A 72,089-nucleotide genomic window follows, 5' to 3' on the forward strand; every position below is an offset into this window, starting at 1 on the left:
TGCTGGTGTCGTCATTTTTCATCTGTTCACCTTTTCTGAAACATCAAAAGCCAATACAACAAGTGAGTATCTTTGTTGTTTCCTAGAGTATGAATTTAGGATTGTTTGTTACATGCCTAATTTTAAAATTGACGAAGTAAGTTGAAAAACTTAAAATAGTTTTCATGCAGGCATTGCTAATGTTTGACATGATATTTATCCATTCGTTTAGACTAAGCAGTATGAAATGTGTATTTTATTTTTTTTTTCAGTCAAAAAGAACCATAATTCAATGTTGTGTTTTAGGAGACACAACGTAGCAGAGGCTCGTGATTGGGTCCCATTTTATCAAAAGATATAATCGATTGTAAATGTCCTTAATACACTAGGGCCCTGTTTTATAAAGATAAAGTTAGCGTTGATTGTGAAATCAACGCTAACTTTATCCAACTTGAAGTCTGCTATAACTTTAAATCAACTGCAAGTTTCCGTTTTACGAAGAGACTTAATAGTCGATTATAGTTATAGCTCATCACCATGACTTAATTATTGATTTAGTCAAAACTAAAAACACGGGACGAGGCTGGTTTCCGGTACTGTCTGCTTAAAAACAAAACAATACATTAAGCAAAACAAACAACAAAAACATGATTGTTTGCCATGGCCACGGATTCGTAGTCTGCTAGTGCGACGCAGTATTATTAGCGCTATACAGCCGCTGAATTAGAAATATTAAGTTTGCAACAAAACCGCAAAATACGCCGTTTTGCGTTGTATTGAAAAAAGTAGGTCGATAGATCAGGCACACCCCGAGCTCAACGAAAATCTGCGTACGCGTGTACCGTAAAGATTCCGCACATACGTAGGATTACTTCAAGTCTTAATTCTATAGGCTGAAGTCCTGTGTGTTTACGTGTAGGATTATGGAAACTTGTGAGAGTGTGGTGATTACAGTAGCTTGTTTTTACCTCTACGGCGCAGATCGGCTTTGTAAAGAATAGATCGCAAGTCTACATCATCAACATGTCGAAATTCTAGAATGACTTAGACGCTCTAATCAGCAGTACGTTGATATTTATCACCTGTTAAGTTAATCATAGATTTGGAGCGGTTGAGAAAAATTATGTGTTGATTCTTTAGGAAGTTGGAGTTGATGTCAACTCTGGGTGTCTTGATAAGACGGACTTCAAGTGGACTTGGAAGTTAATCATAGATTAAGTGGACTTAGAGTTGATTTGACAGGTTAATCATAGATTATTTTGACTTAACGTTAAATTTATCTTTTGATAAAACAGGGCCCTGCTGCCATAGACTTATGATAGAAATCAACTATATAACAAATTTTAACTCCTCATAAAACAGGACCCTAGATTACTTATCATTCAAAATAAAAGTAGAATTGATGTAAAAATAAATCACAAAGGATCAATTTGGGTTTGTCTTTCTTGGGAAATGATGTCGAATATACTCAGTAAACAATTTGATTCAGACAAAAGTAACTGCAGAATAGTTTTAATTCTACTCTCTCCCCATCTATTCAGGAGTCTAAACAATTGATTTGAAAAATAAATCTTCTTGATCCATTTTATTCACCGTAGATTTTACTCTCGACTGTCCGGGGAAGGCTCTAGAGCGCGAGATATGGTGTGATCAAAACTGTGTTGTCAACCGTGATACTTTGGACATACAGGCACCACGTGGAAGGCGAATTCTGACTGAAATCAGATCTATCAACAACAAAGTGATGGGATTTCATATGTTGGATGACATAGCTAACAAATCGTCCCTGACAGTGATTTGGGATTACAACCAGAGTTCCCCTGTTATATCATTGACCCAGCAGATTCAGCTACGGATATGGTATATATATCTACCCAGTGGGTTTCATCATGAGGGTGGAATGTTACGAGGGTTAGTGCTACTGACGATCATTTATTATGAGTACAGCTATAATACAAAATGCTAACATTGATATAATCACATCTATAATTGACGACAGTTTAAACGTATATGCATTTTTGTTCTGCCCCTGGAATTTAACGGGCTTATTCCCTCCATCCTTGATTGTCAGGGAATTAGTTCTAAATTGTCTGTTCGTTTGTTTGTTTGTTTGTTTGTTGCATATTGAATAGTTTAATACGAATGTATTAAAAATCGAAAACAATGTTTTATTGAACATTTTCCACCAAATTCCATCAAAAGTATGGACCAGTTAGTTCAATTTCAATTCTATGCAAAAGCCCTCCCTCCCCCTCATTCCCCCTCTAATGGAACCTCGACCTCTCCCTTTGGTGCTCCTCCATAAGCATGGTCCACAGTGCTCTGTTTCAGATATTGTTTTTTACACTGTAGTTGAACCACTCGGATCATACTTTTGACATTATAATCAGCAAAAGAAAGTGAACAAACACACACTTAATAAAAGTAACAAAAAGATACATGTATATATATATATATATATATATATGTGTGTATATTTATCATTCATTTATTTATTCATCTATTTATTCATTTATTTATATTAAAATATGCGTGAACAGAAAATTCGAATAATAACTGTGTTTCATCTCGGGTGAGCTACAATACAATGATTAATGTCTTAAGTAGCAAGATTTTTTGTATATCATCATGAATTATTCGTGAAACGTTGTTCATTTCATTTTCAAGGAATACCATCAGCTCGGCTGGTTGACGGGCCCTCTTCCCTAGAAGGCTCAGTGGTTCTTGATCCAGACGGATTGGTCTGCTTTGACAACTTTACCCCCAAAGCTGCTGAAGTAATCTGCGGTGAACTTGGCTTCCCAGCTGCAGAAGAGTATTCCGCTCAGACTTTGTCCAGTACAGTAAAGAGGGACAGTTATGAATGGCTGTCATGCCCAGAAGGTGACATCATGACAGTATAGATTCCCAATATCCTTAAATAAGATTAGTGCATTGGGATGCAGTTGTATACGATATTGTAATAATGGTAACTGAAACATAAAATCAAGCAGGAAACGAAGTTCACTAGTTATTTACTAGTAGTAAATAAAACATTCACCTCGGTTTGTCTCATGTGATTAGTTATAGTCAGAATAGAACGATAATACATACACACGCACACACACACACACACATATATATATATATATATATATAATATGTCATAGATGTACGTATTTATATATACATGTATACATCTATATATCTATATATATATGTATATGTGCGTGTATATATGTATATATATATATATATATGTGTGTGTGTGTGTGTGTGTAACTGTTAACAAATATATTACTGTTAAAAACTTCTTTCAAAAAATTCAGTGCCATATCGCTACAAAATTTCCCTTCTCCATTTGATTTCCTTGATAATTTTATTAGAGGTAAATGTGATCTTCTTTTCAATATTCAAGCATAAGTGGTTCTCACAATACCAGTATTATTTCACAGGTTCTTCGTTTCGGCGTTTAATGGATTGTTCACAGGCAACGACTAAGTGTTCTCTGAACACGGTTGTCAGGCTGAAATGTCGAGGTGAGGCAAGCGGTGTTTTCGTGAGGGTACGTCAGAAGCAATGAGAAATGAGAATGACGAAGAGATAAACCAACAAAACCCTAGGAAAATGGTTCGGTGTAAAAATGGCAGAGGTAAAAATGGCAGAGGTAAAAATGGCAGAGGTAAAAATGGCAGAGGTAAAAATGGCAGAGGTAAAAATGACAGAGGTAAAAATGGCAGAGGTAAAAATGGCAGAGGAAAAAATGGCAGAGGTAAAAATGACAGAGGTAAAAATGGCAGAGGTAAAAATGTCAGCGGTAAAAATGGCAGAGGTAAAAATGGCAGGGGTAAAAATGGCAGGGGTAATAATGGCAGAGGTAAAAATGGCAGAGGTAAAAATGTCAGAGGTAAATAATTATCATGTCAGTGGTAAAAATGTCAGAGGTAAAGTTGTCAGGGGTCGTAATGTCAGTGGTCAAAATGCCAGACATAAAAATGTCATTGATAAATATTTAGTCGTAGAAATGCAAGAGGACGAGGTAAAAGTGACAGAGATATTTTTTTCTTCATGTTTCTGACACTTTTCTCGCAATACGCGCTTTTCGTACCTTCTCCTGAAATAAAGGGGAGACTGGGGAGAAATACGGGACACTCATGTAACTTGAAAAATTTTCGGCCAGTCAACAATCCAATTATATCAGTGAAAAGATGAGCCTCGGTACACCTGAAAATGGACATATTAACCACTATATACAGCTCTACAGGTATCTTGTCAGTAAAATATCAAACTTACTATAGATCTGGTAGGTCCTACAGGTATTTTGATAAGTGTGCAAACTTCTGAAAATAACATTGCTTGATAACAGACATGCAGGTATGAAAAATTCGCAGGGATCTTTTACTGTATCTGTTACCACTGGGAGGAATTTAATAGGACAGTGTTACATTTCTCCCCGCGGCACATGTAAATCCTACTTTGGTCATGATGGTTATCCAATTTCTCTCCAGGTTGTCTCATTTCTCCCCGCTTTATGTCCCATTTCCCCCAAAATTAGGGGGGAGCCCTAATTAAATCATTAATCACACGAAAATGTTTTTTCCTATAGGGTATCACTAAGTACTCTACTATAAATTTCAGAACCTATACTACAGAATTATGATTATGACCTAGTTTGACAAAATATTTTAAAAGTTACAAGGAATCTTTCATGATGATGCAAAAATGTCCCATTTCTTCCCGGTCTCCTCTACACTTTCCTGCATTTTTTTCTTCTCACGGATAACCTCTGCGTTTTAATGGAAAGAACCAAACCTCCCACCCAGCCGCCAACGTCTCTAAACTATTGCAAATGGAGCATGTACAAAAATTGTCCAGAATGAAAACTGTATTCCTTCACGACCAGTAGGGCCTACGTACATGTACAAATTATTTCCCTCGTTTTCCTCACTTACAGGTAGAATGCATATCGCATCATCTGGCCTCTTTCTGGTTTATTCGAAACATTTTCATCGGGTTATGAGATAAGAGTGCATAAACCATTACGTAAATGATGTACGTTATTATAAACATTAAAACGAAAAAAAAAAGAGTATACATGTGCATAATGATCACAATCGATCTTTCTCAAAGCAGCACGAAAAGAAGAACTTATTCGCATTCACAGACAGTGTGCGTGTTTGCATGATAAATATGGAGTTGGTTCATGCAGAAAAAAAAAGTAGGCGTATACTTATATTTGTCATGCACCCGGGGTTGAATTGTTTAACTGTTGGCTTCCTTTTCACTGTTTTATTACTACATTAAATTTAGCATGACTCCAAAGTCTTCAAAATAAAAAATTCATGCACCACACCAGATCGTAATACCCATGTTAATTCAAACTTTCACACCCTCTCGAACGAGGGAGGGGTAATTACCTCATCCAATGAAGACTTTAGACTAACATAGTGACAGCGAACTGCCTGCAAACAGGTTTTCTTACGTAGTTATTTTATGTTATTTTCTGTGACCCACGTGTATCAAAGGATATCCTTTTTGTGAGAAATTTGTCATTTGTATATATTTAAGGAGCCTTATCTTAATCAATAATGAAAAAATGCAGTAAAAGTGTTGTAATCGATCTCATATATCAGTGCAGGACAGCATTCTGATTTTGCTACACGAGCAAACCCCGGAAATGACTATTCAAACTGATCTGCTAATAAAATAAAGACTTCTCCACCAAATTGATTCTGTGATATTATTTCAATGAAGAATGGATTCTCCACCCAACAAGCTAAAATACTATCGCATTTTATCCCAGCAAAGTCCTAAAAATCTGCTGTTCAAATTTTGGGGGCCACCCTGTATAGTGTAAGCTCACCGTAATATTGTTGTTTATCTATTTGCATCTAATCATCAAAGTGCCACAGTTTTCGTAGCATTGTGGTCTTTCCAAGCAATAATGGTACTACATTATGTATAGTACAAACTCTGCCAAATTTAGCGACTTCCCATGAAAACGAATAGCATTAGGTCTCACCTTTAAACTGACATGGTGCAATCTGTATAGTCACTGTAAACAGTTTGTGAATGCATACATTATAAATCGAAATCTGGAAGTCAATCACGAGCCCCGAATGTTCTTACACTCCTGTGCTACATACTACTTAACTACCCCCCCCCCCCTTCCCGAAAAAAAAAAAATGTTTGTGAATCTAATGAAGTGTCTTTAACGATCAGAATGGTAAAATCTTCGTTTGACACCTGGGTATATCCATATTTTTGCTAAAAAATATGAACGAATTTTGAGCCTGTATATTTTTGTTACTCCCCTTTTGTAATTTCAGCTGAAAGATTCGTTTTACTTTTTAGTGAAGTTTTCTTGCTGTTGTTGTATAATGAGGGAACAACGTCATTTTCGGAAGCTGAATCTGTACCAATCTTCACCAACACACCATGTTCATAAATTTACTACGTTAATCATAATGGAATCTGACTTTGGAGCAACAGCTAAGTTTGAAAGACATCAAACATTTACATTTTTTTTTTCGCCTGCGGATTCGTTCAACAATAATTGGAAGAAATCCCATGGCAAACTATCGGTTTTTACTCTCACCAGAACAGCCTATTGCTAATGTTCGTCTCCAGTTTTAATAGGCATAAGTTTGTAAAGTGACGACAAAGTGTTCATTAAACTTCGAGATATTTGTTTTTGCGCCATGTGATTCTTGAACAATGTAATAAAATATTTTGCAAGAGCTTACTTATGTCTACCGTTACATCTGCTGTAGTTTTTTTTTTTTTGCGTTTTGTACGTTTGCTTCTACATTATGTCGTGATCAGGCCTTTTGAGATAAATAGGCATCTACGAAACCTGAATGTGAGAAAATAACATAGAACAGGTGAAAAATTAGCGGTTTGCTTCGACTATGTCTCCTTCACTTCTTTACACTAAACAGTTAAAAAATGGAAAATAATGACAATATACTAGCCTGGACGTGAGCGGAATTCATTTGTGTAAGAGTGTGTATGTGAGAGTATGTATATCTGCGTATAGAAGTACAATATATGTTTATACCAAAAGTAGGTTCCTGCGTGCGTGCGTGCGTGCGTGCGTGCGCGTGTCTGCCATTTTACCTCTGCCATTTTTACCTCTGCCGTTTTTACCCCTGCCATTTTTACCCCTGCCATTTTTACCTCTGTCATTTTTACCTGTCATTTTTACCTCTGCCATTTTTACCTCTGCCATTTTTACCCCTGCCATTTTTACCTCTGCCATTTTTACCTCTGCCATTTTTACCTCTGCCATTTTTACCTCTGCCATTTTTACCCCTGCCATATTTACCTCTGCCATTTTTACCTCTGCCATTTTTACCTCTGCCATTTTTACCTCTGCCATTTTTCCCCTGCCATTTTTACCTCTGCCATTTTTACCTCTGCCATTTTTACCTCTGCCATCTTTACCTGGCACCAGGAAAATTATAGTTCCAGCAGAACAGTGTTACAGTTTAGTTACAGTCAAGAGTTCAGGAAGAAAACATTTTAAAGAATACGTCAACCTATAAGTCACTGTAACAAGCATTCTGGCAAAAAAAAAAAAAATCGAACTGTAGAACAGTCGAAGAATTGAAATACAGATAGGCAGACAGGAGGGAGGTGGTTCAAACGTTAAACTTGTTATTCGATTTTAAGTTTCAATTATCATATCCTGCACACATTTATGGTTCCCATTTTTTTAACACTTTAATGTCCTTGCTTTTGTTCCATTTCTATCAAATAGTTTGACAGATTCACTTGCATCTTGTGATCATCCCGGTCATGTGTCTAATGGTTATTGGGACTCCAATATCACGAACTCTGGGTCAAGGTTAACTCTTACCTGTGCAGAAGGTTACGTCATCTATGGCAGCGCGACATTACAGTGTGTTGGACTATCTGGTTGGTCAACATACTTCCCCGTTTGGAATGCTTCAGTCGCGTCCTGCTTGAGACTCGAATGTAAAAGAGAAGGTATGTTGTGTAGAAAAGTATTTTACATTAGGTCATGGTGTAAAGACCGATAATCAAAAGAAGCAAGTGGATAACACGTTATAGTCATTGACAGTTTGAATTTGGTAAGGCCTTTTTTTTCTTTATTGTGTCACCTGATTGTAAGTACAGGAAAATATCGTATTTGCTGTTTATTATATCAGTTGAAAGGACTGGCTACAGCATGATTTCACATATTTCATCATTGATTCAGTCAGATCATTCTTTTTCACTCATTCTGAAGATCTCAAAATCCAAGTGACTTTTGTATTTGTTATCTGCCTATTGTTAACATAAATATATGTTATGTTCGAAAACACTGATAATGCGCCATATTGTTTTGAAAATGACTGTGTTTCATTTGTAATGTATGGAAGATGCAAAATAAAAATCTGAACAAAATTTAAATGAAAATGAAAAGAAATAGAAAAGAGTGAGATATATTTATAACTTGACTCTCCAGAAATATTCTGCTCATGCCAAAGTTCCTTCATATGGATCAGCGCTTTGCTTGGGGCGATGGTGGCAGTGTTGACAGTTCTAATTTCGTTCTTACTTCATCGCATGAAGAACAGGTACTTGCTTTCCAATTAGTAATATTTACAAATGTGGGTCTACCTATTGATAAACTTGTGGATTCAACATACTTAAAGAAAAGCACTGTCTCCAAATAGGACATGTGCAGTTAATGGGATGTATGAGTTTTCTTCTTATTCTTCTTCTTGATTTGTTTTGTTTTGTTTTGTTTTGTTTATGCCACTTATTGACACATCGACTGAATAATGAATCATGACCGTACTGATTCCGGCAGGATTCGAACCTACTGCCTCCTGTGTTTTTGGTTTTAATGTTTTATTGTTGTTATTGTTGTTGATGGTGTCTTTTATGCATGTTAGAGTAACATTGCCAATTATATTTCCATGGTTGTTTGAGAAATTGAATTGAACTGAATTGAATTTAAAGTTACCGATACATGGACATATTAATGGAAAGTAACAGGTCAAACGTACAAAAATACATCTTTCAACGAAATGACTAGTGTTGTGTACGATCTCCTGCTCTCTTTTTTTTTTCTGCACGGGTTTGTGAAACATTATTTGTATACTTTGAATATTTAATCCCTTTCAGGCCCAGATTCATACTCCAAGACCGCGCAAGAGGCAGAGAACAAAGAATCCAATTCCGACGACGATGTAGGGGATGACAGCATCCATTCTATCCATGAGGAAACTGACGCAGCTGACCACGGCCCACCCGGTAGAAAACCTGCAGTGTACGTTCAAAGATTAACAAGGGTGATTTTTCCATGATTAGAAGTGATGCATTTGACGGGGTTGAAAACTGGCCCAGGCCAAGTATGCACTTTGATCATATCGGCCATCACCCATCCCTGACCGGAGACACAGATGACGATGGTTATACAGGGCGTATCAAAAAGAACGTTACCCTTTTGAAAAAATTGTCTGAATTACATTTCAAAATATTTGGACGATTTTTCCATATTTGAAGAGCTCAGTTGCAAAAGGTACTACATCCATTTTTCATCAAAATCCACTTTTTGGTGTTGATGTACTCATTTTTAGGACCTCTTTACACCTATACTAACGAAAAGCTGAATTTCCAACCAGAAAGTGTTCAAAAAATACATTTAAAAATCAGTTCGGTTGCAAAAGGTACTACATCCATTTTAGTTGGGTTGCAAAAGGTACTACATCCACTCCAATGACACCATCGGCAAATTGACCAATCAGAGACCAGCATTGGCTTGACCCACTACCATTGTCTACTGACTTAATCTGTAAACAATAGAAGTTGGCTTTTGGCTTTTTGGCTTTCTGTTAAAATCGCCACGCAAATCTGACCAATATCTTGTCAAACTCATCACATTTCAATCAAGCAATGTAGGAAAATGAAGGAGAACTCATAGACAAAACAAACCATTCCAGGAGAAGGATCGTGAATAATAAGCAGTAGAGAAGAGCAAAGGAGAAACGGCGGAGAAACGGGAAAAATTATGTGACTCTCATGTAATCCCACGTACTGCATTTACTGTTAGTTACCGGTACTGTGCGTTATTGCTAAGGTGTTGAGTTTGAGCTATAAATTGTCTCCAGAATTGAGTACAGACACTTTGTAGGTATGGTCTATTTCTTACATAAATAGCTTCCCAGCTAATAAGTGTTTGACAACTAGTATGAAAGCAAAGTTACTTCGTTAAATGTATACAATGGCATGAAATTCTAACATCCCTACCAACAGTGCTATACCTATGGGTATGCTGTGCTATTCTATACGTACATGATTTTAAGTACCAGGGCTTGAAAGTATACATAGTAACATACAGCTTTGAACAATAGATTTATATTTATTCTTGTAAATGACACATTTTACTTATACAATGTCACAAAGGCATGTGTTTTTAGTATACTATTAGGTGGTCATAATACTCATCGACGGTCTTGATTTTTATCAGCTATTAGATTATCAAATTTATCTCACCTGATAAAGAACATACAAGAATGAAATTCATGTAATGAATTTAATTACAGCGTTGACAAAATACAGCACATTCAGATGCTGCTTTTCCACCTTTTCCCTTAGAAGTTACATTGAAAAAAAAATGAATAAAAGATAATTAATACAGTATTCTTGAGACACGTGAAGGGAGAAGTCACAGACAGAAGTACCCAAAAATTTAATACAAAGAGGAAAAAGTAAAGATAAAGCTCGTGAGAGAAAAACAAAAGGAGAAAAAGGAAGAGAGAAATCACCTAGTGAGATATTGTGACCCCTCCCCATCTATAACCGTTCACACATAATGGATCCCCCCATGCTTATGACCAATGACAGTCATTCCGATTCAAAAGATTGGTCAGCAAGGGAGCAGTGGGGCATTACAAATGCACATTGGTTTGATATTCTTGCTGCTAAATAGGGCAGGGCATTGTCAATTACCTAGGCCCCCCTTGACCTCGTATCCCATCCCCATCAACACCATTGCTGAAAAATAAAATAAATCCGCAAAACATGTCATAAAATCACACTGAATATATCTCTGGAATGTGAAATTTCGGTTTCAAAAGGTACTACATCCACTTTCGGTTGCAAAAGGTACTACATCCACGAAAATATTAAAATGATTAATTCATTAAAAATAAATGTATGGACCTGGATTTTCTTAGAGAGTGGTTTTAGTGTTGTAACATCTAGCACTACAATAGGGGTAAATATCATTCCAGTCAGAGCTTGCTAAATATGATAATTAAAAAATCGCGTTTTTCTCAGAACTTGAAATTATGGATATAGTACCTTTTGAAACCGAACTCTTCATTTATGGATACCAAATAGTCTCATCTACTATGTGCAATCAACAAAACAAATTTTTGTTCACGCTTGGCTGAACACTGCCGCTCTTTGTCCAGAGTGTGAAAAACGGCTTGCGACAAATTGAAAGAAGATAGAAAATTCAGCCAGCAGTCAAAATAAGTGTTCTCATTCAAACAAAATGCTCTTTTGCTCACAGTTTTGATTATGTTATGCTAGTTCCGAAATTTTCTGGTGATTTGTCTGTCATGTTTTAAATGATTCCATTGTGTTTTATGGAAGGTTGATTAACAACATCGAGATCTTTTAAGCACAGTTATCACAAATCATGCACAGACATATTGAACCCACATGCCAGTCACTCAGTCAAGAAGAAAAGTACAAAATTAATGCATCCTCAGATCATTCAGTCAATACAATCAATCCAATCAATTATTCAATTTAATTAATTAATCAATCAATCAATCAATTAATTAATCAATCAATCAATCAATCAATCAGTCACAATTGTATGCATGTTTTATAGAAAGTGGCAGATTGACATAGGGAATATCCCCCCCCCCCCGTGACATAAAGGCAGATCAATGTTTGAAAAACTGATTTATTTGTTAGTTTATTCGTTCAATCAGCCGAGTGATTATTTCAATGACTGGAAAGTGATTGATTACTGGGTTGATTCACTGATTGACTGAACCACTCAATGGCTGACTAACTGATATATCGGTTGCTGTATTGATGGGTTGCTTGATTGATTCATTCATTCATTCATCGATAAATTGTTCAATCAATTGATTGATTAATGGGATGAATGATTTGAATGTTGATTGATTTGGTGCCACTACCGCATTAATCAATAACTGGCAGTTATATGGTATTGATGTATCCGTGTATTGTGAAAAATGTGCTTTAAAGATCTTGAAGTAATTGCACTCTAATTCTCACCAATTGATTTAGAAATGAAATCATTAGAATTACCATAAAGCTGACAGGCTGAATTTTCCATCTTCTTTCAATTTGGCGCAAGTCATTTTTCACACTCTCGACAAAGAGCGTCAGTGTTTAGTCAAGCGTGAACAAAAATTTGTTTTGTTGATTGCACTTGATAGATGAGACTATTGGGCATCCATAAATATGAAAACAATCTTCAAAATATTTTGAAATGTAATTTAAACAATTTTTTTTTTCACAAGTGTAACGTTTTTTTTTTTCTGACACGCCCTGTATAGCTATGGACGGCCAGCATGTTGTAAATTCCGAAGTGAAGTTCCAAAGCTGCAATAATAGCCAACAAGCGTCTGGATTCCAGCAACAATATATTAAAAATGACAGTAAAGGATCACAGATTTACATTGAAGTCGATGGCGGAAGTGCAAATCCAGACATGATCCATGACCCATGATGCGTGCAAGCCCCAAACTTTATTCTGCTTATTTTTCTTCTACCTCTTACCCTTGGCACCTCGAAACACAACAGACAATGACAACATTAAAAATACAACAGCTTCAGCTACAAAGCGCATACGCCATCTTTTAACATCGTTGTGTAGATTTTCTTAATAGTCTTGAATTGAAGGGATATTGAAATGAAATGGGAAATACTGAAGTAAGTATGGAGAGAGATTAATAAGTTGATGAATCTATTATGTTGTCGACCCTTTATGACCCCTACCCTTCTAGTTCCTGTCACCATCGATTTTCTTTACATGTGACGTCGAAGATTCCCTTAAACGTTAATATTTGAAGGGGTCGGTGCAATATAGTGCTAACCCACACTTTTGTCAAAATTGAGTTACATGCATTTTCATAATCCTTATCCTTCACTCTAACCTCCGTAAAAAATATCATATTTAAATTCAACCAATAAGATGGTAAAAATACATGCATTCATGTTTTATTAGTGTACAATGTATGGACTTTCCAAACATTCAACAGCGATTATCTCAAAATGACTATTGTGTGGGTTAGCACTATATTGCACCGACCCCTTCATTTGGATATAGGGCAGAACAGATATCTATGAAGTACTCACAGCGTAGCAAAAAGATAGCGCTGAGTACCATATGTGTGTGGAAATTACAATTTATTTGTAATACACTGATATTAAATCTGCAATATCCGATACGATACAAAATAAAATAGAAGAAGTGTGAATGTACAGTTATAATTATTTTGTATATTTTTGGCACGTGTACTCGTAATTGCTCTCGAGGTATCAGCATGTCTTACAAAGTTAGATTTTTCAAAATCATAGTGTTAAGGTCAGTAGCTTGTCCTGTATACTAGTTACACTTCATAGTCAGGTTCAATGTCTTAATTCTTATCAGCATTGTCCCACACATATATCTTGTACAGATTGAATGTCCTTTGTCCTAAAGTCATAAACTGGAGAACTTAGCCCCTATGTGTTAATTGAACCAAGACACACAAGTTTAAGCTTAGTGTTGGTGCCTAGAATAAAGCAGTAATTGTAGCCCTTTTCTCATCTACCGTACTGACCATGCAAATACCTATCCTTTGTCCTCCCCCAGTAGCTCAGACGGTTGATGTCACCATTTTGTAATAATCTCAACTTTATGTTCTTTTGTCCTATTGTTGTATATAGCCATGCCTCCATCCAATTACCACCCTATTGCCCGATTGTACCTACATTAGTTTTTTCATTTAATCTCTTCTATGATGGAAGTAGCCAACTGGTTAATTGTTTGTATAATTGGCAGGGAATGATGCCAAGCTAAAACTCCTGTTTGGTAGTCAGTCTGAATTTGGTCCTCCTGAAGTCAAGATACCAATAAATGTTCTCTCTGTAAATGCAATGATTTAATGTTGGTGTGATTGATTCATTGACTCTTGTTTGAAACGCAACAATATCATATCTTGCAACATGCAATATATATTTGATAAACAAATGCCTCTTACACCCAAAGTGTTGATTAATGTTCAAGTCACGGATGACGATGAGTGATGATAAAGCAATCAAGGACTATGTACATCCACTCACATCCTATATCTGTAACTGATTTTTTTCTTGTTCTTTATATCTATAGATGTCTGTATGTTGACAGTATACACATGACAAATAACTGAAACAGCATGTTTATATTGTACTCCGTATCATGATTGCAACCCTTAAATCGACATTTAGTTGCCTCGAACACACGCATTCACAATAGAGCAATTGTGCAAAAAGTAAAGGGAAAGAGAAAGACCACTCACTGCGGTGACTACTCCCAATACTTGACTATGGACATGGATATTTTATCAACGGAGCTGTTTCCTTATTTCAAGAGGTTTGTAATGAGACAGAGGGCGTCAGAGCTAAAGTGTGTGCTTAATGTAACTTTCAATTTAGTCCATTGTACAGAGATTGTGTAATGCAAAACGGGTAATTGTATGCCACTCTTCTGTTCCCAGGTTTGTTCACCAATTTGATTGATAGTAAAGACCGTAGACGCACATTGAACTGCAACCGAAACAATCAGTACTTTCTTCTTGAATCGATGTTTTGCAAGCTGGTAAACATATCTCTCAAAGCCTGAATCGTACTCTTGTAATTGAATGCGTTTGAAGAGCATGCTGACATCACTTTCACTATGTCGCAGTCTACTGAAGTGTGAGTGCAAAATCTACCAGGAAATCAAATCCAAATGATTTTTATTATGAATATTGTTATAGTAAACTTATCAAAACAAAATATACCGTCAGTTAGGACGTTATTGCCAATTTGCAGTGTCACCACTAATTTTATCTTAATTCTCGTGTGATTCCAACAAACAAAGAAATACAATTTTATTTCCTTCGACGGATATGCGCAACATGGCACAATGCTGTTCATAGAAAATGTGAACCAATGAGATTCGCAGTGATATCACCAGTTTTTGCGCAGATACAAAACATTCACAAACAAAAAGACACTTACTACACTCGCTTGCACAAATAAGCTTGCCCACTATTCGGACGTGATATGATATACATATGTATATATATATATAGATAGATATTTAACACAGTTTCCAGTTTCGGTATTTTCCTCTCAATTACGAAGTTATTCACTTGGAAAATAAGAGCAACTCAAAAAAATGAAACTATCATGTCAGAGTGTAGTTCACAGAAAATTAGTTGTAATAACTTTGTACCACACACGTGTGAATGCATAGCGTTGGAAGTGTACAACAGACCTCCCAACCATTCTGAATTTGGAGGAAAGAATCTGAATTTTGACCTATTCTAGGTCATGTTTCAATAGGAGTTCCTACTTTTCTTGATAATTACACATACTACACACCCCTATGGAAACTGCTCTTTCTTCCCTATTTTTGAGCCAAATCACCCCTATTTTTCAGTCAGTAAGGTTGGGAAGTCTGGTAGAAATGTATCACTCTAAACACGTGTAAGTAAGCAGTGCTGAGACACCTAAAATGGTCACTAAAAAGTTGAGATAACATGAGGTTTGCGGGTTTTAGCTTGTGTGATATAAAGCGTGCATACTGAGTACTCAGATTGTAATGGGTTTTAACGGACTGCAAGGAAGTTAAAACAATTTACTCTTGAAGGACACAGTAGCGATGTTGCCGGGCAGATATAGGGCAGGGGGGATTACGCAACAGGTGACCCCCTGCTCTTGCTGCCCCTCTCGTTTGCGGGGGTAAGAGCACGCGGTGAAGTAATTGCTTAGGTAGCGTCATTCGATGGTGGTTTGTCGTGGAAGTAGGAAGTAATTGAGGCGGCTCCTAGTATTGGATTTCGTGCATTGTCTTACACATTGAACTTCGAAACTTTGTAGTTTTCTTTCATCTTAGTCCGTGCTACTTTCCCACCCTTGGAACTTTTTGGGGTATACCTTCTTGCCTTTGAAATATTGGATATCATACGTGAACTTACATCGTCAATTCTGGGGCACTGTCTTTTGCATTTTCGCATCGGGACGTTTGTACCTAAGTTAATATCATTTTAGTTCTGCATATCACAACGCCGGTTCTGGACTTTCACTATGCCGAAGTCCCGGAGTAAGATCATGAAGAAGGTGATGGGGAAGGAGCCGCCAGCGCCGCCCTCGTCGACGCGTCGTCGTGGTCGAAAGACAACCAAGAGTGGGGAGGAGGACCCGGCAGCTGGTCAAGGCGGATCGCCTGCAGCATCCGGTGAGTATAGTGTGTCTGCGTGTGGGCATGGTGACGCCTCTTGGCCCACCGTGGTCGACGCGGTGGTGCGTGAGCACCACGTGGCAAGCAAATCGGTAGATCTTAGTCCGGTTGGTCAGTTGATTGACCCACCTGACACTTTTGATGCCCTTCCCCAAGCCTTGTCGTGCGTAGGGGACGAGCTGGGGAGCGTCGTCCCCATGTCGGTTAAAGAGAAAATTTGGAAGGGGGAGTTTCTTGATTTGGGCATCCTCCTCAAATCCGACGTAGGTTCCCTGAGTGAGGAGGCGTCATTCAGCCTCGTGCAGGCTGGAGGATCTCTGCAAGTCAGGAGCGCGAGTCGCACCCCGCAAATTGGAAATATCGATATGTGGACGTCGGCCTTTCTGACATACGCTTCGGTGTATGTAGAAAAGCATGGAAATCGAGCGCGCGAGTTGTTCAAATATATGGACACAGTTCGATCCATCGTGCGCTTCGGAGGCTATAATTGGCGCACCTATGATGTGCAATTCAGGCTGCGGCAAGCGCGACAGCCGTGTAGCAGCACGTACCCCGTTAGTCTGACTATAAGTCACCGGCCGAGAGAGGGAGCTATTTCAATCGGTATTATATAATCATGTTACTCTCTCCGGACGCTCCCCGATGGCAAAAGAAGAATCAAAAGAGCTAATTTTTGCTGACCAGTCCTTTGACCACGGTTATGTAAAAAGGTACACGTAGGCTTATCCCATAATACTTGCCACGTAGCCCCCTTTCCCTAACATTAACCGTGGACATAGCTTTTTCTCGCACTCTGGCTCCTCAACCTCCAAAGGAGATGGACATAGACCATTGCTCTCCTGCGTCCGATACAAAAGGGAGATATAATATTATACTTTCCAGAATCAAGTCCATCCCGTATTGAGTCAGTTTTACATTGTACTATAATTCTTGGAGTTCATACAATACACCACATCGGTGAGGTGCATGTTTCCAGCAACATTAATTCTAAATAGTTGTGGAACAATTACTACGAAGATGAGATGCCTTCCTGTCATATTCGCGGACGCTGCATGAGGCTTGCGTCAAAGCTCATCATCTCGCATCTCCTCCCATCGACAACCCCGTCGTCAATGACTAAGGATGAACTTCATCTATGTCCAGCTCACCACGAATTAGCGTAAATTTATTGTGAATCTCCAAGTGGGATCGCATCCGTAACAACCGATGTCAACGCTATTGATGTGAGTGCCGGGCGACGACGAGGCGGCGAACACCGGTCCCGTTCCAGACAGTGCGTGTACACGTCAGCATCTCGACCCGGAGCTCATCGTGGCAGTGCGCACTGCAGTTCGCGATCGCGATCGAGGTCCCCTTGGAGAGTGAGGTGGCCGCTATTTCACCCTGGAAGCGACTAGCTGACTAGGGACTCTGTTCGGACTGTCGCGGTGGTTTGTAACTTATGCACCCTTTTATTTGTATTACCGCTCCTAATAATTATAATCACATGTATGTCCCCTCAATTTTAAGACCTCCTTTTAAACGTTTTGGCCAAATATAATTTGGTGTGATTGCTCATGGAGAGTCGTAAATAACCAATACCCTGATTGATTCATATTCTGGGGGAAATACCCTATAATTATCACCTGCGTGTGATATAATGATGTACACGACAATAAAGCGTGTATAGTATTGAAACCTTAAATATTCTGTTGTCAACGCCCATTATTACAATTAGTAATTGTCGAGTGGAGTCATAACTCAAGGCGTTGGAATATGGCTGTATGACGAGAGTGTGTATGGTGTGTAGTTTGTTACACAACAAAAATAATATCTTGCCACATTAACACGCCCCGAGGCCTACCTTCCAACAAAGTGGTGACCCCGACGTGATCTAAAAGAGGTGTGATTCCACTCCAGTTGATAACATGACTTTATAATACCCATGTTGTAGTTGACAACCACACGCGCACTTAGTGTGAACCATACTATCTGAGCATATTCTTGCTACTATATAGGCTCATACTACATAGATTGGCAATTTTGTCTTATGCTTACGTAATGTATGTTGCTGTCTGTTAAGTTTGCAAATTATTCACGATTGTTTGTGGGCCTAATAGTTCGTTTTCAGTAGCAAATTGCTGCGGCAGTGACCGATACCACATAGCACTCCGGTCAGGACCTTGCGATTTTATTCTTGCGTGAAGAGATTGTAACCATGGCTACCGACAGTGCGGAGCAAACTCTATCCCCAGCGGCCTCGCCTGCAAAAGAGCCCGAGGAACGCTCACTCATAGGCACAGTTTCTATCAAATTGCCCCCATTTTGGGCAAACGACCCCCAAATTTGGTTCGCACAAGCGGAGGCACAGTTTAGCACGCGCGGCATTTCTAAAGAGGAGACAAAATACGCCTATGTTATCGCCGCATTGTCACCCGAAGTGGCGCAGGATGTGCGTGACTTAATTGTTAACCCACCGTCTGCCAACCAATATACCAAACTGAAACAAACTCTCATAGCACGAATGTCCGAATCTGAACAGCGCCGCGTTAAGCGACTCCTAACTGAGGAGGAACTCGGCGATCGTAAACCTTCTCAGCTTCTGCGGAGAATGGAGCAGCTGGTAGGCGATCAAACGCTAGAAAAGGGTATTCTGAAGCAGCTGTTTCTGCAAAGACTCCCCCAAAACGTCAGGCTAATTTTAGCATCAACATCTGACGCCCTAACTTTGCAGGAGTTGGCCGAGCTCGCGGATCGGATCGTTGATGCCCACGTACCGGGTGTCAATACAATGACAGCTAGCCCTCCGATAATAGCACCAGTTAGCAGCAGCGGGGGAAATTCGAGAGGGGTTACGCCTCCAGCGACGTTGGCACAGCTAACGAGCGAGCTTGCCGAAGTAAAGCGTGCGTTGATTGATCTGACGTTTAGCGTCAAAAAGATGCAGCAGCGGGGACGTAGTCGCAGCCGTAGCACGGCAGGCAGGGGCGCTAAGACCCCCTCGCAACACAACGGCCAGCACGGCCAGCAAAGCCAAGGAGCGAACGCTGCGGCGGCAGCGTCAAGTGATCAGCCCGGAGCTAATACACAGCAGCTATGCTTTTACCACTACCGATTTGGTGCAAACGCACATCGATGCACCCCACCTTGCTCGTACAAGGGAAACGAAGCGACCAGCGGGTAGGCGCGACGACCCCGACTGGTTCCCTTAGCAACAGTCGCCTCTTCTACGTCACTGACAACAATACGCAACAACAATTTTTGATTGACACTGGTGCCGCAGTGTCGGTGTTCCCACCCGGCAAACATGAGCGAAAGTATCCATCCTCTTATCACTTGCGAGCCGCAAACAGCTCCCAGATAGCCACATATGGCCAACGTTCATTAACATTAGATTTGGGTTTGCGCCGTAATTTTAGATGGATTTTCATAATTGCCGATGTGGCTACACCGATACTCGGTGCCGATTTTTTGCATCACTTCCACTTTTTAGTCGATGTCCAACAACGACGACCGATAGACACAGTAACAAACTTGCATGTCACAGGACAGACTGCGGTTAACGTTGGACTCAACCCCGTCGGCTTACATATGACAGCCGACGATGACAACGACCCATACCGATGCATGCTTTCGACCGACTTCAGTGACATAACCAAACCGGTATACAAAGAGAGCGACGTTCGACATAGCATCACACACCATATCGAGACAAAGGGACCACCCGTTAGTGCACAACCACGACGACTGACAGCTGACAGACTAGCCGTAGCCAAACGCGAGTTCGAACACATGCTCGAGCTCGGCATTGTGCGGCCGTCCAACAGCCCGTGGTCATCACCTTTACACATGGTGCCCAAACGCACTGAAGGGGATTGGCGGCCGTGCGGAGACTATCGCGCCTTGAATAAGGCAACTATCCCCGACCGTTACCCCGTCCCTCACATTCAGGACTTCGCCTCGAATTTGCACGGCAAGCGCGTTTTCTCGAAAATAGACTTGGTAAGGGCGTATCATCAGATCCCCGTAGAGACTGATGACATTTGCAAGACTGCGATTAGCACACCATTTGGCCTATTCGAGTTTTTGCGTATGCCATTCGGGCTACGCAACGCAGCTCAGACATTTCAGCGGTTTATTGACCAAGTTCTTCGTGGCCTCACGTTCGTTTATGCGTATATAGACGACCTCCTCGTGGCAAGCGCGAATCACGAAGAACACGAGCGCCATCTGCGTTTGCTTTTCGCAAGACTGCAAGAGTACGGCGTAGTAGTAAACCCAAGCAAATGTGAATTCGGGAGAGACTCGCTCGATTTCTTGGGCCACCGCATCAATAGCGAAGGTGTGAGCCCACTGCCCGAAAAGGTTGAAGCCATACGTCAATGCGCCACGCCCACTTCGGTCAAGCAGCTGCGTGCATTCTTAGGCCTGGTCAATTTCTACCGTAGATTTATCCCAAACTGCGCAGAAACATTGACACCACTCACGAACCTCCTCCGGAATCGTGCAACACGCTCACGAAAACCACTGCACTGGACACCAGCATGCGACGTGGCATTTGCCGAAATCAAAGAGAAAGTTGCACAGGCCACACTATTGGCTTACCCTTCTACCCAATCAGCGTTGAGTATCATGGTCGACGCGTCCGACAGAGCAGTCGGGGGCGTGGTACAGCAACTGACTGACGGGGCCTGGCAGCCAATCGCCTTTTTCTCTCGCAAGTTGAACGCAGCGGAGACGAGGTACAGTACTTTCGGACGAGAGTTACTTGCTATCTACTTGACTATCAAGCATTTTCGTTACATGCTTGATGCCCGTGACTTCTGTGTATATACAGACCACAAACCCCTGACTTACGCGTTCAATGCTAAGCCAGACCGTCACAGCCCGCGCGAAGTACGGCAACTTGACTACATATCCCAGTTTACTACCGATATTCGGCACGTAAAAGGGGCAGAAAATGTAGTAGCCGACATGCTCTCCCGCCCTGCGGTAAACGCGCTCCACACGACTGAAACAGTAGACTACGCATCGATGGCACAAGCACAGCAGTGCGATGACGAGTTGCAAGCAGAGCTGCGAAACCCACGTACTAGCCTTAAACTCGAACGTTTGCCTCTCATTTCTACTGGTGGTGAGATTATTTGTGATATGTCAACCCAAAAGCCACGTCCGTACGTTCCTCAATCCCACAGGCGCGCGATATTTGACTCAGTCCATGGCTTATCTCATCCTGGTGTTAAAGCCAGCCAACTAGCTATCACTTCTCGGTTCGTGTGGCCAAACATCAACAAAGATGTTCGAAAGTGGGCACGCGAGTGCATTCCTTGCCAGAAGTCTAAAGTTCATAGACACGTTAAAGCTCCTCTCGGCACATTCAGTACACCTGACGCACGATTTGCGCATGTTCATATCGATTTAGTAGGACCACTGCCTACTTCACAGGGCAATTCATACGTTTTCACTTGTATAGATCGATATACGAGGTGGCCCGAGGCAGTTCCCATACCCGACATAACAGCCGAGACGGTAGCTAAAGTGTTTGTCGAACGATGGGTAGCAGTGCACGGCGCGCCGGAAACGGTCACCACAGACCGTGGAGTTCAATTCGAATCACGCCTATTTGAGCAATTAACGCGGTTGTTAGGCACGACCAGGATTCGCACGACCGCCTATCATCCGGCAGCAAACGGGATGATAGAAAGATTTCACCGCCAGATGAAAGCTGCACTAAAAGCGAAGAACGACCCCTCCCACTGGACTGAGCATATCCCGATCATCTTATTGGGCATTCGCTCTACTGTCAAAGATGACCTCAAGTGCTCCCCAGCCGAACTCGTCTACGGCACGACACTGCGCTTGCCCGCTCAGTTTGTTGCTCCTCAGCAGACCACTGTCGACCCGAGCGATTATGTTTCTCGATTACGTAACCACATGTCTCAATTCACACCTACTCCGCCTCGCTCCCAATACACGACTACTCACGTGCCGACAGACCTGCACACTTGTTCTTATGTTTTTGTCCGTGTTGATCGAGTTCGTAAGCCCTTGCAACAGCCCTACGATGGGCCTTACAAAGTGTTACGACGCAACGTTAGGCATTACACACTCGAAATCAATGGCAAGAAAGAGCAGGTGAGCGTCGATCGCTTAAAAGTCGCGCATGTCGAGAGCAGCAGCGCGCCGGACGATGTAGTAGTGCCTCGCGACACAACGCGTTCCCCACTCGAGTCTCCCCCAGCGACGTCGACGGCGTCGGATACGCCCGCTGCGAAGTCGGATCCACCGGTCCGACAAACGAGATCGGGGCGCCATGTCAGATGGCCGGCGCGTTATGTGGTATCGTTAGGATAACGTTATTTCATTTAGTTACGAGGCGTCTGCCATCACTCTTGATGATGTCGAGGTTTTAAGGCAGATTTAATTAATTAATGTGAATACTATGTGACTGTCATAAGTACTTAGTATGTATGTTATATGTGTACGCCTTGGCCGTATACAGTTTGTACAGGATTTTTTTTTTTTTTGATAATTTGTTATCATCTTAGTTTCTTTTGCGTGATCTCAGAGTTACCCCCGTAGAAGGAAAACTTACCACGGGCGGATTCACTGCAACCAGATACATTAAGTTTCCGTATTTTTATTGTACATGTATATTACTTTGTGTGCTTTCTGCGATACTCTAAATGTAGTACATTGTATAACGCTTAGGGGCTGCCATCGCAGAACGACACGAGCAACATGACATACACTTTTTTGTGTCATACTTGGCCGATATGCTTTGTTTGTACTTTCCGTTACAAATTTTTATCTGTGTGTATTATTATCGAGTCCGTGCTATAATACATGGTCCGTGCTTGAGGACGTTGAACCAACACACGGTTCAGTCAGATCGACCTCATAGCATATTATTATGTACAGTATTTTACAATAAGTTTTGTTTGCTTTCTAACAACCTGCATGCAGTCCTCAAGGGTATATACACGACCATGGTATTGATATTGTGTTTTTGGCAGGTAGTAAAACGGTGTACATACAGTTATTTTTTTCTTTTGTCGTACGTCAGTGCTGGTCAGGACTTACGTACTAGGGGGGGGGGGGATTCCTTGTAGCAGCACGTACCCCGTTAGTCTGACTATAAGTCACCGGCCGAGAGAGGGAGCTATTTCAATCGGTATTATATAATCATGTTACTCTCTCCGGACGCTCCCCGATGGCAAAAGAAGAATCAAAAGAGCTAATTTTTGCTGACCAGTCCTTTGACCACGGTTATGTAAAAAGGTACACGTAGGCTTATCCCATAATACTTGCCACGTAGCCCCCTTTCCCTAACATTAACCGTGGACATAGCTTTTTCTCGCACTCTGGCTCCTCAACCTCCAAAGGAGATGGACATAGACCATTGCTCTCCTGCGTCCGATACAAAAGGGAGATATAATATTATACTTTCCAGAATCAAGTCCATCCCGTATTGAGTCAGTTTTACATTGTACTATAATTCTTGGAGTTCATACAATACACCACATCGGTGAGGTGCATGTTTCCAGCAACATTAATTCTAAATAGTTGTGGAACAATTACTACGAAGATGAGATGCCTTCCTGTCATATTCGCGGACGCTGCATGAGGCTTGCGTCAAAGCTCATCATCTCGCATCTCCTCCCATCGACAACCCCGTCGTCAATGACTAAGGATGAACTTCATCTATGTCCAGCTCACCACGAATTAGCGTAAATTTATTGTGAATCTCCAAGTGGGATCGCATCCGTAACAACCGATGTCAACGCTATTGATGTGAGTGCCGGGCGACGACGAGGCGGCGAACACCGGTCCCGTTCCAGACAGTGCGTGTACACGTCAGCATCTCGACCCGGAGCTCATCGTGGCAGTGCGCACTGCAGTTCGCGATCGCGATCGAGGTCCCCTTGGAGAGTGAGGTGGCCGCTATTTCACCCTGGAAGCGACTAGCTGACTAGGGACTCTGTTCGGACTGTCGCGGTGGTTTGTAACTTATGCACCCTTTTATTTGTATTACCGCTCCTAATAATTATAATCACATGTATGTCCCCTCAATTTTAAGACCTCCTTTTAAACGTTTTGGCCAAATATAATTTGGTGTGATTGCTCATGGAGAGTCGTAAATAACCAATACCCTGATTGATTCATATTCTGGGGGAAATACCCTATAATTATCACCTGCGTGTGATATAATGATGTACACGACAATAAAGCGTGTATAGTATTGAAACCTTAAATATTCTGTTGTCAACGCCCATTATTACAATTAGTAATTGTCGAGTGGAGTCATAACTCAAGGCGTTGGAATATGGCTGTATGACGAGAGTGTGTTTGGTGTGTAGTTTGTTACACAACAAAAATAATATCTTGCCACATTAACACGCCCCGAGGCCTACCTTCCAACAGCCGCTCCGTTCGTCGGCGACTATTGACACGGAGCTGTGGCTAACCGTAGCCACAGCCCAGCCCAGAGCAGCGTTTCGTTCGTATACTCCGTTGCAGCCCTTTCGGGCGGGAGCTGGGTCAGGAGCCGCCACGTCATACCTGCGAGGTCGTCGCGGGGGGCCTTCCTCACCCGCGGGAGATAGGAGAGCGGGGGCAGATTTTGCACGCGGACGAGCCAATCACTGCTTCGCATTCAACGCGGGCTCTTGCAAGCGGGCGATCTGCAGATTCGCACATGTCTGCGCAAATTGCGGCTCCTCTACCCACACAGCTCAAGCCTGCACCCCAGTCCGGGAAACCCGCTCATGAGGACCGCCCCCGCGTACGAGGATGGTCCCTCCTCATGAGGACCTCCCCCCGCCTCATGAGGCCCCCCGGGGAACGCCTCATGAGGCCCCCCATTCACTTCTTATTCATCTCACATCTGACGTATAAATTGTCGCAACTTTGCACGGTGATTTTTTGTTACACACACATGTCCACTATCCATGATGAAAAGAAGAAAAAATCCTGTCTGTTTTTTTTTTTTTTTCAAAAATCGAGTTTTAATCAACCGATGCAGAGCGCCCATCAAAACACGGGCGCCAGCGCGTTCGCACAATGCAAGACTGCCGCACCTAGCGGCCTGATCCGACTAAATATTTTCGATGCTTTTTTTCTGCGGCTCTCACCTCTCCGCGCACGAATCAGCCTCGTGAAGCTGAAGTCTGACATCTTTTTACACAAATTCGTAACGAGAAAAATTAAATCAGTACTAACCTGATCTTGTCCATATATTCCAAATTACTATTCCACACTGATAGAGTAGGTGGGTAGATGACATACTCCAGTTTGTTAGCAAAATAATCACTTTGTATATAGGTATGACGAGTTCACTTTCTTCGTCAATTCCGCCCACGATTCCGCCGCCCGCTTACCGTTTGGGCGCTTTCTCTGGAATCATCCCGCGACGCGACGTACGTCGCGTCGCGGGATGATTCCAGAACAAGCGCCCAAACGGCGGAATCGTGGGCGGAATTGACGAAGAAAGTGAACTCGTCATACCTACAAAGTGATTATTTTGCTAACAAACTGGAGTATGTCATCTACCCACCTACTCTATCAGTGTGGAATAGTAATTTGGAATATATGGACAAGATCAGGTTAGTACTGATTTAATTTTTCTCGTTACGAATTTGTGTAAAAAGATGTCAGACTTCAGCTTCACGAGGCTGATTCGTGCGCGGAGAGGTGAGAGCCGCAGAAAAAAGCATCGAAAATATTTAGTCGGATCAGGCCGCTAGGTGCGGCAGTCTTGCATTGTGCGAACGCGCTGGCGCCCGTGTTTTGATGGGCGCTCTGCATCGGTTGATTAAAACTCGATTTTTGAAAAAAAAAAAAAAAAACAGACAGGATTTTTTCTTCTTTTCATCATGGATAGTGGACATATGTGTGTAACAAAAAATCACCGTGCAAAGTTGCGACAATTTATACGTCAGATGTGAGATGAATAAGAAGTGAATGGGGGGGCCTCATGAGGCGTTCCCCGGGGGGCCTCATGAGGCGGGGGGAGGTCCTCATGAGGAGGGACCATCCTCGTACGCGGGGGCGGTCCTCATGAGCGGGTTTCCCGGACTGACGCGGGGCGCTGTCAATGGCACCCAAAAAGACTCTCGGCCCATCCCCAATTAACATTGAGCGCGTGATCCCCTTTCTGCGCAATTATCCGGATAAGACAGCTGCAGTTAACATTATTGAGGGCTTTCGTTTTGGTTTCCGTTTGGGTTATACGGGGGAGCGGGTCGCTCACGAGTCACGAAACCTGGTCTCAGCGACAGCACACGCGCAGGTTCTACATCGTAAATTGTTCAAAGAGGTTAGCCTGGGGAGAATAGTCGGTCCATATGTCTCACCTCCTTTTCCAAGATTTCGCTGCTCCCCAGTTGGGGTGGTGCCAAAGAAGGTGCCTGGGGAATTTCGCATGATCCAACACCTGTCAGCCCCTTGCGGTGCATCCGTAAATGATTGCATTGACCCGCGCGATTGTCAGGTCAGGTATTCTACTTTCGATGACGCCGTTGACCTCGTAACGCGTTTGGGGCAGGGGGCAGTCATGGGAAAAGCGGACATACAATCTGCCTTTCGTCTTATCCCCGTGCATCCTGATGATTTTGAGCTACTGGGCATGCGCATAGATGGTCTATATTATTACGATCGTTGCCTTCCGATGGGCTGCTCGGCGTCGTGCGCGATTTTCGAACGTTTCAGTACCTTTCTTGAGTATTGTTGTAGAAATATCGGTGAGTCGGATGGCGTATTGCATTATTTGGACGATTTTTTCTTCGCAGCTAGCTCTCGACATGAATGCGCCAGTCTAATGCGTTCTTTCCTTGCAATGTGTGAGCGGTTTGGGGTGCCAGTGGCTAATGACAAGACTACGGGTCCTGTCACCGTTATCGAGTATTTGGGGCTCACAATCGACTCTGTTTCACTTACTGTACAGGTCCCGGCAGAGAAGGTGGTGGCTTTGCGCGCTGACCTAGAGGAAGAATCAGGGTATTAAAGTACCATTCAGTGACCGGTCGAAAACTGGTGTCGAAAAATCGAATATGGCGTGGAAATCCCGTCGCCCGTCGCCTATTCCAACGGAAAAATGAATAAAATATCAATATCCTATTTTCAACTGAAAATGGAACACAGGATAATGGATTTGCTCTTAGATTCTGTTTTTCGCGCTTCATTATAATGAAATGTCAAAAAATGACTCAAAATCCTATTTTCTGAACATTTCAAAAAATAGGAAATGGAAATCAGGATATCGGTTCGATATTCGTTTTTCCATTTTCCATTTGCAACGAGCGACGGGATATTGAAGACCGCCCTCAACGGCCACTTTATTTCGACACATAAATCGGTGGTAGCTGTTCGGTATTATTCAGCGTCTAGAAGAAGAAGACTATACCTTGGCTACGATATGCTACGCACCTCATCAAACTACTCGTATCCAGCAGGCACAATCATGGCGTGTAGCTCTTTGTGGCGACGTGCTCTGCTGCGAAACGACTAGTTTGTAGAGACTTCCGACCGTAATTATGCGATGTTTCCATCTACTGAAAACCTTTTTCTTCTCCGACTGAAACTGAGATGAACTAAGAAAATAGTTTTAGATGAAATCCTCGAATTTCAACAACTTCACCAATCATAATGTCGGTGAAAACCGTGAGAAAGGAGTTGCGTTTCCGTTGTCACTGTACCCAGTGCCGTATATACGGCACTGACTGTACCAGGACAGCAGGGAGAATAGTACCAATCATAGCTTTTCTTGGGGGGGGGGGGATGGAACTGGTAAATCTTATTTCCAAACCTATTCAGCAATTCTATATAATTATAGAGACTCTGTTTTGAATATGTTTATCATTTATGACCAGACCATTGCGCTACATACTTTGTTCTAAGTTTTTTTCTTATTATGCAAACATCTAGGATTAGTCTGACAAATTTATAATCATATTCTACACAATGGATACACCAAGTTAAATCCTCTGTTGGTATATGATTCACCTCTTTTCTCACCGCATGTTTTTTTAGCTGCCCCTACTTTTCATGCTTCTCTTTGAAAATTAGCCCTAAGTTTAGCTGAAAGGGCAATTTCTTCCCATGAGTGGAAAACGAATAAATAAAATGAAAGATAATAAAGAGGAAAACTGTCTTTCTTTGATATGCGCGCTTGTGAGTTGTCTCGAATTCATTGTTGGACATGTATCTTTGATTGAATCAGTTAATATTGTTCTATAAAAGGTGCCTTATTAACGGTATGTTACATTGAATTTTCTGTCATGACCAGTCAGGTGGACAATCCATAAAACAAAATAGAGTGTAGTCTCATGGTCCACCTGGTGGTTACTTCTGGACATACACCATCACATGAAATTGAAATGAAATGATCACATAGAAAAGCAAGAAAAGAAGGGGCACCTGAAGAACTTAATGGTGAGAAAAATGATGAATCACAACCAACAGAGGGTTTCATTTGGTGTATGTTTTGTGTATAAATTTGTGAATCTAATCTTAGATGATTGCACATAATAAGAAAAAATACAGGTGAACATAAAACGAAGTTATTATTGTTATCATTATTATCATTATTTATTCAACATTTGCAATACAATACAAGTGATAACAGATAAACAAACAAAGCAAACAAATTACTTTAAGGATACAAGATGTCAGGTTTTCCCTGATGGTGAGCTTCCCTATGTTGCCGGGTTGGAAAAAAGTAATCAAACTCAACTTAAGGAAGCACATCAGGAAGTACTTGAAGACACACACATAAAAAATAATATAGTAGATAATAATACAAATAATTTCAAATTGAGCATGTACACCAGGTGAATTATTGTACATGAAAACTAGAAATATCATTGTGGGGAATGGTATTCGTCCCTCCCCCCCCCCCCCATAAAAAAGTCACTCCAGTATACCAAAAAAAAGTGTTATCAGAGTACATCTCTGAAAAAAAACCCACAAAAACAAATATAACTGCACTGCTAATTAATAATATATTCTTAGCACCCAAATCCTATCCGATGACCCAAAACCTCTGCCCCCATCCCCCCCCAAAAAAAATCACCGTCAGACAACAAATTCACGATACCAGGTATCATCAACATACCCAAACCATCTTAGATACACAATAAAAATAAACATTTCAAAACCTTAGCTTCGTGTATCGTTAACCTGAGGCTCCATGACCCGTTTTCTCTATGAAAATCCTTATGTGGTAATACATACACCACTGTACAATTAACAATGTATATGCACCGAATTTCATAGTAATACTATTGGGTTTTGTGAAGAATGACTAAAAAAAAACCCAACCAAAAACAAAAACAAAAACAGTGAAATACTGGATCAATTATATGTATGTCTTACACATAAAGTCTGAAACCCAGGGACAATAAGGTTGGATCGGAAGCAAAACTAAATATAAATCAATCAATCATAAATCAAAATGTATAAAAAATAATCTTAAATTCAATTCAATTGTACCTACGAACTGAAATCCCGTGGTGAATGGTGTTCGCCCCCCCCCCCCCCAAAAAAAAAAAAATAGTCTGTGTGTCATAGCAACCAAGAGCAGTCACATAGAGAGTAACATCAAAAACAAAATCACAATCCTGGTCCTAGCACATTGAAAAGGGAAACGCAACTCCTTTCTCCGTTTTCACCGACATTGTGATTGGTGAAGTTGTTGAAATTCGAGGATTTCATCTGAAATTATTTCCTTAGTTCATCTCAGTTTCAGTCGGAGAAGAAAAAGGTTTTCAGTATAGATGGAATATCGCATAATTACGGTCGGAAGTCTCTACAAACTTGTCGTTTCGCAGCAGAGCACGTCGCTACAAAGAGCTACACGCCATGATTGTGCCTGCTGGATAGTTTGACGAGGTGCGTAGCATATCGTAGCCAAGGTATAGTCTTCTTCTTCTAGACGCTGAATAATACCGAACCGCTACCACTGATTTATGTGTCGAAATAAAGTGGCCGTTGGGGGCGGTCTTCAATATCCCGTCGCTCGTTGCAAATGGAAAATGGAAAAACGAATATCGAACCAATATCCTGTTTTCCATTTCCTATTTTTTGAAATGTTCAGAAAATAGGATTTTGAGTCATTTTTTGACATTTCATTATAATGAAACGCAAAAAACAGAATTTAAGAGCAAATCCATTATCCTGTGTTCCATTTTCAGTTGAAAATAGGATATTGATATTTTATTCATTTTTCCGTTGGAATAGGCGACGGGCGACGGGATCTCCACGCAACATTCCATTTTCCGTCACCAGTTGTCGACCGGTCACTGAATGGTACTTTAATACCCTGATTCTAACGATAAAGCACTGTGTGACGTCACGTAGCCCGCGTGACTGCAAATGAAAGGAGAGCAATCAGGGTATTAAAGTACCATTCAGTGACCGGTCGACAACTGGTGTCGAAAAATAGAATATTGCGTGAAAATCCCGTCGCCCGTCGCCTATTCCAACGGAAAAATGAATAAAATATCAATATCCTATTTTCAACTGAAAATGGAACACAGGATAATGGATTTGCTCTCAAATTCTGTTTTTCGCGTTTCATTATAATGAAATGTCAAAAAATGACTCAAAATCCTATTTTCTGAACATTTCAAAAAATAGGAAATGAAAAACAGGATATCGGTTCGATATTCGTTTTTCCATTTTCCATTTGCAACGAGCGACGGGATATTGAAGACCGCCCCCAACGGCCACTTTATTTCGACACATAAATCAGTGGTAGCGGTTCCGTATTATTCAGCGTCTAGAAGAAAAAGACTATACCTTGGCTACGATATGCTACGCACCTCATCAAACTATCCAGCAGGCACAATCATGGCGTGTAGCTCTTTGTAGCGACGTGCTCTGCTGCGAAACGACAAGTTTGTAGAGACTTCCGACCGTAATTATGTGATGTTTCCATCTACTGAAAACCTTTTTCTTCTCCGACTGAAACTGAGATGAACTAAGAAAATAGTTTTAGATGAAATCCTCGAATTTCAACAACTTCACCAATCATAATGTCGGTGAAAACCGTGAGAAAGGAGTTGCGTTTCCGTTGTCACTGTACCCAGTGCCGTATGTGCCGTATATAAGGCACTGACTGTACCAGGACAACAGGGAGAATAGTACCAATTATATCTTTTCTTGGGGGGGGGGGGGGGGGGGGTGGAACTGGTAAATCTTATTTCCAAACCTATTCAGCAATTCTATATAATTATAGAGACTCTGTTTTGAATTTGTTTATCATTTATGACCAGACCATTGCGCTACATACTTTGTTCTAAGTTTTTTTTCTTATTATGCAAACATCTAGGATTAGTCTGACAAATTTATAATCATATTCTACACAATGGATACACCAAGTTAAAGGACAAGTTCACCTTCATATACATGTGGATTGAGTGAAGGCAACAATGTTAGTAGAACACATCAGTGAAAGTTTGGGGAAAATCCAACAATCCGTTCAAAAGTTATGAATTTTTAAAATATCTGTACAATCACTGCTGGAGGAGAAGACTACTACAGTGTATGATGTCACATGCGTACAACGATATAAGGAAAATAAAAAGAGAATTTCACAAAACTTGACTTTTTGAATAAAGTGCACATTTCCTCGACTTGTTACTGACTTATGTTAGGGGTAATATTATTCCCCCTGACTTCTGAAAGAGAGAAGTCGAGGGTTCTTTTATTATGCGAGAAAAGTGAGAATATCTTGAATTTTCTTTATACTTTCTTTATATAGTTGTACTCATATGACATCACAAGCTATAGTAGTCTTCTCATCCAGCCGTGACTGAGCAGAAACTTCAAAAATTCATAACTTTTGAACTGATCGTCCGATTTTCCTCCAACTCTCATTGATGTGTTCTACTAATATTGCTGCATTCACTCAACCCTCATGTCTATGAAGGTGAACTTGTCCTTTAAATCCTCTGTTGGTTATGATTCACCTCTTTTCTCACCGCATGTTTTTTTAGCTGCCCCTACTTTTCATGCTTCTCTTTGAAAATTAGCCCTAAGTTTAGCTGAAAGGGCAAATTTCTTCCCATGAGTGGAAAACGAATAAATAAAATAAAAGATAATAAAGAGGAAAACTGTCTTTCTTTGATTATGTATGCGCGCATGTGAGTTGTCTCGAATTCATTGTTGGACATGTATCTTTGATTGAATCAGTTAATATTGTTCTATAAAAGGTGCCTTTTAAACGATATGTTACATTGAATTTTCTGTCATGACCAGTCAGGTGGGCAGTCCATAAAACAAAATAGAGTGTAGTCTCATGGTCCACCTGGTGGTTACTTCTGGACATACACCATCACATGAAATTGAAATGAAATGATCACATAGAAAAGCAAGAAAAGAAGGGGCACCTAAAGAACTTAATGGTGAGAAAAATGATGAATCACAACCAACAGAGGGTTTCATTTGGTGTATGTTTTGTGTATAAATTTGTGAATCTAATCTTAGATGTTTGCTGATAATAAGAAAAATACAGGTGAACATAAAACGAAGTTATTATTGTTATCATTATTATCATTATTTATTCAACATTTGCAATACAATACAAGTGATAACAGATAAACAAACAAAGCAAACAAATTACTTTAAGGATACAAGATGTCAGGTTTTCCTTGATGGTGAGCTTCCCTATGTTGCCGGGTTGGAAAAAAGCAATCAAACTCAACTGAAGGAAGCACGTCAGGAAGTATTTGAAGACACACACATAAAAAATAATAATAGTAGATAATAATACAAATAATTTCAAATTGAGCACGTACACCAGGTGAATTATTGTACATGAAAACTAGAAATATCATTGTGGGAAATGGTATTCGTCCCTCCCCCCCCCCCATAAAAAAGTCACTCCAGTATACCAAAAAAAAAGTGTTATCAGAGTACATCTCTGAAAAAACCCCACAAAAACAAATATAACTGCACTGCTAACTAATAATATATTCTTAGCACCCAAATCCTATCCGATGACCCAAAACCTTTGCCCCCATCCCCCCCCCCCAAATAAAAAATCACCTTCAGACAACAAATTCACGATACCAGGTATCATCAACATACCCAAACCATTTTAGATACACAATAAAAATAAAAATAAAAAATGATTTCAAACCCTTAGCTTCGTGTATCGTTAACCTGAGGCTCCATGACCCGTTTTCTCTATGAAAATCCTTATGTGGTAATACATACACCACTGTGCAATTAACAATGTATATACGCACCGAAATTCATAAATACTATTGGGTTTTGTGAAGAATGACTAAAAAAAAAAAAACAACCAAAGACAAAAACAGTGAAATACTGGATCAATTATATGTATGTCCTACACATAAAGTCTGAAACCCAGGGACAATAAGGTTGGATCGGAAGCAAAACTAAATATAAATCAGTCAATCATAAATCAAAATGTATAAAAAATAATCTTAAATTCAATTCAATTGTACCTTCGAACTGAAATCCCGTGGTGAATGGTGTTCGCCCCCCCCCCCTCCAAAAAAAAAAAAAAAATAGTCTGTGTGTCATAGCAACCAAGAGCAGTCACATAAAGAGTAAAAGCAAAAACAAAATCACAATCCTGGTCCTAGCACATTGAAAAGGGAAACGCAACTCCTTTCTCCGTTTTCACCGACATTGTGATTGGTGAAGTTGTTGAAATTCGAGGATTTCATCTGAAATTATTTCCTTAGTTCATCTCAGTTTCAGTCGGAGAAGAAAAAGGTTTTCAGTAGATGGAATATCGCATAATTACGGTCGGAAGTCTCTACAAACTTGCCGTTTCGCAGCAGAGCACGTCGCTACAAAGAGCTACACGCCATGTGCCTGCTGGATAGTTTGATGAGGTGCGTAGCATATCGTAGCCAAGGTATAGTCTTCTTCTTCTAGACGCTGAATAATACCAGGGAGGTGGAAATTCCACCTCCCTGATAATACGGAACCGCTACCACTGATTTATGTGTCGAAATAAAGTGGCCGTTGGGGGCGGTCTTCAATATCCCGTCGCTCGTTGCAAATGGAAAATGGAAAAACGAATATCGAACCGATATCCTGTTTTCCATTTCCTATTTTTTGAAATGTTCAGAAAATAGGATTTTGAGTCATTTTTTGACATTTCATTATAATGAAACGCGAAAAACAGAATTCAAGAGCAAATCCATTATCCTGTGTTCCATTTTCAGTTGAAAATAGGATATTGATATTTTACTCATTTTTCCGTTGGAATAGGCGACGGGCGACGGGATTTCCACGCAATATTCGATTTTCCGTCACCAGTTGTCGACCGGTCACTGAATGGTACTTTAATACCCTGATTGTTAGGCGCATGCTGGACGGCAGCAAACGTGGTCGCATCTCCAGGGACGTGCGCTGCCCGATCACCTTGCCCATATTAAGCCGCATGCTTGTGGCTCTCCCACACGTGTGCGCTTCGTCATTCGACGCGTTGCTGTTTCGAACTGCTTTCCTAGTAGCTTTCTTTGCGTTTCTCCGGGTTGGGGAATTTACCGTCCGCGCCCGAAACCACACCCCCACTCTCAGATTGATTGACGTTCGCCTGCACAGCGGCAAGGCAGCTTTGGAGCTACACCTCCGTTCTTCCAAGACTGACCAGGGGGGTGCCGGTTGTTATATAATCTTGCCTAGCAACGAATTCAAGAGCTTATGTCCAGTAGCAGCCGCTAGTGCCTACGTGGCTGTGCGTCCACGTGGTAGCGAAGCTTTCTTCCTGCGTTATGACGGGGCCCCCCTAGTTAGGAAGGATTTCAATAACATATTAAAGCGCTGCGTGGAGTTCGTACGCCTCCCAGTCGCACTATTTTCTTCTCATTCGTTCCGTATTGGAGCGGCCACGTCAGCTGCCACGGCAGGCATTCCGGATGCAAGGATTAAAGGCATGGGCCGGTGGTCGTCTAATACATTTAGACGCTACATCCGAATTGATCAGATTTTCTCATAATAGCGCTCATTATTGTGGCGCTTATTGAGCGTTTCGGGGATTACAACCCAAGTAAAGTTTTGGTTTGAAAGCGAAAATAAGTTTTTATCAATCTTTTGAAAGCTAAATGTTCTTCACTCTTAGCTTTAATTATATGTTTCAAGTTGTGGTAAGGGCTACCCAATCTTTATTATCGTATACTGGGAGTTGTAAACTGAGAGTTATCAATATGCCAGTGCATTACAGTTGCATTACAGTTGCCGAACGCTGTCTTACATTAGTCAAAGTACAGATAGGGCAACAAAGTTTGTTTTCATGCCAAAGTTAGCACCCTCCCCCCCCCCCCCCCCCCATTTCCATTTCGGATACCGCGCTTCTCGTCTCTTTTTCTCTCTTTCTCTCTTATCACAATACAGGCGTAAGAGTGATCGCAGACGGGGATTCAGGGGAGCGACGAAGCGGGCTCGGGCTATCCTGCTGGGACTCGCTCTTCGGACATGCATAGTAATAAGGTCATTAGCATCTCCACCTTCGGGTTGCTGCCTGGTCGGCTCAGTTTACACAGGAGGTCAGAATCATCGACTTTTATAGTGTGCGTTTCAACCCGGGGCAACTTTATCCTATCATTCCTTGGTAGTCGCTGTCAGGCAACCATGATATCATCCCACTACCGATCTCGAACTGCCTGGTCTATGTGTTATACATTGTTCCGAATGGATTAAAGCACGATACATACGAACTAACAAACAGACAAGCCAAAAAAAAAAAAAAAAGGCAATATTCTCGCGTCATTATAATGTCTGCCATGGGCTGGAGCACAGGTGTATTTAGCGGCAGGGAACAATATTCTTAAATGGACCCAAACAGGCCATGGCATTGACTTTCGACAGAAGCCGGTTCCCCGCAGGATTGTAGGTTCTGCTTCCTCTTTTCCCCGTTATTCGGGTTTACATACTTGACTGTTTTACCTTGTATCATACATTCCCTTGTTTGGGCCCTTCAAGACACAGTTTAATATTGTGGCCAACCGTTCTCATATAATAATGTTAACTCTATTGGCATGGATTACAACTAAATACGTAGATAAATGAATACATTAGTAAGTAAGTAAATTAGAAATATAATACAAACTCGTAAAGTAGCGGCCCGTCAGTGTTGTGCCATCTGGATTATTGTTCGGCCGTGTACATTCATGTTTCACTATTATAGGTTGTATATATGTCATATATGCTAGTCTGGGGGTAGTGGGCATGCTCTAGTAGGGTCAATTGATTGGTTGCGTATGAATTTAGCGGATTATAAAGGAGCTGCTCCGTTGAGCTCCTTGGGTGATTGGAGATAATGATGTCCGTACTTCTCGGTGAACTCTTACAAATTATATTGTTTGATGAATTAATTCATTCGGTAGGTCGATGTGATTTGAAAAAGTCATCTCCACCTTTCCTGGACATTGAACTGATACTGACATTACAGACTGCATGGCGTTTTGAAAATAAAGAATACATCATCAGATCTTTCAATTGTATATCAATAAGCTTCTTCTATTTCTGTCTCCTCAAATATTAAAATAATTTACAAAAAATCGCCAGGGCCTTGCAAATGCTGATCAGTTATGTCAATGTAGAATATATATATATATATATATATATATATATATATATGTATATATATATATATATATATATACTCTCTAAAAAAATCGAGTGAAAATATCCACTCTTAAAGGAGTAAATACAAAAAAGAGTGAATTTAGAGTGAAATTGGAGTGAATTTTGAGTGAAAATGCTCATTTTCACTCATTTTGGAGTGACCTCAGGGATCACTCGAAGATTTAGGAGTGATCCCTGAGGTCACTCCAAAACGAGTGAAAATGAATATTTTCACTCAAAATTCACTCCAATTTCACTCTAAATTCACTCTTTTTTGTATTCACTCCTTTAAGAGTGAATATTTTCACTCGATTTTTTTAGAGAGTATATGTGACCGTGCACTTCAAAACGAACATAAAGTCGCACACACTGATTTGCGTGAGGACTGAAAATAAGTGAAATGGGTCAACCTACCCGAACTTGACTTTTTCATATTTTCTGAAAGAGCGGGTCTTCTTTTACATTATGCTAAAATTTGGTATTATAAAACGGGCACGAAAGTGTGGTTCTTTTTTAGCAGTTTATCTCGAACATTTTTGGTAGAAAAGTGTGATTAGTTGTGTCTTTAGAATCCCTTTTTCATTTCTGAAAAATCTTGTCCACACTCTTCACTTTCAACTCTAATAACTTTTGAAAGGATAAGGCTACTGTGTTGACAGTTGGCATTAATTATGGACAGAATGTGTTAATGAGGCATGCTTAATTTCAATTTAATCTGATAATCTCTTCATTGTTGTTACTCTGGTGGTTTACTTCCTGTTTTTTTGTCCCATTCATCGCACAGCCAGCACGGTTTGGTAAATATTAAGCGCTTGAATAGACACTGTACTTCAGAGCCTCTTTTCTCAGTTCACACTTTTCCTAAGTTTGTGCTTTCTTTTCAATATTTAGATAGGTTAGGAGCGTCCATTTGATTTGAGTTATACATCATTTTAAAGCTTAAAGTCTGCTCTTTCAGAATATGGTCTTAACTAAAAATTCATGTCTGGCGACCTTTTGTTTGTTTTGAGGTGTAAGGTCACATACATACTGTATACTGTTTACAGGTATCATTTGATGTCTGTCAGTCTTAGTCAACTATGACCTTTCATTTTTATTAAAATCTCAATGATAATGGAAGGGCAATAATCTATTGCATTTACCAGCGTGTACGTACTAAATCTTTGATTATGTATCAAAATTACATTGAAAATATTTGTGAAATTCAATATTGAAAACAGTGTGTAATGATTTCCACTTGGTGCAACTTCGGACAATTGTCATATCTGGTTCGTCATAAACACACAAGCAGATTAATGCAAATCAGGCGTAGAAAATCGATTTTGCATACTGCCGATCCACACCTGGACTTTTTTTTTTCAAGTAAACTGAGCAACTCCACACAGACAATATGAAAAAACGCACGTACACACACACACACACACACACACACACACAATTAAGTTATGCATCAGCATGACACCTGCGGTAATAACTCTGTGTGGATATATTTGATTTGATTTATTTCTGCTTGATTCCGTTACATCAGATATAATTATGTACATGTCATTTATGACAAATAATATATCGACACATAGCTTTTAGTACAATTATACAAGACAAATACAAACAGCTTATGGAACTTAAACAGAAGGGTCTCCAAAGTAAGCCGAGGCTTGACGGTATGGAGACTACATGCTTACCTACTCTGGATAGAATAGGGAATACAGAAAGAGAGAATTTTAACTAGGGAAGGGTAGGGGGAAAAGGGAAAGTTACAGAGTGCATGTGTACCACTCCAACTACTTCACAATAATAGTAATGATGATAAATACAATAATTATGATAATGATATCAAAGTTAACACGTTCAGCTGCCTTTGCCGGAGTAATGACCGAATATGCACTATGAAAATAATAATGTGTGAATACAAAGTATCCTATACATATTGTTATCTGACATGGAATAAAATATATCGTGCTTATTTTATGTACGCAGTAATGGTAAGGCACATCGTATACATACAAATACATGCTCATATAATATACACGATGTACCTATACATACATATACATACTCATATTCATAATATGGATAGATAAATAAATCGATATATGTATGCACACATACATGCATCATGTATCACGTACATATCCATATACATTTGATTATAATACAATAAAGGAATCAGAATGTTATCCTGGGGAATACTGCTTAAGGAGGTGAAGTTTTACAGTTTTATATACAATGTCTTTATGATACAGCTGATATATATGCGTTGATGACACGAGCTGATTATGCACTGTACCTGAAATAGTCATTTTGTATTGACTCAGCTAAAATCGGAATCATAGCATGAAGTAAATGTAGTTTAGGTTTGTTTGTTTGTTTGTTTGTTTGTTTGTTTGTTTGTTGTTTTTTGGAAGGGGTGGGGAAGGGTTGTAGCAGTTTGTTCAGGGCCATTTCAATCTGTCTAACATTGGTTTTGCCTCCATTCGCCACAGATGAGGTGCATCCAACAAAAACTATAATAAATAATCAAAAGTATGCCTACCTCTCGTGTACGCCTGAGCACGAATCATACTTTATTATTAACTATTTGATGTGGTTTGTCGTATTCCATGACCGTTCAAAATGCCCAACTTACTCCTTCTAATTCGAAGAGTAAAGGTAGAAATATATTAAATTGTTGTGCAAATTTCACTTATCGTTGTGGTCACTTAAAGCGTTCACGGACATTTTTGTATTCACACCGTTTGAATGACGTTCTGTTAACACTTCTGTACCAAAACAGACTGTTGTCATTGAATTGAAATAGGCACAATTTAGACGCTGTGGTTCAAACTTACAAAAACTATTAATCTATTTTGCTGTCATAATGTGATTGTGCAAAAAAAAATCGTGCATTTCATTTATATAACAAGATGACAACATGCAACACTTACCTATTTGATAACTATGTAGCGCTTAAAATAACATGCAGAAATTAAGTGGGCATCTTTTGTAAAAACAAATAACTGCAACGTAGTACACGCCTTCACGTTAAATTCGTTCACGATCATTAATTCGTTGTTTTCGGGCATTCGGAACATACGGGTCTACAAGCAGACATTATTTCGAGTGTCGCAAGCCCTCAACGACCAGGGCTGAGCAGGGAGGTGAGTTCTTCTCACCTCTCAGATGGTACGAGGTGATCATCGGCTGACTGTTCAAATGATGACAAATGAGCTAGGCATGAATCTGGACAGCGTCTGGAAGATTGTCACTGAACATCCGGACATGCGGAAAATCTGCGCAAATAGAGGTGCCAAAACTCCTGAGTGATGACCAAAAGAATCCTGCCCAGTTTATCTGCCATCATTCGAACAGTCAGCCGACAATCGCCACGCACCATCTGCCTGACCCGCTCAATGTTGAACTCAGTTCTGGTCATTGAGGGCCTTCCGCTCCTGGAGTCATCTTCCTCGTCCTCTCGTCCTTCTTTAAACATCTTGAACCACTCAAAAACATGTGTGCGTGACATCGTCTCAACTCCGCACACTTGCTGTAGCAATCTCATAGCTTCTGATGGAGTTTTCCCCAACCATACCAGAAACGTCACGTTTGTTCATTACTCTGCGCTTATTGCTGAACGATCTGAAACAGAGGATGTGTATACAAAGTTATGTAAAAGAAAAACAAATCCATGGCTGCAGAGAGCTAAGATAGCAGTTACCTACTCAAGATAGATTACTTTGAAGGTGAAACCTCTTAATTTGAAGTTTGGGTTCGAAATAAATCTTTTATTAAAGGGAGGCAGTCCTGAGATTTTCACTGTAATGATAATTAAGAAGAGTAAAAAATAACCTTTCACCAGTTTATACGCGTGGAAATGAAAAACTGTCTCCGTACGCGATTTTTGAAAAATTTTTCCTGCAAGCGATCGTGTAAGAGCCTGCAAAAAAGATGCTACGTCATGCATGCCCTACTCACCAAGTTGACAGCCGTGCCTCTAAAAGCCAATTCAAGTGTTCAAATGATTAGTTGCAATTTTATCATAGAATGTGAAAGCATGTGGTTTTATTATTTCAAACAAAATATTTCAAGCTTAGTTATATATAATTCATGAAAAATTAATATTGTTAACATAAATTTATATGTATTTTTAAACCAAATATACCATGAACTTGACATCAAATAGGCACGGTCCTTTTCTAGCTTCCGTCCGTGTTGCATACTTCTTAGCGTACAAACCACTCTCGCGCGTGAATTCTTACCATACTAATGTACACAGTACTCCGTCTAGCTGATTTTGGCGTTCAAACCGAAGATAACCTGTGCATGAGAGAGTCGAATTTTTCAAAGAAAATATTGTTTGTATCTCGATATTTCTGTAAGTAGTCAGATATCGCCTTTCCTCGAAAAAAAAATGACGTCTGCCGGGCAGGGTAAACACAGGGGGTCGTAGGGATATGATTTCGCTCCACTTTGCCGTGCATGTCCAGTCGGCATTGGCAGCAGCTAGCTTAGTGGCACTGTACTGCAGTCCAACCCCGGCTGCAGCCCCACGGTTAATGAAACGTCATAGCTAGCCACTTTCCTTACCTCTCTACGCTTTTTCCCTCGATTCTCTTCGAAGTCGATGCTCGAGGTGTTTCTGTTTTATGGCTCATGTGAGCAAATGGTCGGGATTGCATCTGGCTTCAGGAGGTTTTCTCGGTTTATAACCGAGGGCCACAGCCTGCCGGTCCACGTAAAAACATTGCTTCTCAAATGGTCCACGCACAGGTAGGTCACAACACGATATCGAGATTTTCTAGGCCCTAAGTTTCTTATGTTAGGCATCGTTGTACCGAGATTTCCCAGCCATACAGCTCACCTGTCACGATACTTTTGTGGGTCTGGGACGGAAAAAAAGGATTTTCCTGGGAAATTTTCTGCACGATTCAAGCAAAACTACTGATGTAAGATAGCCTGACCAGACGACGCTGAATGCGGTCGCCCCTCTAGTGTACTAGCAGGCCTGTGTAGAACCGTTTCTACCTACAATCTGTACTAGAACATGCATGCGCGGCGACAGGGCTGCAGCTGCGCTTGTGATATACTGGAAAAGTGCGAAGGGCAAACCGCGTACGGGGTATCTACCGTAGATCTAGTTGTACCGTCCACACGTGTACTGTGCGAATATACAATACACAATGGATACACACACACACACACACACACACACACACACAACGTAGAAACAATGTCAAATACTAGTAGCCACCGACTTCTTCGTGCATCCGGGTAACTAGGGAGCGTACGGATAACGAGCAGAACACGGCTGGGAAGAGTTGTGCCTCGGTGACGTCTGACTCTCCGCCAGGACTTGCTCATTAGCATATTCACCATGCAGATTCACACTTTTTCAGCCAAAATTTATGAGCTTATTTGGTGATTTGAAAGTTTGTTTTGGGGGAAAGTAGTTCATTGGAGGTACCAACAACAACATATATATATCTTTTTAATTCGTGAGGACTGCCTCACTTTAAACCAGTCCTGGAACTTTTCTGACACACCTCGTATTTCTACATACGTATGTTCATGTGTGAGCAGCATTGATGATAGGGTCAATAAACATGTGAATGTATTGTGACTAAGAATGGTAGTATATAACTGACCCTCAAAACCCATACTCACAACAAGCTCGCGTAGCTTTCCCGGAAAGGTGTGACAGCGCCTTTATGATCGCACACGCGTGACATCCCTTTTGTTGAAAACGCAAACAATACTATTGCTTGTGCGGGACAAGCAAAATGTTGAAGCACGAGCAAAAGGTCATGCTTATGGATTTAAGCAATTGCTTGAGCTTGATCTTTTAAGGCCGTGTCACACCTTTCCGGGCAAGCCTTGCGTGCGACTTGCAAAGAACAATTTTTACTACCCGGAGGTCCCCGTAGATGGCCCCCGCACATGACAGTACCTAGCACGTATCTCACCCGTAGTCGACCGGAGGTGCTCACGCAAATCTTTTTACCCGCAACCATGTTTAGGCCATGTCACACCTTTCCGGGCAAGCTCAAAACTTGGTTGCGATTAAATCGGACTTGCGAGCGCACCTCCGGGCAACTACAGGCAAGATACGCGCTAGGTACTGGCAGGTGCGTACGAACTGCGGAGAGCTCCGGGTAGCAAATTTGTTTCCCCGCAAGTCAAGCCGCAAAACTTCCCCAGCTAGGCCCCTATATACAGTATGACAAGGCCTTGAGCATGCTCAAAACTTGGGGTTCGCTCGCAGAGGTACACGCAGAACATCAGAAGGAGACCCTTACCGGCAGCACCTTGCAAGCAACTCCAAAGCAGGTACTTCTCAGTACCCGTAAGTCGCTCGTAACAGAAAACGAATCGGTTTCAAAGCTCTCACGCAGGTCACACGGAAGACACGCAAGAAGAAGGTAAGTAGCACGCGTCTAGCAGGTAAGAAACAAGTGCGAAACTCGCAAACATTCTTGTCCGCCCGCGTAGCTAGCCCGGAAAGGTGTGACACGGCCTTTTCTAGACGATCTTGTGCATGTGCTTGAAGCAATTGCTTACAAGCAATTGCTAGTTTTATGCATTCGGCCCAGTATTTACACTATTCACCTATTGCTCATATCAACGTCAGTGTTATCCGACATATGTGACCCTGCATCACAAAACCAATAAACTAATCGCCAGACATGGAATTACAGTTAAGGGCAGATTCTGGAAAAGCAGACGCTAAGCTTTAAAATGATGCATAACTCAATTCAAATGGACTTCCCTATTAAATACCGGAAAGAAAGTACACACTCTGGAGAAGTGTGAACTGAGAAAAACTCGAAGCCCTGAAGTACAGGGTCTATTCAAGCGGTATTAATCTTCACCAAGCCGTGCTGGCTGTGCGATGAAAGGGACAAAACATATGATGTAAACCACCAGAGCAACAGCAATGAAGGCATTATCAAATTAAGCTGAAATTGGGCATATACCATATTCTGTCAATGATCTATGTCAACTTTCAAAGCAGTAGCTTTATACTTTCAAACGTTTTTAGACTTGAAAGTGAAGAAAGTGCAAAGAATTTCGTTAAATAAAGAGGGGCCTCTAAGACATACCAGGTCATTTAATTCTCCCCCAAACATGCCAAAAGAGGGTTGTAGAAAAACTGCTGAAAACACACTTTCCCTTTCATGTTATGATCCAAAATTAAAGAACAACGTAGAAGAGGGATAGCTCTTTCAGAAAATATGAAAAACCCAAGATTGACTCGGTTGCCCAATTCCACCTTCTTTTTTTTTGAGACCTCACATAAAATCAAGGGTCCAACATTTTGTTTGTTTTTGATGCACGGTCACATATATTTTTTAAACTATCAAGGGTCAAAAGTGGGAAATGTTTTTTTTTTTTTTTTTGTAACACCTATCATGCCTGCGAAAACATAATAAAGGTATAAAGTAATTTCGCTCAAAAAAGTTTCAAAATGCCTTAAGACCTTTTTAAGAAAATAATAGGAATACCTGGGACGATCTTCATAAAGCCTCGTTCAAAACGATAATTCTGTTGTTCTAGAGATTATTCAACTTCCCTTTATAAATGAAACACTGATCAGGCAGTACTGTCAGGAATCTATTGTTATAGCTTATTAGACGAATTGACTACCTAAAAATTTAGATTATAAACACGTCTACAGACACGTGCGTTAAAGCAAAACTGCACTGAAACTTATAAGATTCCACACATACATGCATGTTTCATATCATCTTGAGTAAAATAAAACTTTCCTCATTGGCAACAAAATGTTTATCTCGTGTGCATCAGACAGCACGAAATGATCAAGCACATTCTCTTGAAGCACCTTCATTAAACTTGAACGTGAAATCCTATAATGCGAATGATTTTTAGCATCTACTAACTACGACCATGGGCGTAAATCCGGGGGGATGGGGAGGATGCATCCCCCCCCCCCAAATCGAGGAGGGGAGATGGCCTGTGCAATTACTCCCCCCCCCCCCCCGAAATTTGAAAAAAAAAACACCATGGATTAAGCAGAAATGTGATTGTATCAATTTCGGCATATTGCATGACGTTCTTTCGCCCGCCTTCAGAGAGCTATAAACAGCTATCTCTTAGGATTATGTATACATAATTTTCTCAAGCGCTCGCTCGCTTCGCTGTCGAAAATAGGCCTAGTAATATCGACATAAGGCATGGTCCAGACGTTGACAACGTCAAGTGATATAGGCTTACATGTACACATGCTATGACCCGTGCAACTGGACCATGGAACATGGACCATCTGCAAATTACGCGTACGAAAACAAACAAACAAACAAGCAAAAATATACTGTCATAATTGAAACCCCCCCCCCCCCTCCATTTTGAATCATTGAGTAAACGACGATGACTCTGATGACTCAGTCAGAATACATCTATGGGCATACACGGGGACAATCAGGGGCGTCGAGGGGTGCAAAGGGGCATTTGAACCGCCCCCATGAAAATGTTGTAATATGCAGTGTCGTCGATGGGAGGGGGGGGGGTGGGGATTCCCGAAATGACGAAATTTTTCGTGCTTTTTTTTTAAAGTAGAAAACTGTCCAAATATTTTATCCAAAGTGTGCACCAGGTTTGCCATTTGAGCTAAAAAAACAAACAAACAAACAATAAACGGGTCCGTCGGGTGGAAGGGGTTATTTGTTTCCATTTTAACTCTTTCCCCGTTAGGTTTCACTTTAAAACAATTTTATTACACTTTCGGAGTTGACATTATTTTCTGAATTCCATCAAAAATGTGTTGACGAGATTTCTTTTTTATTTGTATTTGTATTCAAAGAATGCAACCCCCCTCGTATGGAGGGACGCCGATCCTGGAGGACGGGGGTGGCAGCAAATATGTCATTTTGTCCCCCAATAATTTTTTTTTCATTTTCTATTCATAGAAAACTGTTCAAATATTATCCAAAGTGTGCACCAGATTGCTGAATTTCAATTCTGAAAATGCGAAATAGCTCTCTCTCCACACCCTCCCCGTTCGGTCCTTTTTATTATTATAGTTTTCTGCACATTGTTCACAAGGTAAAAGAACTTGTCTGGTTTCTGTTGTAATGTTCATAAATGAGATGTATGAAAATAAATGAATTGAAATTGAATTGAAAATTATAGAGTTATACGACAGATTTTAGATTGACACATTTCAAAGTGTTTCATTCAAGTATGCATCAGATCTATTACTTCAATTCTAATAAATCTAAAAGTTCCCTCATCCTCTTTTAATCTAACTCTTCCCCGCTCGGTTCCCATCCATTGATTTAGACTCTGCACACTTTGGGGATTGACAATTTTCCGAATATTCCACAAAAGTGCACATCAGATCGTTCTATGTCAATCATAAAAATGCAAAAGCTCCGTCGTGTGGGAGGGGGCTACCCCCTGCTACACCCTCCCCCTTCCCCTGACAACTCCCATGTATCATTCAGTAGGTCTACACAGTGATGTCGCACATGCGGAACAAGAGCTGAGATACCACGATTTACTTATTCAATTATCTGTGAATATTACTATTTCTTACTTTTTTGATAGGAAAAAAAAATCACCAAAAATGTGACAAGATCGCTGAATTTCGGGTCTGAGAATGCAAAATCTTCCTCGTGTGAGAGGGGGATACCCCCCTCCCACATCCTTCCCCCGCTCGGTCACTTCGCTCCCTCGCACAGCCAACTCAAAGCCCCCTCCCCCGCCCCCATTGTGAAAACGGATCGACGCCCCTGACCCTCCTTTCCCTTCTCTCACACATATTTTCCATGTTTTGCCCCACCACCTATCGTTGAAACAGAACGATGCCCCTGGGAATGATTGCTTTTAAATTGACTTAAAACAAGAAAATTGAGAAACACAGAAGCTATAAGGAAATACATTGTATCTACTACATTACTACATTCAAAGAAATGGATCTTCATATTACTATTTTCAAAGATTTCATTTGTACATAATGCGCAGTGCGCCGCTATCATATGCTTTTGAAGTGGTGAGGGTGTTAAAATCGTCTGTCAAGCAAAAAAAAAAAAGGGAAAAAAGAAACAACCACAACAAAAGTCTTCATATTTCTGAGATATGAAATTCCGCTGAAAGTCAGCTGACGGTGAAAACAAAACAAAGACAAGACCAAAAGGTTTTCATATTTTGATGCCACTTCCCTTCCATCTAATATATTTTTTTTTTTTAAAATGAGGGATGCAAGCATTCGATCCCTGTAAAGTGGGGGGGGGGGAGGGAGGTAGCTCCCACCGAACTCCCCCCCCCCCCCACACACACACTGTTGCGCTGGTCCGGTTGTGGGCTTGTAGTCGTGATTGTACGTGATGGTGACTATCGCCGATCACCCCCCCCCCCCCCCCCCCCCCCTCTTCGGTACGGATTTACGCCGTTGTTGCATGCACTACATTTCAAGATGAATATCATAGCTGTGATGGTGGAATTTCTCATGATTATGTAATAGAGCATTCCAATCCTGGCCATTGTTCAGGACCATTGGTCAGGGTGTTAACCACACACTCTCATAGGTCAATATCATCCCTTCTCTCGCACATATTTTCCATGTTTTGCCCCACCTCCATCATTGAAATGGAACGATTCCCCTGGGAATGATTGGTTTATTTGACTTAAATCAAGAAAATTGAGAAACACAATAGCTATAAATTTGATTTGATTTGATTTGATTTATTGGTTTCTGTATCATCATTGTACATATACACATTCATGTACAAACACAAATATCACAATATATATAAGTATTTTCTTGTTCATTGCCTGTGTACAATGTACAGCAAAAGTACAACAAAACATACTACAATGAATAATACAGAGGGGCTACAGCATAAGCGTAGCTTGATTTGCGTGCAGCCCCCGTAGCATAACATAATATATAATGTACATCGGAAGGAGAATAGGAGGGAGGGATGACTTGCATAGAGATAGGATAGTTGAAAGGAGAAAGGGAAGGGAGAGGCTTGTCTGCTTTCACTAAAGGTTTATACAAAATAAAATCACCTGTATCACTGATTAGCAAGACATGACAAAATATTTCTTCAACGAGGTACAGGTGGACAGTTGATACAGGTCATGGTCGGTTACATAATCATTATTACATAATAGATTAATTATGTCGATATTTGTACGAAAGAATTTCGTGTATATAACAATGACAATGGAATTACTGATATTCAGATAACAACATCGTTTTTACAGCCTTCCTAAAAGAATACGTGGACTTTAAACTTCGAATTTCAGAAGGAAGAGAATTCCAAACATCGGGTCCGGTGTGTCTGACAGATTTCAGAGCCATCACTGTTTTGGGATTGTGCAAGTGAAACTTATCAGATTGTCTTGTTGGATAAGAATGTATTTCCTTATTTAATTGAAATAATGAGTAAAAAGAAGATGGCAACTGACCATTATGTAAGCGAAACATAAAGAGTGAGTTTTGCAAAAAATTAATGTCATTTACCTTAAGTGTTCTTAATTCTGCGAATAAAGGATCTGAATGGTCTCGATAACCTGAGTTGGTGCATATACGTATTGCTTTCTTTTGCAAAAGTAATATACTATCAATGTGGCTTTTTGATGTTGCCCATACAATGTTGCAATAAGAAATGTGCGATAATATCAATGAATTATACAACATAAATAAAATATTCTGAGGGACATAATACTTTAACTTTTGAAGTATACCAACATTACGAGATACTTTATCAGAGATATATTGTACATGAACATTCCATTTCATATTTTCATTTATATATATTCCGAGGAATTTAATACTCTGTTTTTGCTCCAATAATACACCATCCACTATAATATTCAAATGTTGCATTTCATTGTTGTGCTTCTTGTTATAGAAATACATAAAATTTGTCTTTTTCAGATTAAGTGATAATCTATTACTCTTAAACCACATAGATAATTTCGGTAATTCAGTGTTAAGAGTTCTTAGGAGCGAATGAAAATCAGAATGGGAACAAAATACATTGGTGTCATCAGCAAACATAATATATTGCAGTGACTTAGATGAGTTTGAAATATCATTTACATACACTAGAAATAATAACGGTCCCAATATGGATCCTTGTGGGACTCCACATTGTATAGGTAATACTTCAGAGTTAACAGATTCATAGTACACATATTGCTTTCTATTTAACAAGTAGTCTTTAAACCATTCAAGTGGAATGCCACGAACACCATAAGACTGCAATTTACGTATGAGGATAGTGTGGTCAAGAGTGTCGAATGCCTTGCTTAGGTCCATGAAAACACCGATGACATGTTTTTGTTCAGCTAAGGCAGTCGACACTCTATCGTATAATTGGGCTAGTGCCATATCTGTTGAATGAAATTTCCTGAAACCATACTGGTCTTGGTTAAATATATCATATTGTGTCAAAAAATCATACAATCTGTTATATACAAGCCTTTCTATTACCTTAGACATACTAGGAAGAATAGAAATAGGACGGTAATTTGATACAAAAGAAGAGTTATCTTTTTTATATATTGGAATGACTTTAGCAATTTTACATGCATTCGGAAATATACCAGTTGAGAGTGACAAATTACAAATGTACACTAAGGGTGTCAGTATACTACCAATAATCTGTTTCAAAAAATACGTACTCATTTCATCATGACCAGTTGCATAACTTGATTTTAGTGAGTGAACAATATCAAGAATCTCACCATAATCTGTTGGTTTAAAAAATAGTGAATTATCATTTGACGCACCTAAATACTGCGAAAAATCAGTTTGTGTGGGATCTATTTTTGAAGCTTGACTTGGACCTATAGCAACAAAATACTCATTAAAACAACATGCTACATCCCTAGGGTTACAGAGTGTTTGACCGTCACGCATAATTTGAAATGTTGACATATTCTTTTGCTTACCAATAACATTATTAATAACTTTCCAAGTGGCTGACATATTTCCAGTAGCATTTTGAAAGGCTTCTGTATAAAACATCCTACGGGAAAGCCTTATGATTTGTGTCAATTTATTTCTATATAATTTATATCGATTAACATTATCATTATTAGGATGCCGTAAACTGCATTTATATAACATATTTCTTTTCTTTATTGATCGGAAAATTCCTTTTGTTATCCATGGATTTTTTATTTTTCTATTACTTTTCCTTTCAATTGCGGGGATATGTTTGTTAAAATAAGAAAGAAATATATTCCAAAACGTATCATAAGCAATATTTGGGTCTGCGCAAAGCAATACATCATCCCATGTCTCCGAGATTAAATCGTCGTTGAGTAATGATATATTTTCTGATGTGAATTTGCGCTTCTTCTTACTTTCTGTTTGCTTGACATGGGAATGTTGTATCTCGTCACAGATAAAAAATATAGGTAAATGATCAGATATATCACTATACAAAAGACCAGATTTCGAATGATCTGTGTCAATATTAGTAACAATATTATCAATCAATGTTGATGAGTTAACCGTCATTCTCGAGGGCTTATCTATAGTGACATTACAGAAATTTGCTTGCAAAATATTGCAAAACTTATTCTTAGCATTACTTCCTTGATTCAAAAGATCAATATTGAAATCACCCATCAAGTAAACATCTTTGTTTTCTTGATTGATCAGCTCTAATAAAACATCCAAATTTTCCAAAAATAAATTACTGTCTGTATGAGGAGGCCTGTATACAACACAAAGTATTATATTTCTTCTATTACATATATTGATTTCAACACACATGCAATCAAATTCATTTCCGTTATATATCAAATCAGGTCTTACTTTAAACGATAACGAGTGTGATAAGAACAAAGCAACTCCGCCCCCTCGTCCGCATTTTCTATCAGACCGGACAACAGAATATCCATCAATGTTATATAAAGGGGGAGATTTGTCGTTAAGCCATGTTTCTGTGACACCAATAACTGAAAATTTCATATTTATCGTAGACAACAATAATTGCATATTTTCAAAATTTCTTTGAAGACTGCGAGCATTAACGTGTAATATACTGAGAGAATGTTCGTTGCTAGAAAATTCTGAATTAAACTCGTCAGGTAAATAATACCGACATTGGACATTTTTATGTGTACATAGATTTATTTCATCCATATTTTATATAAGAGCAACATATTGACCATAACATGATCATAAATATTTGCTTACAAATTACTGAAAGCAGACAAGAAGGGAAGGAAGGAATAGGGCAAGTCATACAGAATGTGCGTGTGAAAGTATGTGTGCTGATGGATGAGTGCGAGGTGCGACATGGTATATCATCATGGCACCTCATTAAATTACGAACTACAAAATTAGCGATTGTTTTGCACATCTCAACTGAATTATTTCCAATGAAACATAAGGACGCTCCACAGCGATCAAAAGTACATACTAAAAAAAGCTCAATTTCGAATCGAGCTCTGTTTGTCGAGAAGACTATAACAAACAAAGTCATTATTATTATGGTGTAACAAACTTGTCATTATAGCTGACAACTCGCAGCAGCAATAACAGCAAAATATCAATTATACTTAATATCGTTTAACATTATCCAATCTCAACAACATTCATTTAATTTTTAAATTATTCATATCGTTTATATTCATTCAATCTCACCAATGATCTTTTAATTGTATAAAAACATTCAAAATATATTTATTTTTATGTAGGTATATGAAATTCATATCAAATACGGAAAAAGAAGAAAAAACAACAAGCGAGGCATGCTGAGGTCTGGTGTGACATGGAATAAATAGCCCAGCAGTGGAGTTACACTGATGTGGATACATGTACAAAAAAGAAAAGGAATTCAAGAGAAGCCAAGCTGGCGTGTATTAAGAGCACGTCCGTCCAATGAGTACACAAATTACAATTACGGTATTATTCCGCCCACCTGACAAAGAGAACGGGAAATGCTTGTAGGACAATAACAGGGCAGATACCAAAGTGGCGAAGTTCCAGAGTTCATGAACCTTGTACTATCGGTCCTTTAAATGCTCATAAGAAATGAGAAAAAAAAACCGAAAACAAAAGCAAAACTGAATTTCATTATGATACAGGTTAACTAGGTGACAAACACTTCTTACATGAGTGTGTACAGTCCATTCTAAGGGTATTGAACAATGTAAAAAGGCTTAGGCTGATATGAATACATGTACAAAAAAAGATGGAATTCAAAGGAGCCAAGCGGGCGTGTATGGAGAGCTTATACACATACACATTGGGTACACAAATTACATTTGAGGGATTGTTCCGCTCACCTGAAAAAAATGGTGTTGCATAACCTATGTACTAACATTTGCTGTAATTAGACTTGTTGTATGAAAGTATAAGAGTGCTGAATATAAGAACGGCTGACGTAAAGGCAACGGAATTCAGGTACGAGAAGTCAATGTAAATGCTTTAGAAAGTACCTCTGATGGATACGCAGAAGACATACTGTATGCATTATACGTGGCTTTCAGAGCAAAAGAGAAAGAAAATGAAAAAAAAGGTGGAAATGGCGCCATATGACTTCAGGCGTGTCATCAAAACATATATTTCTTTTCAGAAACCTTAGTACCTAAATCAGTGAAGTTATTTAAATTGATCTGATTCAAGTAAATAAAATCAATTTCTCATGATTTAGGCCAACCTTTTCAAAAAGAACAATTTTGGGAAACGTATTGGCGTAGGCCTTATAACAAAATGGCAATTCATCAGAAATTATACAATTCAGCTTATAAATGTCATACTATCATGTTCTTTGATTAAAAATAAATCTACAAAACTTCTTACGTTAAACATTACATAATTATGATTTGACATTATCTATACAGGACATTTCATTTCAATGCGATCAATACTGCAGTGTTTCTCCGGTAGGGCATTATTATCAAAAAATATATAACAATATTATAATTTGAAATCATCATATAAATGGGTTATTATGCAAAACATGACTGTAAACCTACTACAAATAGAAAATACTTTTGTAGACAATGCTTGGGGTCACAGTGGATGTGAATAATAATGACGGGCATTATATGCATTGTGGAAAAAGAAAATTACATTGGATCATCAAACATCCTGATTGAAACTTCAGGTAGATAATCAATTGAAATTGTAGGGGTTACCACCAAGTTGTCGCCATTTGCCGGCGTAGAATCTCAGCTTGGTTCCTGCCTTGTAGAGCTCCTGGACCTGTTTCACCCATTTCTGTTTCTCTTGCAGGTCAAGTGGCGTCAGGTCATCGGTAATGAAATACTGCTCATTCTTCAGGACATCTCTTGTGCGACGCATCACTTCGACTTTATCGCGATATGATAACAGTTTCACCAGAACATGTCGAGGTTTCCCTTCGTTTCTTTTCCCATCTCTGTGCGCGCGTTCCACCTTGCTGTTGATCTGAAACTTGTCTCGTAGGATGTTTTCCGCTGTCTTGATGCAGTCATCGTGATCACCTTCCTGGGGCTCAGGGATTCCAACTAACCTCACATTATTTCTCCTCAGGAACCTTTCATTTCTATTTGCAGCGATAGCATGCCTCTCCACTTCAGACTTCAGCCGATCCATCTCAGCCTGCATGTCGTTAATTTTCCTTTCCATGCCATCCTGCTTAGATTGTAGATCGTCGATTCGTTTTCTCTCATATTCCAGGGAGGCTCCAAGGTGAGTTTCAAGGTCGTTCAGCTTACTTATGAAGTTGTCGACGGCCTTGCGGATCATATTCTCAAATCTGTCCGTTGCTTGCTTGAAGTAACTCTCCAAGCTTGGAGGCAAAAGAGGAACCTCTTCCGGGACAGCTCCGGCTGCAACCGAGTCAGCTGCACTGGGCGCAGAGGCGGAGATTTCAGTGTCATTATCAGGCTCCTCGATAACATTGTCGACATTCTCCGGCTGCGTGGATGGAGCCGGGGTGGCGGTATTTGTTGTCGCCTCCTGGTTCAAATTTGGCGCGCTTCTCTGTGTAGTGTGGCTCATTGGGCTACGTGTACTAGTAGTTATAGTATTGGGCTTACCCGGCTTTGCCTGGCCTTGGGTTTTCCTCGGTCTTAGCTTTGCTTGCTGATCCATAATTGCTTGCAATTTCGGTTTCAATCAATCCTGGAATGTTGACTGGTAGAATGAAGGAGTCGATAAACAAATTGAGAAATATTCCGTGTCCTTATGGTAGTTTTTTCACAGAGTTTTCTGGAGACGTGCAAATTAGCGTGTTCACTCGAAGGGCGCCATCTATCTTTTTTTATATTTTATAAAGAAATATGTGACCGTGCATCACAAATCGAACAAAAAGTCTCGCCCCTTTATTTTACGTGGGAACTAAAAAAAGGTGAAACGGGTCAACCAAGACAATATTGGGATTTTCTTATTTTCTGAAAGAGCTACCCATCTTCTACATTATTCTTAAGTTTGGGATCATGAAATGAAAGGAGAATGCATTTTAATCAGTTTTTCTACAACCCGTTTTTTGTAGAGCAGTGTAATCAGGTATGTCGTAGACTCAGAGGCCCCTCCAAGCTAACATTTGGACGTTTTCTGAACGTTCTTGAAACGTTCCAAGTTCGTTATTTGGACATTTTGTCCAAACGTTTTCTTAACGTCTTTTTGTGGAAGGTTTTCGACGTATTTAAAACGTTTCAAATGGACGTTATAAAAACGTTTTTTAAACGTTTAAAAAACCAATAAAAAACCTTTCGCAATATTCACAACGTTCGATGGACGTTCTGCGGACGCCCAGAAAACCTTTGAAAACCGTCTTTATAATAGAACGTTCAAAAAACGTCTTAAGAACGTCTAAAAAAGTCCTCTGACCCGTTCCATAACGTTTTCTTTTGATACAGAGAATAGCATTACTACAGAAAAAAAAATCTTTGTACTATACTTTATCAGGAATCATAGAGATGTCATGCTTATGCTTTATTTCATGAAAACAACATCTTAAAGATTTTCGATTTGCATCGTTTGCATTTAAGACGAGTTATGAACAAGCTTAATTTCTCCCTTCTGTATATTGAATCCATGTTCATCGAAAACGAAACTGTCCCTCCATATCCTACCCGGCAATCCAGTAAATGTCATTGCGTTTAACCGAAAGTATTTTCGCTAAATCCGTATTTTCTTTTTCTGTTCCAAATTTTGATTTCTCTTAATTGCAAGTTGTATAAAGAAGGTTGTAAGTTTGAATACCTTTACCCTTAAATTAAAGAAATTCTGATTTTTTTTTCACGTTCAGAATGAGTTATACTTTTTGTAAGCTTAAATTTCTAGTCCCATTTTTTTTACTACAATCGTCTATCATTTACCACAACTCCACTTTACGCTTCTTTATTTTGAGGAGCTACATTATATCTCATGCCTCACGTGCCCTGGTTTTGACCCATCAACTTCCTCTTCCCTATCCCTTTTTTCTGTCCACTGTGAAGGTAGTCTCTTCCTATCATTCGTACCAGCCTTATAGTTGCCTTTCCTCTTTCCCTCATTACAAATGAGTTGTCTCGTGTGTGTTAATGTGTCTGTCTGTGTGTACTTCGTCTCTGTCTTACTTTACTTTCTCTGCTTCGTTGTATCGATCTCGTAACTAACAGTTTTTTTTTTCTTTTTTTCTTTTTTTTAACTAGGGGGGGGGGGGTGCAGACTACAAGCTCTGCTTTTGAGCAGCCCCCTCGATTTCCAACCATTTTTTTCTTTCTGCACTTGTCTTCAAATTATTAGAAACGATTAATGTATTATGGTTCATTGGTTGTTGTTTTTTATTGCATTGTTGCACCACAAGTACGTGTGTATTCAAATTTTGCAATTGTATTTGTCGGAAATGAAATGAACGAAACTGAACTGAAACTGAACGAGGGCTATAATTCCCCCGGTACAACTTCCCCCAGATAACCATCCTCTTACGGCAATTATTCTCAAGGCCGATTTCTCCAAGTAAAACTCCCCATGGGCAATCCCCCCTCCCCCGGACAACTACTCAGGTCAAGTTGTGCTAAGAAAAAAGTCACAGAGTATCTGTGTTATCGCCCATAATTATGTCTGCTTATATATTCTACATTTATTTCATAAATTATTAAATAGATACTGTATGTATTTAACAATGCCTATCACTGCCACCAGTGTAATCGAGATACGTAGTTTTGTCAGATCACTGTCGCGTTGTGTTTAGGCGTTTCTTCGATGCGACTTTAACTGTTATACCGTAAACGCTCATTTCAGAATTGCCCTGCTGCATCATTGGGTATTAAAGGGTGTGTACAGTTCTGGTCGAGGTGAGGATTTAGCTTTTAACGTTTTGCAAGATATTCAGAAACCACTCTATGAGATGTCAAAGAGCATGCAGTTCTAAGGGGTATCAAAAGTTCATTTGATGAAAATCGGTTTTGAAGTGGCCGAGATATCCCAAAACAAGGTGAAACAAAGAGATCATCATAAAGTTGTGGCCTGCAGTCTTTTATTATTTTTTTATCACTTTTTTGGATATCTCAGCCATTTGAAAACCAATTTTCATCAAATAAACGTTGAATCCTTCTTAATATTACATGTTCTTTCATCACCTTGTAATTCATAAGAGGTTTCTCATTATCTCACTTAGGAATGTAAAAAACATGAATCCCCACCTCAACCAGTACTGTGCAGCCCCTTTAACAACTAGTATAATCGGGGAGGTTTGGAAAGACTCCCATCTCAATTTCCACAGAAAAGGAAAAGAGGAGACAGAAATGTAAGTGGGAGAGGGAAAAGAATAAGTTGAAGAAGAGGAAGGAAAGGGAGAGGATGTATACCATGTCAATTTCAATGAAAGAAAGATGTTGCTATGTTCCCACGTGAATACTGTGAGGGCGCTCAACTACATGCACTCTGCGCCCTGATTGAAGCTCCGCGTGTTAAGGTCTTAGGGGGTGTTGCAAGAAAGTCGAGTTGCAATTGATTGCAAATATCTATTGCAACTTTGCAATAGATAGATCGATTGCAACTTGCAATCAATCGCAAATTCCTGTTGCAAGAAGGGAGCTTGCAATTAATTGCAAGATGCAATTCTCGCTATCGCCAATGACGTAAAAAGTACCCGGATGTGGCTTTTTCGTCAAGATTTAGTGCACTTGGTAGCAAGGGCACTTCCGGCGCGGGTCATAATTTGCACAACGCTAACGTGCGCGTACGTGTACCTTACCTACAGCGCAGCGCCGACCACGGATACTAGTACAGTAGGCCGCTGTACCGCCCGAGCCAGCGAGTGGCCAGGCCTGTCGATACTCGTACACTGTAGTCCCCGCCGCCGCCGCACAGTGGGCCAGGGAGATATCAAAGTGCGCCAAAAGTCATTTTAGGCAATTTTTATTTTTTGATTTTTGACATGCCCTGTTGAGAGGCATAACTTTGAAGAATATATCAGTAAAATCTTAAACTCATGTACGCAGATTAAAGGGGTATATCACCACCCCCAAGTAGCAAAAAGCAACGTATTACGAGTTTCAGTGCAAATTGTCACCACTCCAATGAAAACATTATTTCGACATGTAGTTCTTAAGATATCAATCTATGATTGCACCCACATATTTCTGAGAGTCCATTTTACTATATTAATGGTGTGAAGATACAAAAGAACGCAATCTTTGTGAATACTATGCGTAATTATCCTGGAAAATAAGCTTAATTTTGGTGTTTTTTATATATCTATGTGAAATGTTTCGATTGCCACGGATTTCCAACTAAATTTTACATTCACCACATTGTCTGATGTCTCAGCTTTAAGTTGATACCAGATTTAGCTGCCACCTTCTGCCACTTTTTGTGTTAGAGACGATTTTCCTTGACACATCACTCGTAAAATACGTCTATTTTGGACCACGCAGGCACCGGGAAGGATCTATCATCATACACCGCCGCATGGGGGCGCGCATGATTTTTTCCCCCCTCCTACACGTCAAGGACCAATAAACACATTATTAACACCCACGTTATGGCCTAAACACCAAAAAGTAAACAAGATGATAATTTATTGCGCTAGTTTCGGTTTCTAAAAGTCCCCTCTTCCAAAGATGCAAGTGTGCTATGGTCATGGGGGTATAGTCTCGCCTTGTGCCTCCTAGGCATCACTGTCCAAAAGATCCAAGCAAAGAAAGGCGCAAGATCTACTGAGTCACACAGAGCCACCGGAACTGCTTTTTGCAGCATCGCAGGGAGCATACAAGAAAAACAGGGACTTAAAGTATGTCCTCAACTTTACTCTGATATCCCCATCAAGACCTACGAAAGTGAGAAAACTCATATCACAACCAGTTGAAACACAAGAATCGTACACACCTGACGAAGCATTGTCACTACTTCTAGAAACGGACATGACAAAGCAGTCTTACCAAACGATAAGGACAGCTGCAAAATGTAAGCATGCAGACATCTATCCATCCTACAACGCAGTAAGAGAAGCCAAAAAGAAATGCTACCCTGAAAATATATCGATCAAGGAGGATTCTGCCAAAGTCCCTCTCCAGAATCTCCTCGATCACACGGCACTCAGGATTATCCAGGAACAGAAGGAAGCAATCACTGAAGTTGTCGAGAATCTTGAGGATGATGAACAGCTCCCATGTAAGCTTGTTTGTAAGTGGGGATTCGATGGCTCTTCTGGTCAGAGTGAATACAAGCAGAGGTTCACCTCCACAGGTCAATCCGATGAGAGTTTGTTTTGCACTACAATGGTCCCATTGCAGCTGCTTTCAAATGGTCGTGTATTGTGGGAGAACCCAGTACCCTCCTCAACGAGATTTTGCCGCCCGATTCATCTGCAGTTCAGCAAAGAAACAACTGAGTTATCTCAAGAGGAAAACATGTCAATCAGTGAAGAAATTCGCAACTTGCAACCGATGGATGTTACTTTGGATATCAACTACGAAGTGGAAGCGGACCTCAACAGAAAGGCTGACCTTCAAGTAACGTATGACCTACATCTCACAATGGTTGACCAAAAGGTGATAAACGCACTGACAGAGACGAAATCATCTATGCGATGCTATATTTGCGGGGCAACGCCAAAGCAATTCAATAACATTGAAGAATTACTCAGCAGAGAAGAAGAGTCCCATCTTGAGTACGGCCTCTCTCCACTCCACAAGTGGATACGGTGTTTTGAAATGTTACTCCACATCGCATATCGCATTCCAGTGAAAAAGTGGCGGGTGGGAACAAACGAGGAGAAGGCTTTAGTAGCAGAACGGAAGCAGCAGATCCACGATCGATTTAAAACGGAACTAGCTCTCAAAGTTGACGAGCCGAAACAGGGGGCTGGGAACACAAATGACGGGAACACAGCACGAAGGGCATTTAAACATGAACATTTGTTTGCTGACATTTGTGGACTAGACGAATCCCTCGTACATAGACTACATTTGCTCATCGTGGCTATTTCTTGCAAACTTCCCCTCAATCCAGACAAATTTGGGAGTTTTTGTAGAGAAACAGCAGAGCTGCAGGTGCAGCTGTATCCTTGGTTCAGAATGCCAGTAAGTGTCCACATTTTGCTGATTCATGGCAGTAGAATTCTTTCAACATCAGTACTCCCCATTGGCATGATGAGTGAGGAGGCACAAGAGGCAAGGAATAAAGACAACAAGCTATTCCGTCGAAGGCATGCACGCAAAACATCCCGGACTGATAACATGAGCGATGTTTTCCATAGACTCATGGTAACAAGCGATATTGTCATCAGCAGTAGGTCGATTAGTGCACCAAAGTCCCGACCATTACCTCGTGAGGTTCAGGAGATGATGAAAGCGTCTTATCATTTTTCTGACTGTGAGAGCTCTGACAATGATTCCGAGTAAGACCGTAAGTGAACAGAAAATTTTGTTTGATTTTGTTCACCATAGAGAATAGCTGATCGAAGAATGTTAAAGTAAGATGCATCGAAATTGTGGTTTTATTTTCCCCTTACAATAAGCTTCAGTATATATATTTTTTTCTCTCTGGGAAGGGGATGATCCTTATAGAGACATTTCTTTTTTATAAGTTGGCAGTATAGGCCTAATCATATGTTAGTGAATATGAGAGGCATGAATCTAGCTCTTGTCAAATCAACCCTTGAAAAAATAGATCAACTCTGACTACATAGTATTGCGTAATCGTCATTTACAGTCATTTTTTTGATTAGCCAATAAGAAATCAGTGTCACAGTGACGTCATATGCGTTTGAAATTATGTTCAATCGATTCTACGTCATCAATTACCTCCAGTACCATGTTATTGCAAAAAGAACCCCTGGAATACAATTTTGGCGCACTGTGAGCTAAGAATTGCTTTGCGTAATACGTCATTTACATACTTTTTTTAATTAGCGAATAAGAAATCAGTATCAAATTGACTTCAAATGCGATTGAAAATATGTTCAATCGATTCTACGCCCCCAATTACCCTAGTATGACATGTTTTGGCAAAAAGAAATACCGGGACATAATTTTGGCGCACTTTGACCTCATTCTGGCCCACTGTGCGCCGGCGGCCGGCCTTGCATTAATAGCATGCACCTACACCACTGCACGCAGCGCATAAGCTAACACATACCGGTACGGCGTACATCACAGATCAGTCATCTCTGCATACGCTGAAAATATGCTGGAAAATATTCACCCGCCTGGATATACAGTATATCGTCATGGAATGCCCATCATTTTTTTATAATTTGTTCTCTCTCGAAATGTCGCGAACACAATCGGGAACGAACAGTGGTCTCAAACTTATCCTGTCTCCGAAGCAATTTCTTCCAAGTAAGTACGTACGATGTACGTAAGCACTAGGCCTACTACCTAGTGCTACTATACTACCACTACTAGTAAGTCGCGCGTGCACGTACTGCGCTGTGGAGTCACCCGCAAACTTCGCCCACGCGGCCACGTCACGTCTCGCATGCCAGTAAGGGTCCTATTTCTGCAGATTTTTTTTCATTTATTGTCGTGCGAACAACACATGGCAGCTTCGCAGCAACAACCAATAGTAGTATTAACAGCAATTTCTTAAGAATGGAGGAATTTCAAATCATATTAAAGCTGTAATTCAAGTCGAGAAAACCGGAAGTACACGTAGAATACAGGCGGTTGTGTGTGTAAACAGCATTAGTCACGTATCACGCGCGTACGAACGGAAGTGACTTTGCTACCGGACTATCCCATAATGCACCGTAAATGACGCTTAAATCAACATCCTGGTACTTTTTACGTCATTGGCGATAGCGAGAAATATTGCAAGCTCCCTTGCTGTACTTTGTATTTATATAAGCGACTGGCAAGACAAGCCTAGCCAATTTGTCCATTTTTCAATGCATTTTGCATGCATAAGATACTCCATGTAGCTCAATGTGTTGTGTCTCTCCTGTGGTGGAGGGTTGCTGTGCGATCGTTGGGGATTCGAAACAGAGTAAGTTACAAAAATTGTCGATTTTGATCCCATTATTTACTCATTGTGTCTTGTATTTAAAAGAGCTAGTTCCTTAGACTTACTTCTTATAAGAATTTTCTTGAAAAATGGGAAAATGTGTTTCCTATAACTGAAAGAGTTGTGGCCGTCGTGAACACTCAGTGTGCACACAGTACAGCAATCATAGTCCCACACATAGCTTTTTGTGTTAGCATTTTTTCTTGCATTGGCAAGCTCCTTTTTTTTTCTGCTGCCAGGGATAGGGGCAGGACTCTAGACCTATGTCTATAGGCCAGCTCAAAAAAAAAAAAGTCGATGTCAACTAGGCTCTCTGAAAGTACTCTATAAAAGTGTGAAAATGATTTGAAAAGCAAGTTCATTATCCAAATCTGCTACTTTCAAGGAGGATTAGGAGCTATCGGTAGAGTGCTGGTGAATGCTATGCCTATTAATGGCGATGAATAGGTGCTAACCGTTACGTTAGGCCTACGTAATACGCCTTACACAATGACAATACTCCAGTATATGTACAATTTTGTAGCCTACTACGTACAGTATACTCTAGTCTAGAACCATCTACATTTTACATAGCCTAGGCCTACCCCCTTGGCCTCACTCCCCTCCTGTACATGTGGGCTAGTTATTTTGCAGTGATAGGGCCTACTGTCCATGTGATGCAAAAGGTTGCTGAATTTTTGAATTGATGTGTATTTTGTTTTAATAGGCCTAGGAGTACTCGATTAGACTCTAGATGTGGTCTAGGCCTCCTGTTAGGCCTATATTAGTATATAAAGTAGTCTATAGGCCTAGTTGCAATTTGGGCTAGTTTCTAGACCTAGCTAGGGGTTTAGATCTAGGTAGGGCCTGGAGGTTCTAGGAGAAGTTCTACTTTTGCAGGTCTTAAAGAAAGTTCAGAGTTGGCCCCAGGGTACGTGCTCTACGAACGATTTCACTATTTTAGTCCAACGGCTAGAACTAATCAACCGTATTAACCGTATCAGCGACCCCCAACAAAGACGTGGCGTTATTGATATTGGTGTAGGCCTACAGCGCCCTGGGGTTAGTCTAAAATCTTCTTTGAGCAGGGAGGTGGAATCAAAGAGGTTGGAGAACCTCTGTCTGTGGGTGGAATAGACCTTGCTTTTTTAGGTTGTTCTGTTCTGGAATTTGGACGGATCAATTGAAATCTTGCAATTTAGTGTTGACTTGCTGTATCATTAATCAATAAAAAGCTAGAATTTAAAATTAACAAGGGCCAAGTGCATCTGTTTGGGTAACTATACACAGCCCAGGGCCCCAGTCGCTGCACTTCGCACCGCATCTAGTTGGGCTACTGTTTGGGGGGGGGGGGGGGGGGAGAAATTGAACCATAGCAAGTACCTACAATTAATCAGAGTTGCAATGATAGTACCGGTACCGGTACTGTAGTGTAGTGTATCAAACAGTGCCAGTAAATAAGTTTTGTAATGCAGTGTGTAAATGTAGGTCTATAGTCACCAAGGCTGAACTTTCAGACAAGAGGCGTACGGATAAGATGAGCAAACTGACTGTAGGATATCCAAAGCAGAAATATAATTTACATGTGTCCGTGCTTTTGTTGAAAACAAGTGGTTGAAGGGGTATATGAAAGCTACCCAGGCCTAGAATTCAAGTGATTTACTTGATGAAGTCATAACTATGAGTACAACAATTCTTTATGCTCTTTTTGTTTGTGGAAAGAACAAATAGGCCTTGTTAGAATGCATTTAAACTAATGGTATTTATGGACACTTACCAATTAGATACCAGAATTTACATAGTACTCTGCTACTTACAAGGTGTGTGCCACCCTATACCGTAGTGTAGTTGTATGTAACCCCGTAGGCCTACCCAAGCCCCATGTCACAGTGACCTCTGGATTTGGGAGATGAGGAAACATAGTTGAGAGTGCTTGCAATAGGCAGGACACATGAGAGCCTTATGGATGTGATTTGCAATGTACATTTATACAGCACTAAAGATATTGTGTCTGCATATGAATATGAGTGGAGGGTGATGGATTGATGGGCAGTCAACAGTCAACCGTGCCTATGTCGATTTGATTTGGACTAAAGAAATACATGTAGATTCTGCTTCAAGAAATTTGGCTTATGAATATTAAAATTAGTAGAATATAAAGAGAAGAGGATGTGAAAAGACCGTAGACTTTGGTAATTATTTGACTTTAATATGCAAGGTGAAGGACTGTATAGAGGATTAATTTGTTACAGAGGGGAGGATATGAAAGTGGTTCAAAGAGTGTTCCAACATTATTGTAATATCAAGAAAAAAAGAGCCTGCTTCTAAACATCAATGTCTATTTTGTTCCTACACTGTTTGGCTGTAATTTTGCAAATTCTCATTGCTCTTTTGTACTTCTGCACGATGAGACAATTTTATCTGTTCTGTCAACAGGGAAAAGAAGAACAAGAGGAGAAAACTATGTTTCTTCAAGACCGAGACTCACTCCAGCATTAGAATTCCAGCCAGTGCACACAGACAGTAAGTGAACATTGTACATTGTACGATGATTTCTAGTTAAGAGAGAGAATGAAATGTGTAGAACCTCTCAGCTTGAAATGTTAATATATTGATTTGTTGGAATCTGTCATTATTGTTTTAGGATAAATTCTGATGTGATGTCTCATTTGAGGATACTTGTACAATGACTTCATCCTACTGAACAAGAAAATGTAAAGCATGGCATAGTAATGAGTAAAGAAGACTTCGCGGCAGTTCATAAAAGATTATAAGCAAAAATGATGCATTGAAATTTACATAACACAAAGTTACCCATAATAAAAGGAATGTTTTGTACAGCAATGGCTTATATTATGTATTGATAAAGAGTTTAGACATTCAAATCTCTTTATCAAGCCCCCTGAAAACTGAAAATGCTCTACATATCCTGACAGTAGCATTCAGGCCTTCATGATTCAGGTACATTGTATTATTTCGGCACATGAAGTTGCATGTAATACGCATACATGTATTTCAGTATAATACTGATTGTTTGAAATTTCCCTCATTTTCAAATTAAAATGTTGGCACCATTATACCTTTACACAAAATGCCTTTTGGATGTGCACAAAATGACTTTGTGAGTGCAATATTTCCATTTTTATTTCCTATTTCTTATTTCTTCAATATTTCTTGTATCATGTATAGGTATAACTTCTGTGAATCAAGGGGAATGGTAGCTGAGGGTAGACAGACCAAACTTGATATCAGGAGACGGTACACTTCAAAGGATGAGCAACTCGCTGTCAACAATGAGGAAAAGTTGGAACAAAACAAGGCAGTGATTTTTTAAACACATTTCATCAGGCTGAGGTCATCACTCTTAGAAAACAAGGGACACACGAAGCAAGCAGTGTTTCAGAGCTGCAACAAGTGCATGGGCAGTAATAATCTCGGCTGCATCACATGCATCCAAGTGTGCTAGCTGCTATTCTGCAGTACGTGTATTAGCACTAATAATGGGGTAATCATCCTTTTACTGAACCAGTGTTCAAGAAGTTACGTGTGACATCCAAAACCCTCTTGGCAGAAAACATATTGCAGAGCCCTGTTTTGTTCTTTTTCATGGGAAGAAATGTTCAGTCCATGATGTGAGTATGTGTATATGCAGGGAGGTGACTCACCTCACTGGTATATGTATGTACACTGTAAAGCACCACAGTTTGAGTTTCTAGAGAGCTGGAGGACAATTATAACATAAATATACAAGAGTAATCTGGCCATGAACATCATGTCTATGGACATGTTTTACTATATTTTTTTTCCTTACCCTGGTCCATTATACACTGTAAATACAGCTACTACTGTATTCATAATCTCCAAGGTAACAGTTCACCTGTCCTTGTTTTGTTATTCAAACCACAAAATATGGTTTGTTACTCTGAAGGCTTGTAAGTCTCAGCCATATTCCATTTCAGGCTATCAAACCTATAGAATAAGGAACATTTAAAATAACAAACAGTTGTAATAAAGGACATCATCGTACTCAAAACTGCCAAAGTATATTGTGAGACATTCATGTTTCTTGGTGGTAAAAAAGTTCTTTAATAATTACTGGTTAAAATTATGATGATCTTGATCTTGTTTACAGTTGGGTAGCACCACCTGGGGGCAGATGAACCTGTGCTGTGGCAAGATGGCACTGAATTTGATTTCTCAGCAATTGAACCACTTATTTGTATTGCATTCATGGGTCTTGGGATGGTTCCCACTCGAAGGTTTGAGAAGGTAGTTACGAGATACTGTATGTAGTAAACCATATTTTCCAACAAATTGCATCTGTTTCACACTAGCACAAAAGATCAGTAGATACTGCTGTGGGCCAATTTGCAGATTACATAACTAATCAGTTGTACAAAATTACATGTATACAATGAACACAATGGTGAATCTTTTTTGGTTAATATGTTGTTTCCCAATTGATATTGTAGCATAATTGAACACATTTCTAGGGCATTTGCATACATTTTTGGGCGAAAAATTAACAGTTCTGCATGTCGGAACTATTTTTCGCTGTAACATTTGGTTACCATAAACTTGATAAAGACATGTTTGTATGAGTAGATCACAGCACAAGTATACAAATGCAGATAAGTTACATGTAGATAAGCTAACTTTATGCATGGTTGTCTTGATATTCAGTACAAATGTACTGTATTAGTACCTCTATGACCATGCATGCTTAAAAGATATGCATGAGTGCATGACAGTGGGGAACACACACATGAGTATTCAGCCATAGATGTGGGTTAATTTTGAGCTCAGTTGATGGTATGATCTGGGATAGATAGGGCTTATGGAATGGGAAGAGAAACTTGGTGTATTTCAGATGTGAGTGCATGATGTTATCATGAAGATGTTCATGTCATACACTACATATGTATGTGTTCAGTCGTGCTGAATTGCAGAAAAGACATAAGGTATAGAATACACATTTCAATGTGGAGGCTTTGACACATTTAGCGATAGGCCTACATAGGTCCTTGGAAGAGAGCATGTGAAGAAATCCTATTTATGAGGATGGCTAGAGGTAGTTGACTAAAGTGTTTCCAGCAGACTGTCAACCAGTTTGCAATTAAGCATGTTACAGAGAATGTTCATTTAATTTATCAGTTTTAAGTATGAATGAATCTGATTATTGATTAAGAAAAACATAAAACATATAGAAAAATCACAAGCAGTAATGAATTGTTGAACCTAGTAATTATTCCAGTAGTTTAATGTTACATATATCATAATAATATGTAACACTTTGATTTACTCACTCCTTCTCATTTTGTAGGTGTAACTATAGTGTTTCATATAATGAGGAGTGTATACTATTAAAGTACACATGTAATTGGCTCTTCTGTACTCAGCAAGGTGTGCATTCTCGTTAACTGCCTTTTCATGCTTGTACAGCTGTATACAGCTGTAGTATGCTTTTATTTTGCACATTTGTCTGTACCATCATTCATTCTATGAACATTTCTTTCAATATGAGAGCAACAAGAAAAGAGGTGCAATGTAGGGGTCCTACATATCCGTGAAAGTGCACACTGTCTTGTTCAAAGAGACAGTGTGTCTTGTGTCTCCATCATGTCTTGTCATCAATTGCCCAGCATCTTCTGATATGGCGCAAATGGGGGGGGGGGGGGGGTGGTTGAGGAGCAAGCTTAATTTGTGATACTGTACATGTCATACATTTAGCAAGTATTTATCAAGACTGAGACAATTGTGCAAGTAGTTAAATTCATGTTTGTGGGGAACAAAGTACTGAATGTAGAAATATATGTTTGCAGATGCACCCTAATGTCATTGTCAGAGTTGATATTTGTGTGTGTCTTCAAATTCATGGATACATGTAGCAGCTGTCTTGGGAAATTCATGAAGATATATACCTTGCAGAATATTGAGCATATATAGTACGTTAATTTTGGTGTGGTATGGCGTTTATCATGTAATTCATCATATTCAAACAAAATATATGATTTTAGTAATACTGTTGACACTTTGAGTACAGCTATAGTTGTGAATGATTTTCATTTGGAACGAGTTTCACATTTTAAATTCCTTGGAATTATTGTTGACGATAAACTTTCCTGGAAGTTACATATTGATTATATATCCAACACAATCTCACGTAATATAGGTGTTATAAATAGAATGAAATTGTTTATCCCACAAAAGTCATTACTTATGTTATATTCGTCATTGATATTGCCTTATCTTAATTATGGTGTTTTAGTTTGGGGCAACACTCACCAGAACCTACTGGATAGAGTGTTCCTTCTACAAAAGAAAGCTCTCCGTGTCATCAGTTATCCTTTCATACCCTCCCACTCAAATGTGTTATTTGCCGCTAATAAGCTGCTAAAAAATAAAGATTTGTATTTATTTAATTCGGGACAATTTATGTATACGTACAGCAACAACTCACTTCCCTCCATTTTCGATTCTATGTTTCAAAGAAATCAATCATTCCATGACTATCCCACTCGACGTTCCAATGAATTTCATTTACCTCTTTTACGAACAATTCTTGCTAAGAACACAGTTATTTATATTGGCCCAACTCACTGGAATTTTCTGAATAATGACATAAAAATGCACCCTCTATATTTTCATTTAAAAGGAGATTAAAGTCTTTTTTTATTGCAATTTTATGTTCCTACAGATTTGATCAGCCTGTTCGCTCATTTTAATTTCTTGAAGAATTTTGATTACCAATGATATACTGTCACATATTTTCTCGTCCCTGTTGTCCTGAGACACTTACTGAGTAAATTCCATTCTACTTGTATCACTTCCGCATCTATTTCTCTCTATTTTTCCATATTTCCGTATCCTTTCCACGCATCCCATTATTCTTTCGATATAGGTCTGTCGAGGATCGCTGGATCTGTTTTGCCTTTCTGTCCGTTGTATTGTCTTCCTATTATGTCAGTCTTGTATTTTAGTCCCCCTTTATATAAGTTTTGTCGTCCATGTCTCGTTTAATGTTCATTCGCCTGTGTATGTGTGTCTGTCTGTTACTCTGTCTTCCTATTGGACTTCCAGACTTTTTTATGTGACTTTATTCCCAATCTTTTTTCCCCTTTTTGCATCAGTTCATTTTCTATTGACATTCTGTACCTGAGGGGCCCACATTCTACAAGCATTGCCTTTTATGGGTCCCTCCATTTTTCGATATTTTGTGTAATGTTATATCGTCTATATCACTTCAGTCAATTTTCTTTGTAACGCATTTGTTACCCCAAGGTTCCACAATTATGTTTTCTCAATTTACTTTGTTTTGATTATATGTAACCTTATTCTTTGTTAAGAAGAAAGTGAAATGTTTATGTTCTTTTCGAAAAATGAAATAAAGTTTGAATTGAATTCAATTGAATTCATACTTTACATCATTAGAAAATGTTATTCTAGTGCTTACAGCTGCTGAAATAAATACTTGAAGTGCACCTTTGAAGTACCATCCCGACATGCGCCACAATTTCTTCTGAATTTCCTGAAAACTGCAGATTAATTTAAATCTGCATTTTTAAACTTGATTTTAGGGTCAAAATGCACTGTTTCCATGACAACAGAATTTCAACTGTACTCGAGTCTATCACAAATTTGCACTGACCTTACTATGTGTGTTTGTGTGTGTGTCTGTCTGTGTGTATACATATGTGTAGTACCTCGTGAGTACCTGGTGAATTTGACTGCTTCACAATTGTGGAAGTAGTTTATTCCACAAGATTTGAAGAAAATTTGCAGTAACCATGGCAACACGTCACGTACAAACTCAGAGTGTCTTGCATAACTACACCTTTGGATCATTACAGGCCCTACATACTGAATTTGAAATAAATAAAGTACAAGTTCGTTCCGCAATGTTCTGGGTAGTTACCATGGCAACGCTTTCCCCGACAGACACACAAAAACATGTCTTGCATTTCTATACCTCAATGTCATTATGTACACCAAATTTGAGTTCATTTGCTTCAAAATAGTGCAAGAAGTTCAAATCTTAAGATTTTAAAGAAAATATGTTGTTACCATGGCAACGCCTTGTCGGGTACAAACACAATCAAGTGTGTCTTGCATAATTGCACCTATAGATCATTGTACTTACCAAATTTGAAACGAATTGCTTAAATACTATGAAAGTTGTTCACTCCACAAGGTTTTTGGAAAATTGTGGTTACCGTGGCAACGCTTTCTCTGACAAACACACACACAAAAAAAGTCTTGCATGTCTACACCTCAATGTCATCATGTACACCCAATTTTAGTTCCACTGCCTTAAAACTCGAAATAGTTTCACCCCACATGATTTACAAAGAAAAAATTGCCGTTACCATGGCAACGCCCTGTCAGGTACAAACACAAAGTGTGTCCTGCATAACTACACTTATAGATTATTATTTACATACCAAATTTGAAACAAATCGCTTAAGTACTGTGAAAGTAGTTCACTCCACATAGTTTTTGGAAATTTGTGGTTACCATGGCAACGCTTTCGGCGACAAGCACAAAAAACATGTCTTGCACATCTACACCTCAATGTCATTATGTACATCAAATTACAGTTCAATTGCCTCAAAATTGTGGAAGAAGTTCACTCCACACGATTTTCAAGAAAATATGCTGTTACCATGGCAACGCCTTGTCGGGTACAAACACAAAGTGTTTCTTACATAACTACACCTAAAGATCATTGTACACATGAAATTTGAAATGGATTACTCAAATACTGTGGCAGTAGTCTACTCCACAAGGTTTTTGGAAAATTGTGGTTACCATGGCTACACTTTGTCCGATAAAGACAAAAAAAAAAGTCTTGCACATCTTCACTTCATTGTCATCATGTAACCCAAGTTTCATCAAAATTGCTTCAAAACTGTAGATGGAGTTCGCGACGCAAGATTTCCAACGGACTGCCCGACCGACCACATGCTGATTCATCATACTATAGTATACTGAGTAATCCTTATACATTTGGTGTATGTAAAAAAAAAAAAGGTATCTTACACAATCATACATTACATAAAAATGTCATTTATACGGAATATTTTCTTCTTTTTTTCTCACAAGAAATGAACAAACTTGGAGATTTGTCCCCCAGCATCTATATAAGCAGCCGCAATTATGACATTTGCAATCGATTGCAAAATTTGCAACTACCCCTGAATCTATTGCAAAGTTGCAATTGATTAGCAATTGATTGCAGAGATGCAATTGATTTGCAATCAATTGCATCTTTCTTGCAACAGAATTGATTGCAATTTGCAATTGATTGCAAATATGCAATGGATTTCAGGATTTGCAATAGATTTTGGGGAGTTGCAATCAATTGCAACTTTCTTGCAACGCCCCCTTAAAGTGTAACCCGGTCTTAAAGTGTAACTCGGTGCCTAGGCTAAAATGTGTCTCGCATATAGAGCGCCACCTGTGGTTTTGGATAAGTTTATAGGCCAGTTCTTTCTATCGTCTGCTCACACACCATCCGTGGTTTTGAGTACGTTATCAGCCAGTTCTTTCCGTCCTCCGCTCGCTTGCTATAAGAATTGCACTTTGAAAGTTTCGAAAATGAATTGCAGAGTATTGTTATTGTGGTGATTGTTCCTGTTTGCATCGCTATTTGAGTGTCAGTGTCAACCACGTCCAGGCAGAAAATCAGATGATGATGGCGAAGAAAGGCTCGGCGAATGGCAAGAAGATGGACAGTCATTTGCGTGTCGAGGCAGTGGTGATGCTGGCATTCCAGCTGCAGTATTTCAAATCCAACCTACTCGGCGTTAGCATTCCAGAATCATTTTTTGTACTTGTTGTAGTAGTTTGTGATGATATGAAAAGCAATGGATTGTACATAGGGCTATAATCATATCGATGATTGTTCAACTTGAGTTGTTTTCAGTTGCCAAATAACCTCTGTGACTTGGAAGTCATTCTGACTGGGACTGTAACAAGTCTCCCAATCTTGCCATTTCTGATGTATACATGCATGTATAATATGTTAATTACAGTCCAGCTATTCCACTGCCAGTTGACCTATTCAGCATTCTGGTATTCCAAGCTGTAGTATTGTATTTGTTGTTAGTAGTGTGTTACGGTATCTAAATAAACTAATAATCTGTACATATTCTATGATCGTCAAAATTTACAATGTAAGTTGCTTTCAGTTGCCAAAGTATCCTCCATGAAAAGTTTTCTATTTAAACATATAAAATTTGTTAAATATCTACTTTGGAAAGTCATTGTACCTGGGAGTGTGACAAGGTTTCAATCTTGCCATTTCTATAGTCATTTACTTCACGACTTCACGGGTATTACAGCTTTTTATCAGCAAGTATTTGTTTATTCATATAATTCCTTTCTTTATTTGATGCATTAGTGTGCAAAAATATTGTATGTAAATGTTCACTGTTACCATTAGACACAAGCAAATTCGGAATTTGTAATAGGCTGGGTTTTTGCTCTTTTTGTTCTCAGTGTCTTAATAATTATTCGCTAAAGATATTTTCTCAGCTTTTGAGTAATCATAATGGAATCTTACACATTAGAGCCTTTGAGGGCAGATTTAGAAACATATAATATGCATTGCATTGTCGAAAAGGGCATTATCAGTGATGGCATATGACGCAATACTGTCGATGTGTAATTCAAAAAAATAGTGTGGTAATCCTCCCC

The 72,089-nt window shown here is 39.7% G+C and overlaps 2 protein-coding genes across 2 annotated transcripts; both read left to right on the top strand.

Moving 5' to 3' along the window:
- Positions 1 to 18,629: 18,629 nt before the first annotated feature.
- Positions 18,630 to 19,595, top strand: LOC139716992 (uncharacterized). The gene has a single exon (XM_071628509.1). The coding sequence runs from the start codon at positions 18,630 to 18,632 to the stop codon at positions 19,593 to 19,595; it is 966 nt and encodes a 321-aa protein (XP_071484610.1).
- A 15,165-nt stretch (positions 19,596 to 34,760) lies between these two features.
- On the top strand, positions 34,761 to 35,393 carry LOC139716993 (uncharacterized). Its single transcript, XM_071628511.1, has one exon. It carries the CDS (start codon positions 34,761 to 34,763, stop codon positions 35,391 to 35,393), a length of 633 nt encoding a protein of 210 aa, XP_071484612.1.
- The last annotated feature ends 36,696 nt before the right edge of the window (positions 35,394 to 72,089 follow it).

Source organism: Diadema antillarum, unplaced genomic scaffold (assembly GCF_040938485.1).
Source record: "Diadema antillarum isolate AM-2024a unplaced genomic scaffold, OU_Dant_1.0 scf00000071, whole genome shotgun sequence".
Lineage (NCBI taxonomy): Eukaryota > Metazoa > Echinodermata > Echinoidea > Diadematoida > Diadematidae > Diadema > Diadema antillarum.

What these genes read in the sequence shown, in the direction of transcription:
- LOC139716992 (XM_071628509.1), top strand. Translation starts at nt 18,630, where the DNA reads ATGGCTACCGACAGTGCGGAGCAAACTCTATCCCCAGCGGCCTCGCCT.
- LOC139716993 (XM_071628511.1), top strand. Translation starts at nt 34,761, where the DNA reads ATGCTGGACGGCAGCAAACGTGGTCGCATCTCCAGGGACGTGCGCTGC.